General features: G+C 44.4%; 2 protein-coding genes across 18 annotated transcripts; both read left to right on the top strand.

Moving 5' to 3' along the window:
• Positions 1-4,162: 4,162 nt before the first annotated feature.
• On the top strand, positions 4,163-42,821 carry LOC119797502 (EMILIN-1-like). 17 transcript variants are annotated; one of them, XM_038306592.1, is made up of 15 exons: positions 4,163-4,585; positions 22,789-22,914; positions 22,993-23,174; positions 23,447-23,658; positions 26,804-26,977; positions 27,063-28,347; positions 28,417-28,635; positions 28,705-29,027; positions 30,735-31,086; positions 32,575-32,808; positions 32,893-33,141; positions 36,669-36,854; positions 37,823-37,930; positions 38,151-38,285; positions 38,368-42,821. In XM_038306592.1, exons 1-15 carry the CDS (start codon positions 4,452-4,454, stop codon positions 38,688-38,690), a joined length of 4,242 nt encoding a protein of 1,413 aa, XP_038162520.1. In that variant the 5' UTR covers positions 4,163-4,451; the 3' UTR covers positions 38,691-42,821. The 17 variants fall into 17 exon arrangements, with proteins under 17 accessions (XP_038162520.1, XP_038162518.1, XP_038162523.1 ...); XM_038306590.1 differs by having other exon boundaries at positions 28,417-28,566; positions 28,597-29,027; XM_038306595.1 differs by having other exon boundaries at positions 27,063-28,167; positions 28,258-28,347; positions 28,417-29,027.
• A 4,045-nt stretch (positions 42,822-46,866) lies between these two features.
• LOC119797493 lies at positions 46,867-60,302 on the top strand. Its single transcript, XM_038306577.1, has 2 exons — positions 46,867-47,006; positions 59,010-60,302. The coding sequence occupies exon 2, from the start codon at positions 59,025-59,027 to the stop codon at positions 60,267-60,269; it is 1,245 nt and encodes a 414-aa protein (XP_038162505.1). The 5' UTR covers positions 46,867-47,006; positions 59,010-59,024; the 3' UTR covers positions 60,270-60,302.
• The last annotated feature ends 646 nt before the right edge of the window (positions 60,303-60,948 follow it).

The raw sequence follows: 60,948 nt of genomic DNA on the forward strand, positions 1-60,948 counted from the left end.
AAACACCTGAACAAAACATCCGACCGTCACCGCTACAGGTAAAGAAATCTGTGAATTTCGCATTTATAAACACTTGAACAAAACGTCTGACCGTCACCTCTACAGGTTTAGAAATTTGTGAATTTCGCATTTATAAACACCTGAACAAAACATCCGACCGTCACCTCTACAGGTTTAGAAATCTGTGAATTTCGCATTTATAAACACCTGAACAAAACGTCTGACCGTCACCTCTACAGGTTTAGAAATCTCTGAATGTCACCGTAAGGATTTATAAACACCTAAATTTAGCAGAACCGGTTTATAAATCCCTGATTGATGGACGCTGACGTATTTTATAGGAACTATGCCGTTATTGTTATAAAATATCAGCCTTCTGAAACCTGATCGATCTTCGCAGATTTTAATCTCAACTCTCCTCCTTCCTACTTCCCTGTCCTTCCTCATTCCCTCCCATTTTTCCTCCCCCTCTCCTTTCTCTTCAGTTGCTGCTCCTCCCCTTTTTGTAAACATCTGTTAGTCAAACAGAAATGTTTCCACCTCTGCTGCTGAAATGTGGTAAATCTGTGGTGACTGTGTTTCTAGTAAAGGAGAGAAGCCTAAGATTGCAGCCACACATTCCCAAACATCCCCCAACATTCCCCAACATTCCCCAGCATTCCTAAAAGCCATGATGAATGATCAGGCCGTGTCCATGGAAGCCAAGGAGAAGATATTTACCATGCATGAGCTCGTTGTAAAACTGAAGGATCTCCATCCCCTTCCTCTGCATTTGGAGGATGAACAGGCTGCAGGAAGGAGGCTCTGAGAAAATGTAGTGGACTCATGATGATGCTGACCTTTGCTCTGTAAAGACGAACCGAAACACTCTCAGTAATTTCTTCTCTAATCAGCATCCTCCTCATGTTTGTTCTCATCAAACTTTTTCAGACTTCTTCTTCTTCTGTGGTTGGAGCAGCTGGAGCATCGTTCCTCAGAACATTCCAGGTTGTGTCTCCAGGGAAAAGTCTGGACACATTTTACTGTTATATTCCAAAATCGCATTCTTGACTCTGCGACCTTTGCCCTGAAACATATGGTTCTCTCTGGTTTAACGACAGACCAGGTGAGCTTCAGGTGGCTGTTCCCTGCAGGTGAAGCAGGGACTCTGTGAGCTGCTTCTATTGACTAGAAAACCAATTTATTCTGTTTTATCAGAAGGACTTTTCTGTTTGTGGTTGATGCTGAGTAAGCTGAGTTCTGACTGGCAGGTGAGGACCTGCAGGCCCTACAGGTGAGGGGGCGGAGCATGTGTCAGGTCAGAAGGTCAGATAACATGAAGCTCCTCACACTATGTCTAAAAGCGAGACTAGATCTGATTTCTCGAGCATCTCTCTAAACTTTTGATGGTTCTGATCAGTGGATCCAACAGGAGAGACACACCTGGCCTGCAGGTCCTCACCTGACCCCCCCATCCTCCCCACCTTCTCCAGAAGCACCATAGAGAGCCTTCTGACCAGCTGTCTCACCCCCCCACCATGGACTGTTCTCCCTGCTGCCCTCTGGGAAGAGGCTTCCCAGTATTCGATGCAGGACCAGCAGGTTCTGCAGCAGCTTCTTCCCCGCCGCCATCACACTGATGAACTGTTGGATAAACTGAGAAATAAAAAAAACTGAGAAAGAAAGGCTGAATGTTAAAAAACAAACTCTAAATCATGTCAGTCTCTGCCTGAAACCGACCATATCAATGCATTTTTTCTTCTCCCAGTGTTTATATTTGATCACTGCTGCACTTCAGAGATGGAAATGTCATGAGAGCTGCACAAAACACAACTTTGCTTTGTAAACAGTCTGTAAATAAGAAATGACAATAAAGTTTGGCTAAAGGTCTGGTTATCCTCCCCCAGCAGTGTGTCGCAGTGAGCGTGTCGCAGATATTTTTGATTTCTGCCCAATATTGAAGCGTGGTCTGCGCTATGTTATTCCACGCCACAACGCCAGAGGGCCAATCAGGAACTAGCTGTGGGTCTAGATACGGCCGAGGCGGAGAGGAAGTGGGGGCAAGTTTGTGAGACAACGGAGGGACATGAGGGCCAAAAAGAGCGAGGATCCAGGTGGAAAAAGGGTCCCAGCGTTCTCACGCACCTCGCTCTTCTAGCTGCTCCATCTTCACCAGTCGTTTTCCACAATGTCGGTCAGACACACCAAACAAGCCGACCTTCTGTCTGCGCTCGCCTACAATTTGGGAGAGGTGCAGCAGAGTGTCTGCGGAGGGGGCGGGGACGTCTTTTTGTTCACTGCGAAACCTACGCAGACGACCTGGTGTTGAAGTATAAATGGAGGATGATGGGCTCAGCGGAACCTGAAGAATCAGGCAGCTTCAGCAAACTGCAGTTTGATGGAAACAGAACCTCTGATGGATCGACTGAAGATGGGGAATTGTTTTTCTCTGTCCCAGTTCTGCTCCGCCTGCAGTTGGAACACTTTGAAGAAGACTTTGTGTTTTAATTAAAATATGAACAAGAATTTGTGGAGAACCAACTACCAGTTTTAGTCCGTGAGGCAGACACCCTGTCTACTTTTAAGGCTAGGCTTAAAACTTTCCTTTTTGATAAAGCTTCTAGTTAGAGTGGCTCAGGTTATCCTGAGCTATCTCTATAGTTCTGCTGCTATAGGCTTAGACTGCTGGAGGACATAGGGACCCCTTTTTCATCATTCTGCTTCATTCTATCTCTATTCTCCCACTCTGCAGAATCTGTTAGTTCAATCTCTAACCTTCTGCTCTCTCTGCTTTTTCTCATAGTAGCTTCATCTGGTCTGTTCCTGTTTGGCTGTGACTCCATCCTGGAGAGAAATATCAGCTGTGCTGCTGCCATCAACACCTTTGTTTCTAGATGTTGGAGCTTGGCCTGTTTTCCAGTGTAGTCCTGTTTCTCTGACTGTGACTAACTGGATGTGCTCTCTTCATCCTCTGACATGGGAGCTGGCTCGGAGCTCGTCTGCCTGGCTGTGTGTTTCCTGGACGGGGCCGCCTGTGGAGCTGGTTGACAGTTGCCTTTTGTATCTATGCTTCTTTTTCTATGTCTGCTTCTGTCTCCTTGAACCCCAGTGGGCCTCAGCAGATGGCCGCTCACACTGAGCCTGGTTCTGCTGGAGGTTTCTTCCTGTTCAAAGGGAGTTTTTCCTCTCCACTGTCGCTACAAGCATGCTTAGTGTGAGGGATTGCTGAAGAGTCAATGAGTCGATGCAATCAGCTGTAAAGATCCTGGAGATGATGTGTGAATTGGCCCTATAGAAATAAACTGAATAGAATTGAGGACAGCAGACAGTTTTTATGATTATCTGTAACCTTATGAATGATTTAAATCACCCAGTTAGTTAGTTACCTAGTTAGTTAGTTAGTTAGTTAGTTAGTTAGTTAAACGTTTTTCTACATAAACAGTGTCAGATAATCCACTGTTCCTGAAGCAATCTGGGACTTCGAACCGCACCTCCTCCTCTCTCCTCATCCTCCTTTCTCCTCCTCATCCCTCCTCTTCTCATGGTCCTCCTCCACTTTCTCCTCCTCCCTAATTCTCTTCCCCCTCCCCCTCCTTTCTCCTCCTGGGCCTCCCCCCTCCACCTTCTCCTCCTTCTACTTTCTCTTCCTCCTTCTGGTCCTCTCCTCCTTTCTCCTCCCTCCTCCTCCTCCTCCTTTCTCTTACTCCCCCTGGGCCTCCTCCCTCCACTTTCTCCTCCTCCTCCTCCCCTCACTTTCTCCTCCTCCTCCTTTCTCTATGTCCTCCTCCTCCTCCTTTCTCTTACTCCTCCTGGGCCTCCTCCTCCACCTTCTCCTCCTTCTACTTTCTCTTCCTCCTTCTGGTCCTCTCCTCCTTTCTCCTCCTCCTCCCCTCACTTTCTCCTCCTCCTCCTTTCTCCTCCTCCTCCTGGTCCTCCTCCTCCTCCCTCTACCTTCTCCTCCTTTCTCTTACTCCTCCTGGGCCTCCTCCCTCCTATTTCTCCTCCTCCTCCTCCTCCCCTCACTTTCTCCTCCTCCTCCTCCCTCTACCTTCTCCTCCTCCTCCTTTCTCTTACTCCTCCTGGGCCTCCTCCCTCCTATTTCTCCTCCTCCTCCTTTCTCTATGTCCTCCTCCTCCGTGTCCAGGTGTGGCCGCAGCAGCTCCAGTTTCTCCTCCTGCGTGGGCGGGGTCAGTGAAGAGGAGGAGCAGCTGGCCTCTTCAGACTGTCGTAACTTTTTCTTCTCTTTGTTTCTCCTGCTCTGATGGAGGAGCCTCCCTTCAGCGCAGCTTAGAGGAGGCTCGATCAGGACTCAGATTCTGGACTCGGTTCGGATCAGAATCCGGATCATGAAGAACTAACTTCCAGGAAATTTTCTCCGTCTCCATGGAGATAAGACATTTTCCCGCCCTCTAAAGAGTTGATCACGTGGTGATCGAGGATCAATCATCTTCATTGATACCGTATTGATCGGGATGGGCGCGCTCCCGTTGCTTTTGCTCGTGCTCTGGATTTGCGAGCACGCCAGAAGCACGTTCCCGATGCGGGCCTCCTACAGCTTGTACTCCGGCGGGCACGCGCACGGAGCTCGCGCAGCCAGCAGAAACAGGTAAGATGACACGTGCACGGAAAGAATGATGATGATGAAGAGGAGGAGGAGGTGATGCAGGGGTGATGGCGTCACTGGGAGTGTGTGTAGTTGTAGATATGAGTTTATCTGGAGGAAGATGGATTCTACTGATAACCAATCAGAACCAGGTTTAGCTCTGGAACTGATCACCCACTGCTGCTGCTGATGGACCCCAGGTATGGGTCCTGGGGTCTGGCTCCTGGGGTCTGGCTCCTGGGGTCTGGGTCCTGGGGTCTGACTCCTGGGGTCTGGGTCCTGGGGTCTGGCTCCTGGGATTTGGGTCCTGGGGTCTGGCTCCTGGGGTCTGGGTCCTGGGGTCTGACTCCTGGGGTCTGGGTCCTGGGGTCTGGCTCCTGGGATTTGGGTCCTGGGGTCTGGTTCCTGGGGTCTGGCTCCTGGGATTTGGGTCCTGGAGTCTGGTTCCTGGGGTCTGGCTCCTGGGATTTGGGTCCTGGGGTCTGGGTCCAGAACCTTCTGCTTTCTGAAGTCAGGTCCTGTGGTGAAGTTCTGCTGCTGGTCAGCAGGAATGATGTAGTCTGTTCTGGGTTGTGATGTCACTCATTCCTGAAACATGATTCCATGGTCCTGCTGGGACTGGGAAGGAACCACTTTCCCTGTTTCTCTCAGTATAAACACGCAAACATGGAAACGGATCGTCCCTCTGATCCAGGGATGTCAGAGTCAAAAACACTGAGGGCCAAAAAAAAGCTGAGGGCCGGACTGATTAAATGTTTATTACAACATGATAAAATGAACATAGCCTATTGAAACAAGACCGAACATATTGTTGTTTAAAACAAAATATTAATATCAATATTTTTTATAAACTTTTATTATATTAATAAACTTACTGAGACAAATACATAAAAGTGCATGCATTATAAATGATGTTGGGTTTTTGATTTCCTCCCTTTAACAATCAAAGCACACGGTGCTGTCTGAGGAGGCGGAGCTCGCTAACCTCAGCAGGTGTCAGCAGAGGCTGATTGAAGCCAAAATGAAAGCAGCCTGGATGGAGGGAGGGGCGGAGCTAATCCTGCAGGTGATAGAGATGGACATGCTGCTGAGGGAGGGGCTGGTGGGATCCTGTAAGAGGCGGTGAGGAAGTGGGGGCGAGTTTGTGCGACAACGGAGGGACATGAGGGCCAAAAAGAGCGGGGATCCAGGTGGGAAAAGGGTCCCAGCGTTCCCACGCACCTCGCTCTTCTAGCTGCTCCATCTTCACCAGTCGTTTTCCACAATGGCGGTCAGACAAACAAAACCAGCCGGTAAGGAACCAAACAGGAAATACGCATAGAGTAGAGGGATGTAGATCTGACCAATCAGAGGCCTCCGGTCTACGGTCACCTATAATTGGAGAGAGGTGCAGCAGAGTGTCTTCAGAAGGGGGCGGGGCATATCTGCATTCACTGCGACACAAACGCAGACGACCTGGTTTCTGAGTATAAACCAGCCTTAAGGAAGCGCCTGGATCAGCTGATCAGGAAGGCCAGCTGTGATTGGATGCCCTCTGGACTCAGTGCAGGTAACAGACGGATCCTAACTAAATGAACAGCCCCCACCCATGCTGGTTCAGCTGGTGCTGAACTGGAGAGCTCCTTCAGTGACAGACTGCTGCACCTTAAATGCACCAGGGAGCGTTATCACAGATCCTTCCTCCCAGCAGCTGGAAGACTCTAGAACCACCACTGTTCCCAGTAACCTAAACCAGTTCTTCCATTCAGGCTGATTTCTACCTTAGTCAGTTAAATAACCTGCTGCTGTCATTCTGCACATCTCTGATGTTGCTGCTATTTTCTAATTACTGTAAAAATGTCCATAGCTGCATATTGGTTATTTATTCTCCAGTTTTATATTGTTTAAACACTTTACAGGATTTTATTGTTTATATTTTAAATCTTCCCTATTATGTTATTCTTATAATGTTTTCTAAGGTCCATATTTGTGTGACTATTTTTTCAATAATCATTTTGCTGCTTTAAACACCAGAATTTCTCCACTGATGGAAAATAAAGGGATTTTCTATTCTATTCTATTCTATTCTAAATCCTTTCTTTAATTCTCATATCATTTTATCTCTTAATATCATGGAAAGTTCCAGCAGCACCTGATATTAAAATGCGGATAGTTGAGCTCCCCAGTATTCTAAATGATTATTATTACACATTTATTAAAGAACAACCTCTCTATATGTGAATATCTATTATATTTATTGGAACACATCCTTTCTATCTTCTCTGCTCTGTTGTTCTTCTTTCTGTCTTTTTTGTTTCTTTTGCAGCTCTCTGATAGTTGAAAGTTTTATCTTGTAAAACGCAGACTGTCACACTCCTGTATCCAGCATACTGGCTTCACATGTTCCTGTTTCTCTAACATTTATTGATAGATTTTGAATAAACATTTAAAGGGCCAGCGAACACGTATGGAGCTAAGTAGGTCTGTTTTCACAAATACACCTTAGTGATTCATACGTGCACAGCCCGATTCACCAAAGTATTTCTGCTCCATAAACAATTAGAAATGAAATTATAAATTGGTCTTTAAACTTCACTGCATTGAGACTCTCTTGTTGTGCCTCGATGCACAAATGCATTTTTTTTAAACAGGATGGTTTGCAGCCAATCACAGAGCTGCCTTTTATAAGCCAATCAGAAGAGAAACTACTGCATGATGGACGACTATTTGATCCGGTCTGGTCCGCTGTTCTATCAGCTCAGCGTATACATTTTAAATCTAAATTATTATATCTGTGAAATCTATTTCTACATCCAATGTCTACGTATAAATGTTAAAGTTATGTGTAAATCTGGAATCTATGTGTAAATCTTAGGTCTGGATCTATATTTTTTTTATCTAAAGCTTAAATATAAACAAATCCATCAATTTCCGTCACGCTTATCCCTGCTGGGGTGGTGAGGGGGGTGTTGGTGCCTATCTCCAGCTGTCAGTGGGTGAGGGGGGTGGGGGGGGGCCATTGTGTGGCGCCGGGGGAGCAGGGTGGGGTTCAGGGTCTGGCTCAGGGACCCAGAGTTGCAGTCTGTGGGAGTGGGGCTCAAACAGAACCTCAGGAAGTTCTATGCCCTAAAGACCGAGCCGCTGCTCCACTACCTTAAATCTAAACACAATACTGTTATTTAGAAAAGCTATAAATATGATTAAAGTGTCTAAAAGCCAAGCGATGGGACGGTGAATTCTCTTTAGTTAAACATTTGCATTCAGTGCTCCATTTGAAACTCCTGAGGTATTTTATTATGGAAAAGTCTGCTTTAAAAAAACAAAACCCATAAAACTACAATAAACCTGGAAGTTCAGTCAGTGACAGTCGCTGTAACCATAGAGATGATGAGATGGCATATGGATATAAACTGAAATATGTCAGAGCAGTCTTTCTTTGGATTAAAATGATGCTGTGGTCATGAGCTTCATCTATCCTCTGGGTCTCTGCTGTTTGGTTTCCTGCTCCTTATCTGGGCCGGGTCACAGCGCCAGCAGGACGAGGCGTAACGCCCAGACCTTCAACTCATCACTAGCCTTTACAAGCTGCTGCTGAAACAATGGGAGGTCTTCCCATTGTTATCTTTGAGGTGTAGGGAGGCCGATGTCGACCTAGAGGTCCAGTTGATATCTGAAGAACTTCCTCTAAGAGTCTTCCAGCAGGCGTAACCCCCCCGATGGTCAGAGGGACACTGGATCAGCTCTTTGCTCCTCTAAATAGCAGAACTATTCAGCTTCATTTTAAATTAGTAGGGAAAACATATTTATAATGTCAAATCATTCTGGCTTAAACATGAATATAAATGTTCTCTTTATCAGATGATATTGTCCAAAAAGTTTGAAAATTTCTATTAAAAAAAAATCTGTGTTTTTTTCCCCCGTTATCTTATGCAGGCCAGTTAGTCACAGTCAGAGAAACAGGACTACGCTGGAAAACAGGCCAAGCTCCAACATCTAGAAACAAAGGTGTTGATGGCAGCAGCACAGCTGATGTTTCTCTCCAGGATGGAGTCACAGCCAAACAGGAACAGACCAGATGAAGCTACTATGAGAAAAAGCAGAGAGAGCAGAACGTTAGAGATTGAACTAACAGATTCTGCAGAGTGGGAGAATAGAGATAGAATGAAGCAGAATGATGAAAAAGGGGTCCCTATGTCCTCCAGCAGTCTAAGCCTATAGCAGCAGAACTATAGAGATAGATCAGGATAACCTGAGCCACTCTAACTAGAAGCTTTATCAAAAAGGAAAGTTTTAAGCCTAGCCTTAAAAGTAGACAGGGTGTCTGCCTCACGGACTAAAACTGGTAGTTGGTTCCACAGGAGAGGAGCCTGAGAACTAAAAGATCTGCCTCCCATTCTACTTTTAGAAATTCTAGGAACCACTAGTAAACCTGCAGATTGAGAGCGAAGTGCTCTGTTAGGAACATAAGGAACAATCAGATCTCTGATATCAGATGGAGCTTGGCCATTTAAGGCTTTATATGTGAGAAGGAGGATTTTAAATTCTATTCTGGATTTAACAGGAAGCCAATGAAGAGAAGCCAGGATAGGAGAGATATGATCTCTCTTTTTCATTTTCATCAGAACTCTGGCTGCAGCATTTTGGATCAGCTGAAGGCTTTTAACTACAGTTTGTGGACTTCCTGATAGTAAAGAATTACAATAGTCCAGCCTTGAAGTAACAAATGCATGGACTAGTTTCTCAGCATCACCCCTGGACAGGAGATTGCTCATTTTTGCAATATTCCTCAGATGAAAGAAGGAAATTCTAGAAACCTCTTTGATATGGGATTTAAATGACAGGTCCTGATCAAAAATAACACCAAGATTTTTTACTTTATTATCTGAAATCAGTTTAATCCCATCCAAATGAAGTGACTGACTAATCAGCTTCTTTTTCAGAGACTCTGGTCCAAAGACTATAACTTCTGTTTTGTCTGCATTCAGAAGCAGAAAGTTAAGAGTCATCCAGGTTTTTATGTCTTCAGACATGCCTGTAATCTATGTAATGGGTTAGCTTCATCTGGATTTATAGACAGATATAGCTGGGTATCATCAGCATAACAGTGGAAATTAATCCCATTCTGTCTAATAACTCTACCGATTGGGAGCATGTATAAAGTAAAGAGAATTGGTCCTAGCACTGATCCCTGTGGTACTCCACAGGTAACCTTTGAGCATGAGGAAGATCTGTCATTAACATGAACAAACTGAAATCGATCAGATAGATAAGATTTAAACCAGTCTAGAGCTGTTCCTTTAATTCCAACAAAATATTCAAGTCTTTCTAAAAGAATATCCTGATCAACTGTATCAAATGCAGCACTGAGATCCAACAGGACGAGCACAGATACAAGTCCATTATCTGAGGCCATGAGAATATCATTAGTGACTTTCACCAGAGCTGTTTCAGTGCTATGATGAGCTCTAAAGCCAGACTGAAACTCTTCAAAAAGTTCATTATGGTGGAAGTGATCGCACACTTGTTTGGCAACTACTTTCTCAAGAATTTTGGATAAGAAAGGAAGATTGGATATAGGTCTATAATTGACCAAGTCATCTGGGTCAAGAGACGGTTTCTTAAGCAGAGGTTTAATTACAGCAATCTTAAAAGCTTTAGGTACATATCCCTGTAACAGAGATAGATTAATCACATCTAAAATGGAGGAGGAGATCAAAGGGAATACCTCCTTAAATAACCTGGTTGGAACTGGATCTAACATACAAGTTGAAGGCTTAGATGAAGACAATAATTTTGCTAATTCAGAAAGTTAAACTGGATCAAAGCAGTCTAAACCCGGTTCAGATTCCATGACTACCTCAGGTACAATCGCGGATAGAAGAGTGCTTATGATCTTATTTTTAATAAGATCAATCTTATTTATAAAGAATCCCATAAAATCATTGCTGCTAAGAGCAGGTGGAATGGACGGTTCAACAGAGCTATGGCTCTGGGTGAGTTTGGCAACTGGATTAAAGAGAAATCTAGGATTATTCTTATTCTCCTCTATTAATGAGGAGAAGTATGCTGCTCTTGCTTTACAAAGGGTCCTCTTTTACAGCAGTAAACCATTTTTCCAGACTAGGAAGGACTCCCGCAGGCCTGTGGAGCGATATTTTCTCTCCAGTTTCCTAGCATTTTGCTTCAAAGTATGCAGCTCTGCATTAAACCAAGGAGCAAGCTTTCTATTTTTAACGGTTTTCATTTTCAAAGGAGCTGCGTTGTCTAAGGCAGTACGCAGAGAACTAGCAACCCCATCAACAAAATCATCAACCTGTGAAGGGGAATAAGCTATGCTTTTGCACTCTGCAGCACTGCTCAGCGACACAGAGGAGAGAGAAAGTGAAGCAGATTCTTTAAAATGTATAACTGCACTATCTGATAAAGATCTACTAAAATTGAACCTTCTTTTGGGGGGAGGAGAACTCTGTTAAAGTAATCCTGAAGGTTATTAGAAAGTGGTCAGAGAGGACAGGGTTGTGAGGAAATCCTGTTATTTCTTCACATTCTATGCCGTATGTCAGCACAAGATCCAAAGTATGAAGATGAGAATGTGTGGGACTATTCACACTCTGAACAAAGCCAATAGTGTCTAAGATAGCATTAAAGGCTGCTCTTAAGCTATCGCCTTCAATGTCAGCATGGATGTTAAAATCTCCCACTATGATGACCCTGTCAGTATTTAATAATTTAGTAATTATTTACTGCCTTTGGAGTGATCAGTAAGTCAGATTGAAAGATTGCTGCTACTCCTCCTCCTTCTGGGGTTGTGAAAGTTTAAATAGCTTGAAGGAGTTCATCTTTTTCCCCAATTGGAGTTATTTTGATTTTAATTAGATTATCATGATTTACTCCTTTGGGAATCTTTGCTAATTTATTAGATTTTGGTCGTGGGCAAGACACTGTCTGGATGGAGTAAAGAGTGGGTAACAGTAGAGAAGCTGCAGAGATGTGTGTTAAACTACAACTCTGCTTCCTGGTCTGCACCGTGGGGGGTCAGGGTTTTGGAGGACTAATAAATGTGGCCAGATTCCTAGAAAGAAGAGCTGCACCATCCAGAGTGGGATGGATGCCGTCTCTCCGAATCAGACCAGGCTTTCCCCAAAAGGATTGCCAATTATTAATGTAGCCCACGTTGTTTTCAGGACACCACCTAGACAACCAGCGGTTGAATGACGACATGCGGCTAAACATGTCATCACTGGTCAGATCAGGGAGGGGACCAGAGAAAATTACGGAGTCCGACATTGTTTTGCTAAACTTAACACTAATTTTAGTGACCTCCGATCGGCGTAACCGGGTGTCATTACCACCAGCGTGAATAACAATCTTACTGTATTTAACCTTATCCTTAGCCAGTAGTTTCAGGTAGGATTTGATGTCGCCCGTTCTGGCCCCCGGCAAACATTTGACTATGGTCCCTGGTGTCTCTAATGCCACGTTTTTGACTATGGAGCTGCCAATCACCAGAGTGGGCTTCTCAGTGGGTGTGTCACTGAGTGTGGAAAACCTAAGTTGGTAACTGGTTAGCACGATGCTTCCGACAAACCGGCCACAACCAAACTTGCTTGCGAACCTTCCGGCACAGCAATCCCGCTCCCTTGATAATCGACCAATCACATTCACTTTATTCACTTGTGTTAAGCCGCTTCCCTACGACTTTAGAGGTCTAGAACCCCAAAGGACGGATCTGATCTAGTTTTTCCCATCTGAACTATGCTCTCAGGATTAGTGCTGTTCTAGAAGTCCTGCTCTATAGACTCATCTGCAGAAGGAAACAGTAGAACCCAAAGCAGAAAGATATGAAGACTGTTTAGTTTGACATCATTCATTCATGGTTTGGAACGCCTGCTGCCCCCAAAGTACCAGAGGACCAGAAATGTTCTTCAGTCCCACTGAACAGACCTGTCCGGTTCTGGCCCCCCAAACCAGATCTGATCTGATTTCCAGTGTCCGGTTCTTCTCTCACTGGTTCTGGGTCTTACCCATTTTGGGTCTGTTTACTGGCGACACCAGCACCAGAACCAAAGACCTGTGTGGGTGATTAAAAATGAAACCTCCAAAAACCTCTACTCTATATCAAAAACTGATGATGAATAAACATTCAACTAAGTATATAAAATAAAAATGGGAATCAGAGCTTCACATGACAATTTCAGATGAAGATTGTTTGGATATGTGGAAAACACATCAGACATCCAGCAATTCAAGGATATGGAGGGAGTTCGCAAGGAAAAATCAATACGATAGAACGGATAGAAGGACACAAACATGGGGTGTTGGCGTAATGGCGGATCAATAAGCGCCGATCATTCCCACGTATTTGGAAACTGTCCTAAAATTGTTCAACTTTGGAAAAATGTACATGAAACTGTGAAGAAGATCCTGGGATATTATATTCCTATGAGTACAATATCTTTGCAATTTTAACAATACCAGAGTATTGGTAAAAAGTAGATATCTAATTAAGATAATGTTATGAAAGACAGACCCCGTCATCAAGAACAATAGACTGGAATAATAGAAGAAATCTACACAGTGGCATCAAAAGTTCACACATTTGTTACTTCAGTAGAAGTATAGATCCTGCAGTTTAAAAACACTCTGGTAAAAGTTGAAGGATCAACTTGACCTCTTTACTCAAGTAAAAGTGAAAAAGTATGTGCTCCAAAAACTACTTAAAGTATAAAAGTATAAAGTAACCTTTAAAAAAACAGCCAGATGCCGCTATATGAACTGAAAGCTCAATTTTTGGACTATTTCTATAAATCCTCTGAGATAAGGCCAAGGATGAGGGAGGTCTTGTTGGTCTCCGTCTCCCGATACGCTCTCGCCTGTGTCCGACCTTTCAGACATTTCAACATCTTTTTCTGAATCCCACATTGTAGCATGGCATAGACAATTCACGTTAGCAGTTTGAAGAACACCTGCTGGCTTCTGATGATTTCCTTTAGCTAACCAATGAGTGTTTGCCTTCTATGACTCATCCAATCACACTAGTTTTCACTAGATGTGGGCGGAGCCAATGATCTGCATTGGATGGAGCACATGACGGGAAATAAAGATTTAGAAACATTAAACCGAAGCCAAGAGGAACGAGTAACGATTGGTTTAAAAATGGAAGGAATAGAAAGTACAGATACTGGTGTGAAAATGTAATGAGTCAGAAGTAGGAATAAAAATAAGTACTGGAGTAAAGTATAGATACCTAAAAAGTGTACTTAAGGACAGTAACAAAGTATTTGTATTACTTGAGACCTCTGAGTCTACATTATGGAAAAACTGGCACATCGTTTGAGAGACTTCAGCAAACACAAATTGACTTGCAGTTAAAAACAACAATAGGACAGACAATATAAAAAGAGTGTATATAGTAGAAAAAAGAAAAAGGTTGTAATGTCCTGGATTGTTACCCTTAGATATAAGCATATCTGCACTGTAGAGAGCTAAGGGGAGACTACATATGGGATAGTGGTTCAAGGTTGAATATTTTACCACAAATAAACTGCAGCTCTGATTAGAGAATTCATCTTACTGAACAACTTAGCCACATGGCAACAACTGACGGCAGATTTATGGACTACAAAGAATATCTGCCTGAGTTTCTGACATTTGTGAAACTGGTTTCCAAATGCAGTCCTTAGGGCTCCTGTCTGCCATGCTGATGTTGCATTTTAAGAAAGAAAAACATTAACAGTGGATTACAAAGCTAAGTAAGGAAGAAGTCACTAGGAGCCTCCTAGAAATGTAGTGGAGTAGAAAGGTACAATATTTGACTTTGAAATGTAGGGGAGTGAAAATTAGAAGTAAAAAAAAAAGAAAATCCTAAGTAAAGATACACAGTAATCAAGTACTTTGTTCTACATTATTTGGAAACAGAAGAGCTTCTGATATTCTCTTGATCCAATAACACTGAGTCATCCGAAGAGAGACTTGGAAGTGAGAAGCATCCAGAAGGTCAGCCATTATGTCAGCAGATTGTTATGCTTCTTCCCTTTTGGGAATTTAAGCTTTTAGTTTTTAGTTGATGTTTGCTTTAGTTTCCATGTTGTGTTTTTAATGTGTTTTTTTGTAAGCAGTCTTTAGTTACTCTCTGTTGCCCCCTGGTGTCTGTCTCCTTTCCTCTAGCTCCCTTCTAGTCAGTTCCATCCACACCTGCTCCAAATCAGCTGATTTCCCCAGTCTTTACTCCGTCTTGCATATATTCTCTCTCTCTGCAGTTCTTCAGTGCTCCTTCCTTGATATGTGGCTCCCAATGTGTGTTTTCTCCTGATGTCTCCTGTTTTTTTTGGGTTTTATTCCTGGATTTTGTTTCTGTTAGCTGTTATCTATTAAACCTACAAGAACTCATCCCTGCATTTAGGTCGTCAACCAACCTGAGGTTGACATAAATCAGTGCTGTAGTGAAATCCAGTCTTTTTCAGCTGAAGCGAAGCCGTAGTTACAACTCAGCTGGGTTGCTGTAATGCTTCATCCCTTGGAGTGAATGAGTCATCCTCAGTTAGTGCCTAACATGGAAGACAGACACATTAGTCCTGCTTCCTCCTCTCAGCTCTGGCTGCCTGTCCATTTCAGTTTAGGATAGAAACTTAAACCAAGGTGTAAAATAAGTACTTCGGTTTTATTTTGGACTCCAAAAACATATAAAGGAAAGTCAAATAATCAACTTTAACCTATAAACTTGAAGAGGATCAGTCCTCCTATCTCAACAGAGGCTGTGACTAAATCCTCAAATGCATGATTTCATCACACACTGAATATTGCTTCATAACGCAGTTGTTTGCTTCTCCTACTGACCTATTAAAGAGCTTTAAAAATAAGCAAATAAAGTATTTGACAGGATCCTACAGTCTTATTTGCCTATTTTAAACTGTTTTTTTTTTTTTTACAAAGTTAATAAGGGCTTAGGTACTGGGTAACTTAAAGGGGAACGGCATTTTTTTTTTTACATTGGGCCCTTGTTTTTCCGTTATTCCATCATGTTCTACTCTCCCATATGAGTTTAGTGTCATTTGGAGCCGTTCTGAAGATATTCCGTTGGGCAACGACTTGAAGGCACAAACTAAACTGTTCATCATTTATTCTTTATGGTACGCCAGCATTCAGAACATGGAGGCCAATCACTGTCCCCCAGACAGCCGCCATTAGATTTTTATATTTATATCTTTTAAAAAGAAAGTGAAGTGTGTATGACGTCATCCGCGTGCGCCGGCTGCCGTTCCTTCATCCTGTCCGCTGAACTGCTGCTAGTTTTCCTCACATGCCTGGAAGATGTCTAGTGCTGCTACCACAGATGATCTCGCTCTCCAGATGAACGATTCAGATGAGCTAGAATGAATAGAAGGGGTAGAGTGTAGCCGCCTGTGGCCCGGGCTGCTTGTCACTACTACAGTCCGACCTGCGGTTGGTGTTTAGGGTTAGTGCTTAAGGGTAGTGTTCAGGGTTAGTGTTTAGGGTTAGTGCTTAGGGTTAGTGTTCATGGTTAGTGTTTATGGTTAGTGCTTAGGGTTAGTGCTTAAGGTTAGTGCTTAAGGGTAGTGTTTAGGGTTAGTGCTTAAGGGTAGTGTTCAGGGTTAGTGCTTAAGGGTAGTGTTTAGGGTTAGTGCTTAAGGGTAGTGTTCAGGGTTAGTGCTTAAGGGTAGTGTTTAGGGTTAGTGCTTAAGGGTAGTGTTCAGGGTTAGTGCTTAAGGGTAGTGTTTAGGGTTAGTGCTTAAGGGTAGTGTTCAGGGTTAGTGTTTAGGGTTAGTGCTTAGGGTTAGTGTTCATGGTTAGTGTTTATGGTTAGTGCTTAGGGTTAGTGTTCAGGGTTAGTGCTTAAGGTTAGTGCTTAAGGGTAGTGTTTAGGGTTAGTGCTTAAGGGTAGTGTTTAGGGTTAATGCTTAAGGGTAGTGTTCAGGGTTAGTGTTTAGGGTGAGTGTTTAGGGTTAGTGTTCATGGTTAGTGTTCATGGTTAGTGCTTAGGGTTAGTGTTCAGGGTTAGTGCTTAAGGTTAGTATTCAGGGTTAGTGCTGATGGTTAGTGTTTATGGTTAGTGTTCAGGGTTAGTGTTTAGGGTTAGTGTTCATTGTTAGTGTTTATGGTTAGTGCTTAGGGTTAGTGTTCAGGGTTAGTGTTTAGGGTTAGTGCTTAAGGGTAGTGTTTAGGGTTAGTGTTCATGGTTAGTGCTTAGGGTTAGTGTTTATGGTTAATTTTTAGGGTTAGTGCTTAAGGGTAGTGTTCAGGGTTAGTTTTTAGGGTTAGTGCTTAGGGTTAGTGTTCAGGGTTAGTGCTTAAGGGTAGTGTTTAGGGTTAGTGTTCATGGTTAGTGCTTAGGGTTAGTGCTTAGGGTTAGTGCTTAAGGGTAGTGTTTAGGGTTAGTGTTCAGGGTTAGTGTTCAGGGTTAGTGCTTAGGGTTAGTGCTTAAGGGTAGTGTTTAGGGTTAGTGTTCATGGTTAGTGCTTAAGGGTAGTGTTTAGGGTTAGTGTTCATGGTTAGTGCTTAGGGTTAGTGTTTATGGTTAATTTTTAGGGTTAGTGCTTAAGGGTAGTGTTCAGGGTTAGTGTTTAGGGTTAGTGCTTAGGGTTAGTGTTCAGGGTTAGTGCTTAAGGGTAGTGTTTAGGGTTAGTGTTCATGGTTAGTGTTTAGGGTTAGTGCTTAGGGTTAGTGCTTAAGGGTAGTGTTTAGGGTTAGTGTTCATGGTTAGTGTTTAGGGTTAGTGTTTATGATTAGTTTTTAGGGTAGTGTTTAGGGCTAGTGTTAGGGTTAGTGTTCAGGGTTAGTGCTTAGGGTTAGTGCTGATGGTTAGTGTTTATGGTTAGTGTTTAGGGTTAGTGCTTAGGGTTAGTGTTCATGGTTAGTGTTCATGGTTAGTGTTTATGGTTAGTGCTTAGGGTTAGTGCTAAGGGTTAGTGCTTAAGGGTAGTGTTTAGGGCTAGTGTTCAGGGTTAGTGTTCAGGGTTAGTGCTTAGGGTTAGTGCTGATGGTTAGTGTTTATGGTTAGTGTTTAGGGTTAGTGTTCATGGTTAGTGTTTAGGGTTAGTGTTTAGGGTTAGTGTTCATGGTTAGTGTTTAGGGTTAGTGTTTAGGGTTAGTGCTTAGGGGCCGGTCTGGGATTCAATGGTTCTATTTTCCTCTTTTCTTGGTAAAAGATGGGTGGTTCACAACTTTCAGGTAAATTACCAGCACCAACTGGTGGGGGTGTTACAGTTTCATCAGAGATTGTAGATCTATACCCATAAATTTGTGCTTTTTGCTCAAAGAAAAACAAAAACAAGTTTGTTGTTGCAAATTTGTTATTTGTACTCGTAAATACACATATCTAGGACATAAGCCTATTAAATACACTATATTGCCAAAAGTATTTGCTCACCCATCCAAATTATTGGAATCAGGTGTTCCAATCACTTCCATGGCCACAGGTGTATAAATTCAAGCACCTAGGCATGCAGACTGTTTTTACAAACATTTGTGAAAGAATGGGTCGCTCTCAGGAGCTCAGTGAATTCCAGCGTGGAACTGTGATAGGATGCCACCTGTGCAACAAATCCAGTCGTGAAATTTCCTCGCTCCTAAATATTCCACAGTCAACTGTCAGCTGTATTATAAGAAAATGGAAGTGTTTGGGAACGACAGCAACTCAGCCACGAAGAGGTAGGCCACGTAAACTGACGGAGCGGGGTCAGCGGATGCTGACGCGCATAGTGCGAAGAGGTCGCCAACTTTCTGCAGAGTCAATCACTACAGACCTCCAAACTTCATGTGGCCTTCAGATTAGCTCAAGAACAGTGCGCAGAGAGCTTCATGGAATGGGTTTCCATGGTCGAGCAGCTGCATCCAAGCCATACATCACCAAGTGCAATGCAAAGCGTCGGATGCGGTGGTGTAAAGCACGCCGCCACTGGACTCTAGAGCAGTGGAGACGCGTTCTCTGGAGTGACGAATCGCGCTTCTCCATCTGGCAATCTGATGGACGGGTCTGGGTTTGGCGGTTGCCAGGAGAACGGTACTTGTCTGACTGCATTGTGCCAAGTGTAAAGTTTGGTGGAGGGGGGATTATGGTGTGAGGTTGTTTTTCAGGAGCTGGGCTTGGCCCCTTAGTTCCAGTGAAAGGAACTCTGAATGCTTCAGCATACCAAGACATTTTGGACAATTCCATGCTCCCAACTTTGTGGGAACAGTTTGGAGCTGGCCCCTTCCTCTTCCAACATGACTGTGCACCAGTGCACAAAGCAAGGTCCATAAAGACATGGATGACAGAGTCTGGTGTGGATGAACTTGACTGGCCTGCACAGAGTCCTGACCTCAACCCGATAGAACACCTTTGGGATGAATTAGAGCGGAGACTGAGAGCCAGGCCTTCTCGTCCAACATCAGTGTGCGACCTCACAAATGCGCTTCTGGAAGAATGGTCAAAAATTCCCATAAACACACTCCTAAACCTTGTGTACAGCCTTCCCAGAAGAGTTGAAGCTGTTCTAGCTGCAAAGGGTGGACCGACGTCATATTGAACCCTATGGATTAGGAACGGGATGTCACTTAAGCTCATATGTGAGTCAAGGCAGGTGAGCAAATACTTTTGGCAATATAGTGTATGTTATCATATTCATTGTACTTATTTTAATGTATGAAATTGTATGCATGTTTATGTCTTGTTTGTTTTAGGAGATTATGAATTGGATGAAGCATTTTGCTAAATATAATATTTGATATTGTACATTTGTTAAATGCACTTTGCCATTTAAACACAATCAATCAATGAAGATTATTCAGTAGTTTAAATGCCTCTAAACAGTTTTGCCCTTTCTCATCTCTCACTGCTCCTCCTTCTCGGTTCTTCAGATCAGCAACCAGCTGCTGATGAACTTGGGGGAGGTCGGGGGTTGGGAGCCGGTCTTTGCCTTCTCAGAACCCATTTCTGCTGCAAATTTAAAAAGCCGCTTCATCAGACATTTCTAAACCTGCTTCTCAGACCCACCGTTGTTATGGTAACTACTATGAGGCATTAATCTGTTTCCTTTCTTTCTTCACAATAGTATACTTTATGTTGCTTCAATTATTGTCTTATTTGTTCTTAATTTGACTGTTTTAATTTATGTTATTACGCATCCAACTTGTTTAGCTCTGGATGTTCTTAAAGTGCTTTATAAATAAGTTAATAAATCATGTTGGCCAACCTTGGTGAAGCACGGTGGAGGTGGCATTATGCTGTGGGGATCAGTAACAGGAGGAAGCAAATGACAGCATGGGGGCTGAGATATGTGGATTCTTCTAAACCATGTGGACTGAGGCACCAGCCCATTTCCAGCATCTCTGAGCTAAGGCAGCCTGTAGGACTGAGAGGAGCAACCAGAACCTGGACCACAATCCTACCCAAAATCCCAGGAAAGCCTGTTTATCTGCAGATAGGACCGAGGCAAGTGGGAGCCCAGCCAAAGGCAGGACCAGCCTTCTGAATACCGAGGAACATGTCAGGTTTACATTCTTACTGTTGAAAACAAAAGAGTTTTTTGGTCGTTTCATTCAATCCTACAGTTGTAGGTTTCTGTGAGATTTCGCCTTCTGAGTAGAAAAGTAACCATCTCCTGCAGCAGTCCCGTACCGTCTCCTCATCCAGAACCTCCCTCTGCCTCCTGCTCCCTATGGAACCACTGGCTGTTGTGACCGGCAGCACATGCGGAAAATTCCTCAACACAATCGATCTGAACCGCGTCACACAGAGACCCATTCATCACTGAAGTGGTGACATCAGCTGATAGCTTCATGTGATTTGAAGCCATCAGCTCACAGGAACAATGAGAAGGTTTCTTCTTGTCCAGACCTTCAGGTTGTTGGTTTCAGAACAAGGGCTGGAGCTTAAACAGGCGAAAACCAGTCATCCAGCTCCTCACAGCAACCACTGGAAGTTTGGCCCAATCTTGCTGGCAGGACCAATGTGTCTGGGTCAGGTTTGAAGGCCGCCTTGCTTATACACATCTGATGCTACCTGTGATGAACCCTCCAGAACTCGGACATTGTTGTCCTTTAACCACTTTGTGACTAATCATACACTTTGTGACTACATAGTTAGCGTGGCTACCACTGCCCCTACATAGTTAGCGTGGCTACCACTGCCCCTACATAGTTAGCGTGGCTACCACTGCCCCTACATAGTTAGCGTGGCTACCACTGCCTCTACATAGTTAGCGTGGCTACCACTGCCCCTACATAGTTAGCGTGGCTATCACTGCCCCTACATAGTTAGCATGGCTATCACTGCCCCTACATAGTTAGCGTGGCTATCACTGCCCCTACATAGTTAGCGTGGCTATCACTGCCCCTACATAGTTAGCGTGGCTATCACTGCCCCTACATAGTTAGCATGGCTATCACTGCCCCTACATAGGTAGCGTGGCTGTCACTGCCCCTACATAGTTAGCGTGGCTATCACTGCCCCTACATAGTTAGCATGGCTACCACTGCCCCTACATAGTTAGCATGGCTATCACTGCCCCTACATAGTTAGCGTGGCTACCACTGCCCCTACATAGTTAGCATGGCTGTCACTGCCCCTACAGAGTTAGCGTGGCTATCACTGCCCCTACATAGTTAGTGTGGCTACCACTGCCCCTACATAGTTAGCGTGGCTACCACTGCCCCTACATAGTTAGCATGGCTATCACTGCCCCTACATAAGTAGCGTGGCTGTCACTGCCCCTACATAGTTAGCATGGCTACCACTGCCCCTACATAGTTAGCATGGCTACCACTGCCCCTACATAGTTAGCGTGGCTATCACTGCCCCTACATAGTTAGCATGGCTATCACTGCCCCTACATAGTTAGCATGGCTATCACTGCCTCTACATAGTTAGCACGGCTTCCACTGCCCCTACATAGTTAGCGTGGCTACCACTGCCCCTACATAGTTAGCATGGCTATCACTGCCCCTACATAGGTAGCGTGGCTGTCACTGCCCCTACATAGTTAGCATGGCTACCACTGCCCCTACATAGTTAGCATGGCTACCACTGCCCCTACATAGTTAGCGTGGCTATCACTGCCCCTACATAGTTAGCATGGCTATCACTGCCCCTACATAGTTAGCATGGCTATCACTGCCTCTACATAGTTAGCATGGCTATCACTGCCCCTACATAGTTAGCATGGCTATCACTGCCCCTACATAGTTAGCATGGCTAGCACTGCCCCTACATAGTTAGCATGGCTATCACTGCCCCTACATAGTTAGCATGGCTATCACTGCCCCTACATAGTTAGGGACTCATTTCCCACTGGGATCAGCTTCATAGTCATGGTAGGACACTCCTTGAGTTAATTCATTTTGCTCAGGCTACTCTTAAGCCCACATCCCACCAAATGTTGAAAGAGCGATATTATTGCCATTACTGTTAATATATAGTAGACATTTTACACAGTAATAAAAAGGTATGGGGGGATGGTCATTTAAGGAGGATGCTATCCCCCTCAAATGGTAAATGTCCTGTACTTATATAGTGCCTTTTTTCAAGTTAGGTAACTTGACCAAAGCACTTTACACCACATTCATTCACTCATTCACACACACACTGATGTTGGCAAGCTACATTGTAGCCACAGCTGCCCTGGGGCTCACTGACAGAAGCGGGGCTGCCGTACACTGGCGCCACTGGGCCCTCTGACCACCATCAGTAGACAATGCAGGTGTAGTGTCTTGCCCAAGGACACAACGACAATGAAAATCAGAGCCAGGGCTTGAACCGTCAATCCTTCGATTTCAGGGCAAACTCCTACATCCAACGCCACTGTCGCCCCAACTTGAGTACTTGTCCAACTTTTTCTCCAGATAGCTTGTTGGTTTATTTCCGGTTTTCCATGAAGGCAGAGAGTGAAGTACAGGATTAGAGGTGTTGAAAACAGAAGTGGTCGTTAGACAGATGTCTGGTACCTTTTGGACAAAGCGGTTAAAAAATGGTGCCATAGAAAAGACTAGATAGATGGATGGATGATGGATGGATGGATGGATGGATGGATGGATGGATGGATGGATGGATGGATGGATGATGGATGGATGGATGGATGGATGGATGGATGGATGGATGATGGATGGATGGATGGATGGATGGATGGATGGATGGATGTGCCTCTGCTGTCATAGGAACTTTGGACTTTAGGTACCAGAGACCCACTTAAAGCGACCTCCTCTCTAACTGTGGACGTTTGTTTCTCATGAAGGAACTGGTGTGCGTTTGTCCTCACAAAGACAGTGAGCTGTGTGGTGGAGGATGGAGTAGAAACCTACGTCAAGCCGGATTACCATCCATGCAACTGGGGCAGTGGACAGTGCAGCCGGGTCGTGGTGTGAGTTAATATTGACCCATTTCTACCTGAAACTCGCAGAACTGTTAGACTGAGCCTCCATGTTTGGTGCCTCTGCAGCTACCGGACCTACATGAGGCCGCGCTATAAAGTGGCCTACAAAACCGTCACAGAGATGGATTGGAAGTGTTGCCACGGTTACAGTGGACAGGACTGCACCATTGGCCCAGCCGGTGGAGCAGGAGCCCATGTGTCCAATGGAGCGGGGACAGGAAGCAGTTTAGGACCCGGACAGAATGGAGGTAAAATTTAAAGCCGTTTGCTGAAAATCTGCAGATGTTTTAACCCTCCTAAGGTCTAGTTTTTCATATTCCTCATGTTTCATTGACTTCCACTAGGTGGCAACAGTTTCACTGTAGTTGGTATGCGCATACAAAAGAAGAAAAACAACTTTTCTTCTATTATGAGGCCGTTTAATCATTGAGGGATTTAAACTGATCCCTTAGAAACGTTTCTAATTTATATTATTTATGCTAATGGATCCATCGTACTTGAACCTTTCCTTCCCGTCCAGGTCGGCAGGACCGCCAGGAAATAAGGGAGTTGGAGGAAAAGATCCGGAGGTTGACGGTGAAGCTGCAGGACTTCCAGTCCACCATGGATGAACGCTTCCAGCAGGAGCCTTCAAAGCCAGGGAAACACCCGGCAGACGCTGCTCCGCCGGAGATGAAAGAGACGATCCACAGCATTCAGACCAAGCTGGACCAACTGGACAACCGCACCAAGGTGACTCCGACTCCTGCGGGGTCCCACTGCACGGCAGAGGAGAATTTGTTTAAATTAAATACTTTGACAGAATCCCCACCTGGAAGGACATCGTTCCAACAGGTTGATGCTGGTGCTTCTTGCCCTTTGGGTCTTTGTCAGCTACTGTTGCTTCTGGCTGGACCTTAGTGGCCTCGCCATGTCTTTGTCCAAATACGTCGTCTCCTTTTCTTTTTAGGGCTTTCAGCCCAAATTACCCAAATTATCAAGGCAGTGCGTTTCACTCTAGGGAGATTCCTATTCCTCTTCTACTGGTTTGGCTTCTGGATAGACCAGTCCGAGTAGCGAGTCCCACCTGGTTTCTAGACGTATAGTGTGAGCAGGTAGATCGCATCAGAGCGTCAGGCCGCACAGTGTGAGGACATGCATTGCGAGCTGTGAACTCACACTGTGCGATGTAGCTGCATGCAACGATTGGAAAAATCACAGAGTATGCCCGGGTTACCAGGGTAGAACCTATTGTTCAGTCCTGAGTAGAACCTAGTGCAGGATAGATAGGATGGATAGAACCTTGAGTAGAACATATGCTAGAACATTTGGTAGATTCTTGGTTAGAATGAAGAATAGAACCTCAGATAGAACAGAGTCCAGCTCTTTGAGAAAAGCCTACGTTAAAACATAATTTAGAACCTTGCATTGGACTTTTAATAGAATCTGGAGCAGAACATATTCTGTAACCTGGGTGTTGTGGAATAATATATGTATATTCCTGTAGATAATGAATAAATGATTAACTAGAACTGGAGTTGTAGTTAATTATTTAACTTATTCAAAATCTGAGGTAAAATCATTTTGGTGTTCTTAGTTGAAAACCTGTAGCTCTAATCTGCTCACTTACCAGGGTTTTGTGCCTTTCACCTCTGAGTGGCTCCTGGGTCGGCTGTTAAAATCCAGTTATTCCCACCAATGTAGTGACTTTGGCTAGGCTATCTGCAGAGCTTTTAATAATAAAATAACTATTTATCTCTGTTTATTCAAACTGTCACCAAAAGGAGGGTGGATCTAACCTGAGTGATAAACCATTCGTATATGAAACACAAACAACTGCAAGTTCAAACAATGATGTCTTTATTCAAATAATTCAGGATTGTAGAAATCTAACATCTATGCAAAACACTAAACGCTATTAGAAAATAAACACAAGGTAGACTAAAGGACTAGTTTTGAAAGAAAGAGAAAAACAAGGTTCCTAGAGGCTGTTGAGGTAATTTTTAAAGGTTATTCAGGGAGAACCAAGGTCAATACATTCATTAATGTCCGTTCCAGATAGCAGCAGATACAAATGCAATGATAAATACGTTAAAACAATGTAACTTCATTCAGCTTGTGATGACTTCTTTACAAAGGCATTAAAAATGCAGCATTGTGGCTCCTCAGTAAAACTCATTCAGCAAAGCTAGTTCGATAAAGGGGTGGAAGGATTCTTAGGCTACGTTCAAACTGCAGGCCTTGATGCTCAATTCCGATTTTTTTTCGAAATCCGATTTTTTTTGCGTTGCCGTTCATATTTCCAAATATATGCGACTTGTATGTGATCTCCTGTGTGAACTGCAGTCATACAACCTAAGGGTCCCGCATGCGCAGTAGAGGACGCAATGACGTCACAGGTCAGGGTGCTCTGAGTTTACGGAAATAAACATGGCTGGTAGCGCCGGCGCACATCTATCGGTCTTTTCCAACCATAAAAACTCAATCTTTTCAGTTTGGTTAAACATAAATACTGCTCTCCGCATTATCATCCGCCATGGTTGTTGTTTTTCTTGCTGCTTCTGTGTAGCAAGACCCAGAATAGTGACCTTTGTCGAGTATTGATAGCGTTCAGGTTGGATAAATCCGACCTGGCCGTTCAGACACAGGTCGCATTTGAAAAGATTAGATTCGTATCGGATTCAGGACCACAGAGCCAAGCGGCCTGGGTCATATTGGAAGAAATCGGATCTGTGTTGATCAGACTGCCATGAAAAGATCCGATTTAGGTCGCATATGGGCAAAAAAATCGGATTTGGGTGACTTCAGGCTGCGGCGTGAACGTAGCCTTTGATGCACCGTCAACAAGGCAGATTAAGATGGAGGTCCACTACCATGTGGTCTGGAGTGGGGTTGCAACAGGCTGGAAACTACCGGATGGTGATCACATGACTAAAGGGGAAGGTTGGACTTCAATGGGCGTAACTTAAATTACAAAATGGCTGCTCCTAACATGTGGTTGCATACGGTTCAAAAGCAAACAGACCCTCAGCTAGTCTACTACACTAACCTTAGAACAAAGCGGAAAACAAGAAAATCAAGATGGTAAAAAAGAAAACACTCAACTCATTCACACCACATCAGAAATCAGAGCTCTTTGTACCTTTCAGTTTAAACATCAGCACAGAGAATCCAAAGTTCAAATAAATGCTTTAAAACTAACAGCTCGCCCAAGCTTAGCACCTAATTTAAAGCATCAGACGGAATAACAGAAGGTTTTACTGTGAGACGTCAGCAGTCCGGGTGAAGCAGAAGGAAGTTCAGCTTCGGTTTGTAGCTCCACCCAAGTCTGTCCAAAGCAGGTCGATTGGCTATCGAACGAGGGCGTCCCCTCGCAGACACACCGTTTCAACGATCTGCGGTTCCCGTCCTCAAAGGGGGAATTCCACAAACAGCATGCAGAAGGAGACGCCGTTCTTTCTCACACAACTCAGCGGGAAGGCACCATTATACCCTGCAGTCCATGAGTTTCATGGCAGAAAGCTAGTTTCAGATAGCTTCCAGGGATATCAGGCACAATTATACCCTGCAGTCTGTGGCTTTGGCGGCAGGAAAAGAGGACAGCTAATTTAGCTAGCTACCAGAGAACATCCTACGTGGAATTTGACTCTGACCTGGATGACTGAGAACCTTCAACAGAAACCTTGACTGAAGCATTATCTAGAGTTTTGGGTATAACCTAGTTGGGTGAATCCTGTGCAGACTTCTCTGTAGATCCGATACTAGTAATGGTTGTGGATAATCTCTGGTAGAACCTTTAATAGAGCCTCGTTGCAGGGAGCTGATCCTCTCTGTCCTGCAGATGTTCTTCCTGCAGCACATTTCCTCACTGCTTCTTCTGATCTTGTCTCTCCATCAGGCTCACGATAAAACTCTGGTTAGCATCAACAACCACCTGGTCAACGGGAAGGAGAAAGAGCTGGAAGGAGATCATTCAGGTGGAGCTCTGAATGGAGAGAAGCTGAACTCCCTGAAGGAGAACATCCTGAAGGAGCTGGAGAGCAGGGTGCTGCTGTCCTGCTCAACATGCCAGGTAAATCCTGGTCCTCTGAAGAGTGTTTTATATGAAGAAGGTTAAATTAAGGTTTTATATGAAGAGTTTTTCCTGCTGTTGTCAGGTCGGCGTGGAGGATCTGCGGCGACAGCAGGAGGAAGACCGGGAGAGGATCCGAGCTCTGGAGAAGCAGCTGAATGCTGCAGATGTTCGGTACCGACAGGACCTAGCAAGGCTTCAACAGGAGGTGCAACGCTCGCAGAGATGCTGTAGCTCCATCGATGACCTCCAACGTCGTGTCAGTGATGCAGAGAACAAAATCAGTGTATCGTCTGAGAATTTATACAATCTCCTCAACAGTCTGGACTCCAGTAGAACAGACGGAACAAGCAATGGGGGGGAATCGAAAGGAGGGGAACCGGCTGTGGGTGAAGGTACCAGAGATGGTGGGGTGAAGAATCTACTGAAGGACCTGGAGCTTCACATCAACACTGGCGTACAGCAAACTGAGAAGAACTGCTCTTACTTAGAAAAAGACATGAAGGACTACGTCCACAAACAGGTGGACGACCTGAGGACGGTTTTATTGGATCGCTTCGACGACCGGACTTTCAGAATCCAAGATGTGGAGTTGGAGGTTGAGCAGGTGCAGAAAGAGATGTCTGACCACAATGAGCGGCTCTCTGAGTTGGAGAACAGAACCTCTGCGACGAGTCGCAGGATAGAGGAGTGTGGCTGTGGAGGTTCTAACGGTGGGGGAGGCCAAGGAGGAGGTGGGGGAGGTGTCACTGGATCTGGTGGTTCTGGTGGAACTGGGGGAGGTGTCACTGGATCTGGTGGAACTGGAGGAGGTACCACTGGATCTGGTGGAACTGGGGGAGGTACCACTGAATCTGGTGGAACTGGGGGAGGTGTGACTGGATCTGGTGGAACTGGGGGAGGTGTCACTGGATCTGGTGGAACTGGGGGAGGTACCACTGGATCTGGTGGAACTGGGGGAGGTGTCACTGGATATGGTGGAACTGGGGGAGGTGTCACTGGATATGGTGGATCTGGTGGAACTGGGGGAGGTGTGACTGGATCTGGTGGAACTGGGGGAGGTGTCACTGGATCTGGTGGAACTGGGGGAGGTGTGACTGGATCTGGTGGAACTGGGGGAGGTGTGACTGGATCTGGTGGAACTGGGGGAGGTGTCACTGGATCTGGTGGTTCTGGTGGAACTGGGGGAGGTGTCACTGGATCTGGTGGAACTGGAGGAGGTACCACTGGATCTGGTGGAACTGGGGGAGGTACCACTGAATCTGGTGGAACTGGGGGAGGTGTGACTGGATCTGGTGGAACTGGGGGAGGTGTCACTGGATCTGGTGGAACTGGGGGAGGTACCACTGGATCTGGTGGAACTGGGGGAGGTGTCACTGGATATGGTGGAACTGGGGGAGGTGTCACTGGATATGGTGGATCTGGTGGAACTGGGGGAGGTGTGACTGGATCTGGTGGAACTGGGGGAGGTGTCACTGGATCTGGTGGAACTGGGGGAGGTGTGACTGGATCTGGTGGAACTGGGGGAGGTGTGACTGGATCTGGTGGAACTGGGGGAGGTGTCACTGGATCTGGTGGAACTGGGGGAGGTGTGACTGGATCTGGTGGAACTGGGGGAGGTGTCACTGGATCTGGTGGATCTGGTGGAACTGGGGGAGGTGTCACTGGATCTGGTGGATCTGGTGGAACTGGGGGAGGTGTGACTGGATCTGGTGGAACTGGGGGAGGTGTGACTGGACCAGGTGGAACTGGGGGAGGTGTCACTGGATCTGGTGGATCTGGTGGAACTGGGGGAGGTGTCACTGGATCTGGTGGAACTGGGGGAGGTGTCACTGGATCTGGTGGAGCAGGAGAATCTGAAGGAGGTGTCAACGGAACACATGGAGAAGCAGGAGGAGATGGAGGTAAAAGAGGAGAATTACCCAAAGAGAGAGACACTATGACCAAGAAATCTCTGGAGTGGAGAGTTATCGCCAACGAGGGTCAGATTCGACACTTCAACACTCGGCTGAAGGACCTGTCGGTGTCTGGAGACTCTCTGCACGATAGGGTGAGTTCAGACCACCTCTGCCTGTGTCTTAGAAATAGGACTGAAACCCGATACCTACACATTTTTTTCTGAAATTACATTAAATTTAAACGTAGGTCAGAAGTTTCCTGTTTAGGACAACTTCTCTGGTTTTAGACCAAAAAGGATTCAGCTCCTTACATTCACAGCTGATGCAGCTAATAGCAGGTTATTCCAGGACATTAGCATTAAATGGAAGCTTGGAGGCACCTCTAGATTAAATCCTGATTAGGTTAGGCTCAGGTCTGTTTGGTTGCCTAACAACAGACGTCTTTAGAGCAAAGTTCTGAGTCACATGACTCATTCTGGCCATCATCTAGTTTAAACATCAGAAAAACAGTAACTGTGAAACGTGAGGATAATCTGTCATGAAATCCTGCTATTGAAAGCTAATTCCACTTTGTAGTCTCCTTTTATTTGTGCATCCATAGCGGAATAAAAGTCAGGCATCCTGAGAATTAGCTCTGGAAGTTTGCTAACTGTCAATACAAAATTAAAAATCAGATCAATCAGTTGGTCCCATGTAACCTGTGAAACATTCTCGTCAGTCTGACGATTTACTTGGAAATCCGTTGAGAGTTCACTGGATTGAGAGCGCCTAAAGTCATAGAATAGGGTTAGCATCCATTGATGTGTATTGTCTCTGACAGCAGCTTGGTCTGACCCAAGATGGACGTTGTGTTGGTACGCCTCTCACCCAACAATGTGGGTTCTATCTATGTCTATCGTAGCCACAGCTGACTCGGGGCACGCTGACCCTCAGGCTCCAGCAGACCCTCTGATCACCATCAGCAGGCAGTAAAGGCCGCCACTAGAAGAGACTGTTGAAGTTCCTAAGGCTTCTCTGTAAAAAAAAACAACAAAAAAACCCACAAAATTTCAAGAAAACACATGTTTTTCTTGAAATCTGAAACAGATGTTCAAAAACCTTCTAGAAAATAGAAGAATGAATATCATCAGGGCATCAAGGCTTAAAAATTTAAAAACCAGAACATGTAGGTACATGATGTACAGGATGATAAACTGAGATAGAATCCAGGACATGCACTGCAAAAATGACATTAAGATTAGTCAAAAAAATTCTATAGATAAGTGTATTTACCCTTAATTTGAGTAAATACACCTTAATATGAGATGACCTGCCAATGGAATGGATATGTTTGTACGGTGGCCCTCAAGTGCAAACTGCAACTACAAATCTAAAAGCGCAACTACATTAAGGAAAACAAAATTACATGAACCTACCGGAAAAGGTAGGTACCAGTGGGAAACATGAGACATCGCTGATTGGAAGACGGCGCCGTTTGACCCTTGAACCGGAAGTTGCGTCGTCTGAACAGTCCAGCTTCTTTTAAGTGTGTCTTCAGTGTACGCAAACTAACTGAATTTTCGTGATTAGTCTTGAGCATATCCAGTATCACCTCGTACGTATGTCCTGATTCAAAATATTCCTGGATAACGGCAGCTATGTTTGGGGCGCCGACAATATCCATGTTTTCAAAAGCCGCAGCAGGCAGAATGACTTCCGGTTCAAGGGTCAAACGGCGCCGTCGTCCAATCAGCGATGTCTCATGTTTTGTCTGTGTTTTATGCCATTTAGTGATATTTCATAGTAAATCCTGAGTTGTGGTCGGCTGATGTGAGGAACTGCTCTGGCGCTTGGATCATAACATACAAATGACTGTCCAGGTTCTGGACCTGAGCCATGACGTCAGAGCCATCAAGTCTCTGACCGGAGACAACGGGGAGAACTTCAACCGCATCGTGATGGAGGTGGAGCTGCTGGGGCAGGACTGTGAGCTCTGTGGGAAGGTGGAGGAGGAGCTGCGAAGGCTGAGGAACGAGTCCCAAGACCTGAGCAGGATCCAGGAGGATCTGCAGAACATGCAGAACCAGATCCGCTCCATCCAGACCAGACTGGACTCGGAAGGAGGTGGCTGCGACCGGACCTGCTCGCTGCTGCAGGACGAGGTTCGTGTGCTGCGAGCCGAAGTGAAAAGGTGCAGCGAGCGATGCGGGACGGGTTCTGATAGCTTCACAGGTCAGATCCAGCTTCACCCTTTTACCTCTTCTGTCATCATCTCCCAAGTTCTGTTTCAGGTTCTACAGGGAACCAAAACGCACGGAGCATTTATTGAACAGATTTAGGACCTTCTGAGCTCAGTAACGTTAGCCCGTCCGCGGCATCCAGGGCTAACGTTAGCCCGTCCGCGGCATCCAGGGCTAACGTTAGCTCGTCCGCGGCATCCAGGGCTAACGTTAGCCCGTCCGCGGCATCCAGGGCTAACGTTAGCCCGTCCGCGGCATCCAGGGCTAACAATAGCCCGTCCGCGGCATCCAGGGCTATGTTAGCCCGTCCGCGGCATCCAGGGCTAACGTTAGCCCGTCTGCGGCATCCAGGGCTAACGTTAGCCCTTCCGCGGCATCCAGGGCTAACGTTAGCCCGTCCAGGGTATCCAGGGCTAACGTTAGCCCTTCCGCGGCATCCAGGGCTAACGTTAGCCCGTCCGCGGCATCCAGGGCTAACGTTAGCCCGTCCGCGGCATCCAGGGCTAACGTAAGCCGGTCTGCGGCAGCCGTCTTTCTGCATAGCCATGTGTGAAGTAGAGACTGACATTTTTTCGGGAATCCCACGGGTCACGGGATTCCCGTGGGATTCCCGTGGGATTCCCGTGGGATGGGAGTCAGTATTAGTAACAATCACGGGATTGGGACGGTACAGGATTAAACATTAACGGGAGCAGACGGGAGCGGGAGCAACCCAATAGTAACTTCCGCTCTGAGTTTTTCACCCGCGCTCAAAAACAACAAGAATGGGAGTGGTGCAGGAGCGGGAGTCATTCTGAATGGGAGCGGGGTGGGAGTGGGAGTAATTTCACCAGGAGTGGGACGGGACAGGATTTAGATTTCTACTCTGGTCCGGGATCGGGACGGGACACCATTTTTTTCTGTGGGAGTGGGACGGGACAGGAGTGAAAATCCACTCCCGTGTCAGTCTCTAGTGTGAAGTACCGCTGGCACTGATAGTGATTTTTTCTGTTTTATATGGCAAAATAAAACATTCATTTGATTTGTGTTTATCTGACTGTGTTCATTATTATTCCTCCACTAAATGGAAAAAGTCAGAATTTATTATTATCTAGAGACTATTAATAACAGGAGGTGAAATGCAGCTCCAGACGAGCTGAGCGTGTGGTGATGTCATCAGTACGCTTCTGTTCCAGTTTACCCAGATTATTCTGCGTGCTCCCGTTTTCCCCGGGTCCAGACCTTCCTTGGTTCTTCTCAAGAACATACTTGGCGAGAACACGAGTCTGTACTCGCGTTCTAGTGAATTGAGAAATGGCCTTGGTCTTTTTCCAGATATTAGCTACATAAAAACGTTGTTTAGTCATTCCTTTTCAATTCTAAACTTCTGTAATTCATTCTAAATATTTGTAGTTAATTCTAAATGTTAACTTTGACGGCATGTTGATAAATGTCTGAATGAACCTATTGGAACCTGACAGGAAGTATTTGTCTCCTACAGGTGATGGTTCCACTGGTACCAGTGACCCTGGTTCTGGTGGATTTGGCCCCAGCTTGGATGCAGAGAAGCCTTTAGATGGTCACAGCGTGATCGGAGGATCCTTCAACAACAACCAGCTGAAGTCCCTGCAGGGCGAGCTCACCGAGGTCGTCTTCGCCTTCAGCTCCATCAACGACACCCTGAAGGGTCTGGAACACACGGTGCAGAAACATAGCAGCGTCATAACGGACCTGGGTGAGCTCAGAAACGCCGTCCCTCTGCTCTCATCCGGCAGCTTCCACGCCAGCTTCATGTCTCTCCGTCTCTGAACTCTGACAGGAAACACCAAGGATAAGATCATCTCTGAGCTGGACAAGATGCAGCAAGAGGTGACGGAACACATCCAGGAGAGCCTGGGAAACCTGGACAGGATGGACCGGGATTTCCGGCGCTTCGAGAACATGATGGTGGTAGAGATGGGGGAATGTAGGAGGTCCGGAGAAGGACTGGAGAAGAGACTGTCCAAGATGGAAGGAGTGTGTGGAAGGCTGGACGGCGTCTCTGAATCCATCAATAAGGTTAAAGAAGGTGTGTTTGACTGATCAGGCTTCGTTAGGCAAATATCTCCTCATGGTGACGTAATCGTTGCTTTAGTCCAGCATTCAACACTGTTGATGACTCCATTTTATTGAAACAGGAGAAAAACTGGGTGAGCCTTTCTGGGACAGAACAGGACTTTTTTAAGGAGAGGGACATTTCTGTCCGTAGGTAACTTTACAACAGAGACCACAAAAATCGCATGTGGCGTTCCCCAAGGGTCCATCGTAGGACCCTTTCTCCGAAACACGGTTGTACATTACAATGTCACCAGGTGACTATGAACCAGAGCATGTGAGCGGAGCGGAGTGTGGAGCGAGCGGTGGAGCGGAGCGTAAGAAACATGGTGGAGCGCAGAGCGGTGTTCAATTCCCAGGCCGGAGCGAGGATTTCGCTCCAGTTCGCTCCAACTTTATTAAAATTCATGTTTGACTTAAAACCTGGGCCAATGCCTATGCTGTAGTCTGTGCTTATGATCTGTGATCTGCTATAGTCTATGTTTCAACTTTACCACGGAAACGCTGAGGCGAGGATTGCATATAGTTTGATAAAAAGTGGGATAAAATATCATAAAAACATTCACTAACTATACTGAACGATACAGAGGGGGCTTACGTAAAGTGATCGATGTTGTAAGAGCCTGTTTTTGACAATGGATCGCATACATGCACTGTACGCTATTATCTGATTTGCAAAGGGATGCAAAGCAACTTTTTTGATGTGGTCTAATAAAATAAATGAATAATTAAACCAGGGTCAACATGAATGGAGCGAGGTGTTACATTCAGAGCAGGGAAACAGTGCGATAATTTAACAGCCAGTTAAATGAGACAATCCACATGTATCGGTCATATTATTAGATGAAACGTTGTGTGTCGCAGAGCAATGGCATCATTACAGGAAGGAAAAATGTCAGAAAATGAAAGTGAGCGCGGAGCGGATTTTGAATGGAGCGGATTTGCAGAAGAGCGTCCTGCTGCAACTTTCAGTGGCGGAGCAAATGAGCGAACGTCCTCATTTGCTCAGCGGTAATTGCACGGCGCTCCGTTCACATGCTCTGCTACGAACCCATTCAGATCTGGATAAATGCATAGAAGAAATTAGAAACTGGAGTCCATAGGAAGAGGTTTTAAAAGTAAATCCAACTAGAAACCATCAACCAGGGTGTAGAGATGAACTCAGACCTGAATCATCCGTCCCATTTCCACTGCCTTTTAAACCGTGCTGAGATCGGTCCAATCACGGTAACCAAGATAACTGTTGAGTGTTAATGGCACGCTCAACCGAACCGGACCGTGCCGGACACAACCGGACCGCGCTAACATGGTACTAGTTCATCAGTAGGGCTCGGCGCGGTTCAGTTCTGGCTCGTTCTCAGATAACAAAGAGCGCATGAGCAGACCGCGTCATCACCTCACAGTCAGCCTCCGTAATCAGGAAATTTCATAAAAATGCCTAGCTTCCCTAGCCTGACGTAGTCCGACTGAATTCTAGTCAGAATGAGTCTGATGCTGCTCCATAGAGCTGTGATTATGGGGCGTGTTTCGAACGAACCAGGAAAAAAAATGCCTCTGCACTCAATTGGATAGACCTACAACCAATAAGAGCAACGGAGTGCGTGGCGTATGTTAAGCCACGCATAGTTGTTGTTAACAAAAATCAAAGCGTGCAGTTGCACGCCTAGAATAAGAAGATGAGCCTTGATGGCGTTTCTCTGTTCCTCTTTTAAAATTAATTTGCTGTCGATATCTTCTAGAACAGACCTAATAGCAGAATCTACTCACCCAAACTCTCCAGCGGCAGCCATTGTTGTTGTCACCCAAGCGCGCTTTGGTGACGTGGTTGATTACGTTACTGTTGATCATCTGTCCATCATCGTATAAAGCCCGCCCTGACAATTTGATTGGCCCGCCAGATATTGTGCTAGCATACTCGCGCTACTATTGAGCAATGCCAGACCGAACTTCCCCACCTCAAACGTTGTGGGCGGGACTAAGTTCGGAATGGCACCCAGGCTATAGCTTCCCTACCGTGCCACACGATTTCCAGTGATGATTCTGCTCAGCAGCGTGATGAACCTCAACGTCTGTCGTTTCCTGCGTCTGGAAGCCCTGATTAGACGATCGTTTGTCGACTATATCAAGTAAATAACCATTCACCATGTAGCCTGATAATCCAGACTAAATGTGAGATTAAAGGTCTAATCTAGTCTGGCCCCGATGAATGAGACATCGGAAGATTGTTGGTGAGAACAACCCGTTGTTTTTCAAACCATGTCTGTGCCTATTGGCCAACGCTCTGACCAATGAGGAGCTGACTGCGATGTAGGAAGCGCCACAGGAAGCTGGTGGGGAAGTGGAAACAAACAGCCTGTCGGTAAAACGGTGAATCCGTCCTTCTATAAAATGAACGAGCGTAGAGCCTCTTCCTGCTCACGTTTCAACGAAAAACCCGAACCTCGTCTAACCCTTCCAAATTGATTCCCCAGCTGAGTCAAACCAGAACTGTTCAATAGTTGCTGCCATCTTCCTTGCTGTGTTTTCTCCAGCGTCGTGGAGCTTTGTCGTCACGACGCTCAAAACCCGCCCGCTTTTCATCCAATAATTCCAAACACATCTCTGCGTTGTGATTGGCCCGCCAGTTCTAGGGCCTGGGGCATTGATGGAGGCTAGACCACTGCTGGTGGGTGGGGCTAATTTACTAGGCTACAAAGGCTGCCTCCTTCGCCTGACTCTCCACAAACTTCCTGAATGTTACGGGCGCGGCCATGTTGGTTGGCTTGTTTCCCTCTAGAGAGCAGTAGTACCGTAGATCGACACTAGGAGGCGAGGAAGCGTACTTGCGTGTCGTAAGGAGCCGAGCTCGGCAGGTTTAACCGATCCAAGCTCGGCCCGGATCGGTTTGTAGAGGGTAGAGGAAATGGGGCAGTAGGCCTTAACGAAGTCACCCTTCTATCAGCTAAAGATCATCTCTAGGATAAAGGAACCAATCAGGAACTAAAAACATTTTATTGCAGCTTTGTCATCACCGCTCAGCCATAATTTAACCCCTTACTGATTTAGAGCTTTTTGGATCAAACCATGAACCACGATTAAACCCAGACTGACTGTAGGTTTACTAGAGAGGCCTAACTTCCTGACTCTAGATTTCAGGGTGGAGGAATTCATTACTCCCACATAGTGGAGAAACATACAATTAATAAACTTTACAGAAGTAGAAGCATAAAAATTAATAAAAACTAAATACATGAAAATGATCCCTTTACTTGCTAGAGTGCTTTATTGGCAATGATTGGAGGTAGAGAGGGAGCGTCTGACAGCGATGGGGAGTAAGGATCTGGGGTGACGCATCTCAGCGCCTCTGAGGGAGCTGCTCAGTTTTCCACAGAGGTGGACGGGAGCTCGGCTAACTAACAGCCTTCCACAGACCTCCTCTCATGGGAGGAGTTTATTGTTGTGGTTCTTTAACCCCCCCCCCCCCCCCCCCCCCCCCCCATGCTCTTCCTCTTTTTTCTGCAGGAATGAACCATCATGTGTCGGGTTTGTGGACGTACGTTTCTGGTCTGAACCAGTCTGTCAGCCAACATGGAGGAATCCTGAACTTTATTCAGAAGAGCCAGGACGACATCCACAGCAGGATGAAGAACCTGAACTCCAGCCTGAACCAGGTGCTGAAGCTCCAGCAGAGCTTCTCTGGCGCCACGGGTGAGATCCTTCATCTCTGCTCTTTAGTTCTGGTTCTGATGGTTCTGCTCTCCTCCTGCTTTTCAGAAGACAACTTTATTTCATCTCTTTGAACTGATGACAGGTCAGATCATGTCAGACAGTTGCTGCCCTCTGCTGGACTTTGTGTGTAACCTCACAGTGTGGCTAACCTGGACACCTTATTCTAATTAAAGGATGCAGCTATGGTTACCATGGTGACAGAAAGTAACAAGCCTTAAAACTGAAAATGAAACTGAAAGATGATGTCCCTCATCTATTAGCCCAAATATGTTAGAAAAGGCTGCAGACTCAAACCGGCGGTCCTGAAACCTAAACTTTGCTTTTCGGAACCTGAATTAATATTAATTTTATAACTTTGCATCTAAGTTTGAAGAAATTAAATTCTGTAAAAAGTGTCAGATTTTAACATTGTTTTAAAATGTCAGCATTAATACAATAGATTATAATCTAATATTAATTCACAGAAACATATGAGATATTTTTGGCATATTTAGGTTGAGGTTATATTTATTTTTATTGAAATGTATTCATAGTTCCTAAATTAACCATCCATCTATTTTCTGGCACGCTTTATGCCAAGTGGGGGCGCTGTCTACGGGCAAGAGGCAGGACACACCCTGGGGGGGTCGCCAGTCCATCACAGGGCAACACTAGAAATCTGAGATGTTTGAAATGTTCAGAGATCAGTTTCTTTTCTAAATGTTCTAACACTGCGTTTCAATTTTAAAGTTGCTTGCCATGCTTCCTAAGGCCAGAGTCTGGTTGTCATTTCAGGGTCTGCCATATTGCCTGGTTAAAACGCAGAAAATGTAATTTTGTATAATTTAAAAACAAACTTTAGTTCAATCGATCGGATCTAAGCAGACAGAAATGTTCTTCAGCTGGAGCTGCTGTTTCTTAATTTGTAAAATTTTTAACTAAATTTTTAAACAACTTTTTACCCACAGGACCCCCAGGACCTCCAGGAGAAATAGGCCTCCCTGGGGTGCAGGGCCCCCGGGGGCCCCCCGGACCTCCTGGACTAAAAGGAGAAACTGGCTTCCCAGGTTTGCCAGGTAGGAAACTTTTTAGCCACAAATGGCGGCGGGGTTCCCAGCTGTGTTAACAGCTGGAAGGACTCTTCAGATCATGAGTCCTGAACCAGGCTTGATGGATCTAACAGCTGTCCCTCTGCTTGCTTCCAGGGCCAAAAGGTGAACCAGGTATGTTCTCCTGGACCGTCGGACTCGTCCCATCAGCCAGGCAGCCATCCTCACGTCCCTCTCTTCTCCTCAGGTCCTCCTGGAGTTGATGCCCGCAGACGCAGGCTGTCCTTCTCCGCCGGCCTCACCGCCCCCAAGGAAACCGCAGGAACCGTCGTCTTCAACAAAGTCTTCGTCAACGAGGACGACATCTACGACCCGGCGACAGGTAAGCAGGTCTCAGCACGAGTCCTTGGGCGGGTCCCACCAGCAGCTGGAGTGAAGATCTAACAGGAATCTGTCCTCCTCAGGTATTTTCACCGCCCCTCTAGCTGGTCGCTACTACTTCAGTGCTGTCCTGACGGGCTACAAGAACGAAAAGATCGAAGCGGTTCTGGCCAAGTCCAACTACAGCGTGGCCCGGGTGGACTCAGGAGGCTATCAGCCCGAGGACCTGGAGGCCAAGCCGGTGGCCGACTCCAGGACCAGTTCCGGCTCTCTGGCCGTCTTCAGCATCGTCCTGCAGCTGCAGCGCGGCGACACTGTGTGCATCGACCTGGTGAGGGGGAAACTCCCTCAGGCTATGGAGCCCCTCACCATCTTCAACGGCATGCTGCTCTACGAAAAACCGTAAGCCTTCATCTGTCTCTGTGAGGGGGGGGGCGGCGGCCTGGATGCAGGACAAACCCGCTGGAGGAGGAGGGACTGGACTCAAAGCTGAGAACATGGAGCAGCTAGAGGGTTTATTTGTGTCTTACTCTGTCCAATCAGCACATCTCATACGGTCACATGATCGGACCCAATCGCCTCTGAAGCTGAGCTGTAGGAACCGAACCACTTCTGTGCTGAAGAGTTAGAAGAACCACACCCTGACTGCAGCTCCTCGCAACCACAAAAAAACTTTATTCAGTTAAATATTAAAGTTTAATATCATAAACATCCAGGATCTGAACCGGTAATATGATGTTTGTCCAGCGGGGGGAGCTAAAGAGCTCAGGACTGATACATTCTGACTCCTGTTGGAAATTTGATCAGAAGTTTTCTAAAATATGTGCCGTTTTCTATCGATCTGCCAGAGGAGAAGCAGATCGGTGCAACTCCTCCAAACCCTGACCCAAGTGTTACCATGGCAACCTTTAGAACCACAGGCCTTGTTGTTTTTATTCATATATTCACTCAGATGAATATCATCATAAACAGGAAGAAACTTCCGGCTCAATGATCCAAGTTTAGCCCGACCAGAACCGCCAGCTTTGGACTCCGTTTAGACTCGTAGTCTGAACAGGTCCTCAAACTTTAAAAAGTTTCCATGTGAAAATATAAACAAGAAAACTAATTTTTGTTCCCTTTTTGGTAAAAGCTTCCAGAAACACCGTAAATATAAGTTTCCAGAATACTGAAGGGTGACCGGTTCATTTAGCTACCATGCAGGGCAGCCAGTCGCGTTTAGAAGCGCTAATCCTGGAAATTAGCGAAATTAGCGGCATAAATCTAATAAAAAGATCCAGATTTTATAGGAAACTCTCTCCTCAAACGGTCTGATGGTGATTAGCCAAATTAATCAGAAAGTAAAGCTTAAAGCATCTTGCATGCTGATGTGAGTGAAGTGCTAGCGTAGCTTAGCATGAGTGATGTGTGAGTAAGAGCCATCAGCCCTGAAGGATTCTGCCAGAAATCAGTACAGCCTTTTTTTCTCTACCATTATTGTGATTTGATTGTGACTTTTCTTTGCACTAAACACAGTTAGGAAGTGAGACAAACGGCTCATAGTCCGAGTCGGTGGGATTTACAGCAAATATTCTGGTCCTGTTTCTGTACTCCAGTTTCTCTGATCTCAGCTGCTTCTGATTCCTGTCAGAACCACAGGATCAAACAATCCATTAAACAGAACCCGTCTGACAACATGAAGCAGGCCAAACACTATCAAACACCAGCAGGTCATGTGAGAGCCTTTATCCACGCCCAGAGAACACGCTCATCAACGGAGAGGCTAACCAACTAAAATCACTCCAAGAGCTTCCCAACAATTCATCCAGGAGGGCACATCCAGAAACAAACATAAAGCTCTGCAAGCCTTATGACATCATTAAAGCATCAGAGGTCAAGGTTCAACCTTAAGGAGAGAAACTGAGCCATAATGGTGTCAAACCTGAGAGAGAGGCGGGGCCACGCTGGACAGGCTACCTGCCCATCGCTGGGCGACGCAGAAACACACTGGACACACAACCAGACGCGCACTCATAGCCTCGCTAACCTTCGGAGCCCAACAGACGGTGGAAGAAAGCTAGAAAAGCTGGAGAGAACTCGGATATTTACTGGGAGAACTGGTGAAATCCAAGCAGAAACAACCGGGCTGGGCTTTAGAGTTGGAGCTCATCCTGCTGCATCTATGAAGCCGTGGCTTCTGAGAGCCAGATGAGGGTTCTAGAATGGCCTACTCACTGTTGCACAACCTCAATCAGCTCTTTATGCTCTATGGTGTGGAATTCAACTGACACTTTATTAGAAAACTAATTTATACACAGATATGTAGAATTTGATCATTGCAATCAGACAGTTCTAAGTCAGTTATATCTAACCAAAGATTGTCCCTGTTTCTGCAGAGCAGGCAGTTTAGTTTATGACTCAGCATGGTTGAAACTTTTTAATCTAAAGAAACCAGGCTGACTGTATAGTGCACAGTTAACATCTGATGAGAGAGAAACAGGAGCAAACCTCCAGTCATTTTCTTTGTATGAGTTTCCATAAAGAATAAAAAATCCTGTCTTTAAAATATTTGTGAACTCAAAGTTAATTCAAAGTAGCATCGTTTCCAGAATCATTAAATGTTAAACATATTTACATAACCTGCTCAAAGAATTTAAATCAAACCAGATTTACTTTAACCCAACAAGCTGTCACCTGCAAAGCAGGCAGCATGGACTGTTGGAGGTGGTATACCTGTGACATGTTACATGTAACACCAGTGTGACACATGCTACATGTAACACCAGTGTGACACATGCTACATGTAACACCAGTGTGACACATGCTACATGTAACACCAGTGTGACACATGCTACATGTAACACCAGTGTGACACATGCTACATGTAACACCAGTGTGACACATGCTACATGTAACACCAGTGTGACACATGTTACATGTAACACCAGTGTGACACATGCTACATGTAACACCAGTGTGACACATGTTACATGTAACACCAGTGTGACACATGCTACATGTAACACCAGTGTGACACATGCTACATGTAACACCAGTGTGACACATGTTACATGTAACACCAGTGTGACACATGCTACATGTAACACCAGTGTGACACATGTTACATGTAACACCAGTGTGACACATGCTACATGTAACACCAGTGTGACACATGCTACATGTAACACCAGTGTGACACATGTTACATGTAACACCAGTGTGACACATGCTACATGTAACACCAGTGTGACACATGCTACATGTAACACCAGTGTGACACATGCTACATGTAACACCAGTGTGACACATGCTACATGTAACACCAGTGTGACACATGCTACATGTAACACCAGTGTGACACATGCTACATGTAACACCAGTGTGACACATGCTACATGTAACACCAGTGTGACACATGCTACATGTAACACCAGTGTGACACATGCTACATGTAACACCAGTGTGACACATGCTACATGTAACACCAGTGTGACACATGCTACATGTAACACCAGTGTGACACATGCTACATGTAACACCAGTGTGACACATGCTACATGTGACACCAGTGTGACACATGCTACATGTGACACCAGTGTAACACATGCTACATGTAACGTGTTATGCGAGATATGCCACATGTAACACGTGTGAGCAATGTGCTACATGTACCACAAATGTAACATGTATAACAGGTGTAACAGGACACGTGTAACATCTATTGTAAGTTATCTGGCTTTTTCGAATGAAATGTTAGGAGTTGTTTTGAAGTTTGTGCCTTATGGTTTAAGCTGTGATCTGACGATGTAACAGAAATATATTTACTATAATCTCTATGAACACATGAAGCGTCCCGTAAATCTGAAAAGGACGGACAGTTTGCACGTCTCAGCAGGAAGTGATGTTTGCTTTTTGGAGAAGTGTTGTGAAAACGGTGCTTAAAGTATTTTACTTTTGGTCCGTTTCCATCAGTGAACTGCTGATGGACTCGTATGTAAAACCAAGTCTCTTCCTCGGGCCTGAAGCAGCATGAAGTTCACGCTTTCTTTACTCAGGATTGTACAGGACTTTTCTGTGTTCGTTTTTGCTTCACATTTCTGTAACAAAAATCTGTACAGCTAACAAATATTTCTGACACTGACAGTTGCTTTTTTAAAGCTCATTAAATGTACTATAAACTGTAAATGTTTTGTTTTATGTCGTCTTAATTCATCCCAAACGCTGACAGCCTCTGACAGGGAACCAAATCTTCATCAGTTTATTGATCAGTTCTTCTGTTTTTTATGAGACAAAGTGAGGCTTTTATATTCAGCTATATTTATCTGAACATCCTGGTGCAAAGTTATAATTTCTTTTAATTTATTTAAAGTCAAAATGATAGAAACAAATAAACAGGAACTGTCTTAAACAGGTGAAACCTATATGTAATTTCTATAGTTGTATCTGCAATACTTAATTCCTCCACCAAGTCACATGGGAGCTGAGTAACTGAAACATTGTCTGGATGTTTTGTTTGTAAAGTTATCAAAATGCAAGAAAATAAATCTGTTATATTGTGTTTGCTTTTATTTTTCTATACAAATTAAATGAAAGATTCTTAATCTATGAGCTTTCAGGGATTAAGGAATAAATATAAATCCTAAAGTAGCATAAATATGAAATGAAGAAAAGGACTCTGAGAGCGCATAGCTCCACCAAGCAGCACATTTTGTGACCTTCTGTAAATCTATAGCTAAACTCTAACATGTGCTGGATCATTACACAATTTAAATGAATCGTTCCTTGGTATGAAACACCTCTGGTAATAATTTCTTTAAAATCCATCCTTAACTTTTGTCCTGTTCAAAGACAAACAGACACATAAACTCTCCTAAAAACACAGCAGAACATTTCAAATCCACCCGTAAAACAAACAGCAGATCTGTTTTCAGCACTTTGACCTGTAATGAATTAGTGGGTCTGTGCTTCTAGTTTGGGGAAGGCCCGGCTCTATTTGAGTGAACAGTGTTTTTAACAGGGTAATAAATGTCACAAAGAAGCCAAAAAGTTCACCTCTTTTATGGAAATTCAACAAAAGCTCTTCAATATGGAGTAAAACTGAACTTTAATTGGATTTTCACTGTATTTTACTACTTTTTGACATAAAACAGCTGCTTTCAGTGATGTTGTTTTGTGGGAAAAACATTTTGGCACTTTTGTCTGTCCATATAGGGGCAGCCTGTACTGTGATGGGGCCCGGGTAAACATGGGAGAGTGTTCAGAAGCTCACCAAGGGGGATAGAGGACCAGAAAAGCAGAAACTTCCAGGGGAAGGCAGTACTTCAAGACCACCATAAGAGGGCAGCAGAGAGCCTCAAAATGTGGAAACACTGCAGTCTATTGCTGTAAGAACCACATTAACCAGAGGAGAAGATTTGTTTCCTCAAACTAACATTGTGACCAATTTCATCTGGAATGCAGTTAATGAAAGTTAGAGAAGTTATTCAGTTAAATTGAAAGGTTTATATTTCTGCTTTCACTTAGAGAGACTCACAAGGAGACGATTAGTGAGTTATTGACATGAGTGAATATAAATACACTATATCACCAAAACTATTCGCTCACCTGCCTTAATCTCTGTTGGGTCCACCATGTTTAAGAGTGTTTATAGGAATCTTTGACCATTCTTCCTGAAGCGCTTTGTGAGGTCACACACTGAAGGTCTACAGGCTGGTTTATACTCAGAAACCAGGTCGTCTGCGTGTGTCACAGTGAACGCAGATATGCCCCGCCCCCTCCGCAGACACTCTGATGCACCTCTCCTCAATTGTAGGTGAGCGCAGACAGGAGGCCTCTGATTGGTCAGATCTACATCCGCTCTACTCTATGCGTATTTCCTGTTTGGTTCCTTACCGGCTGGTTTTGTCTGTCTGACCGCCATTGTGGAAAACGACTGGTGAAGATGGAGCAGCTAGCAGAGCGAGCTGAGAACGCTGGGACCCTTTTTCCTCCTGGATCCCCGCTCTTTTTGGCCCTCATGTTCCTCCGTTGTCGCACAAACTTGCCCCCACTTCCTCACCGCCTCGGCCTTATCTAGACCCACAGCTAGTTCCTGATTGGCCCTCTGGCGTTGTGGCGTGGAATAACATAGTTCAGACCATGCTTCAATACTGGGCAGAAATCATAAACATCGGCAGTCATTCAAGCATTCAGCTCAGACATTACTACTAACTAAATACTGAGGAAAACATTCAGGGAAAGATTTGATCCAGTTCTATGCTGCTCTGTAATGTCTATATCTACATTAAGGAAGATTAGTGACATGACTGATTCCTCAGGTAGTAAAACAGAAAGGATGAAATCTGCTTTGCTTTGTTACGAACCAACTGAACAATTAAACAAGCTTTTATTAACCAAAAAATACGTTTTTCTTATATGTTTGAGCAGGGGCGGTTCTAGACCAAATGTACCAGGGGGGCCAGGAGGGGGCCAGTGTTTTTTCATGGGGGCCCAGAAAAGCAGGAAATAAAAAAAAAAAAACAGGGCAAGGGATTCAGGGCCTGGCCAGAGAGTTTTTTCTTTCTGTTTCAATGATAAAGTCATAAAATTACGAGAATAAAGTCATAAAATTACGAGAATAAAGTCATAAAATTACGAGAATAAAGTCATAAAATTATGAGAATAAAGTCATAAAATTACGAAATAAAGTCATAAAATTACGAGAATAAAGTCATAAAATTATGAGAATAAAGTCATAAAATTACGAGAATAAAGTCATAAAATTACGAGAATAAAGTCATAAAATTATGAGAATAAAGTCATAAAATTACGAAATAAAGTCATAAAATTACGAGAATAAAGTCATAAAATTATGAGAATAAAGTCATAAAATTACGAGAATAAAGTCATAAAATAACGAGAAACCAGTAGTATTTGATGACAGCTCTCAGAAGAAGCCGGAATGTGGAGCATCATGGGAAGTTCTACTTTAGCATCGGTTTGACGAATCAGGAAATCTTTTTAGCAGCAGCATCAAACTGGGCAGGATGTCAAAGTGGACTCTGGTTGCTGATTGGTGGAGCTGGTCTGACATCATCTGCTGGGCGGAGCTACAAGCTTTCTTTCTGAAATGGGTTGCGGTATGATGACTTCATTCTCAAAATAAAAAAAATAAAATAAAAAGTGAAATTTCTATTCAGTTAGGTTTATTTAAAATTCTGTGTCTTATTTGATCAATATACATCCATAACTTAGGAATTTTACATACTTTTGACTTAATTTAAGTTAAAATGACAGTTTTCTCTAAAATGTGAATTAAAACTCAAGAAAAACTGATAAATTCAGCTGTAAAATTTAGAGCAATTTGTTTTGAAAAAAAGCAGATAAAGACTGGGATCCAAAGGACCAATCGGTAAACATGTCTGCTCCAGCGCAGATCATCAATAGAATTTCTGTGAGTGTAATGTCTGCAGTACAGGAGCCATAACAGGGGCCAGGACATGATCTACAGGAGCACCGGCCCCCATTGGCCCCCATCTAGAACCGCCCATGGGTTTGAGTTCACCTTCAGCTTCGACAGACATCCAAAGCAAGCAGAGGAACATGGTGGAGGTAGAGAACAGCCTGGATCAGCTGGTTCAGCTCAGCAAAGCAGCTCAGCTGTCTGGATGAAAACAAATTAAATTTAATTTAATCCGACTTTAATTTCTCTTCTGTGTTTTATTCATCAAGTTTAAATGTGATTAAAAGGAAGTCGCTCAGAGGAGCTCCAGATTTATAAATACAGGATTATTATAGGATTTTATTTTAATTCTTTACTAACTTCCAGGCAACAAAGATGAAAAGCATAAATGTATAAAACGAAATGCTCAAGTTAAAAGATTAAGTAAAATGGTCTTTATTTTAGTTATTTTACCTTCCACTTTTGGACCTATACTCTAATTCAGGGATCTTCAAAGTTTTCCAGGCCAAGGACCCCAAACTGATGGAGAGATGGAGCGGGACCCCCTGATTATATCTATTGTATGAAATAGTGTTCTATCAAACTGGTCCTATAGTCACTCTATTACAGATGGAGTAATGTAACTAAAGTAATCCCTCCCTGGGATTATTAAAGTATTTCTGATTCCTGGTTGATGGGACAGGTGTTGTGAATGAAACGGTGCCCAGCTTGATGTGTGTCGCTGAATGTGAGCATTGATGACTGAAAGACATCTTCTGCCTCCATTTATCTGTTTACTACAGTCTGTTGGATTCATGTTCATGTGGATTTAAAGACATTTCAGTTAAAAAACTGCAGGGAGGGGTATGAAAAAATAGTTTAATCAACCAAAACTTTCACGACCCCCATGCAGTACCTCCGTGGACCTCCTAGGGGTCGCGGACCCCCTGTTGAAGACCTAATCTAATAGGAACGGTCAGGCTTCGAAAAGTTGTTTTTCTTTAACTTGATAAAGTTCGGAATAAACTTAAAGCTGTTCTCTGCTCGAACAGAGTCCCTGTGGATTACATGTTGGCATTAATCAAAGATTATAATCTCTGCTTTGGCTTTATTCAGGACGGACTGCTCCGATTTCTGGATAGAAAAGTTTGGAAGAGGAATAACTCAGGCTCCGCCCCCTGTTGACTCTGAGAGGCAGAAACCATATAAGTCAGGCTTTATTCCAGTCGCCATTTTTAAACCGTTAGAAATTGTCCTGGAGGACAACAGGCGTGATTAAAGCAGCTTTCCTCCTCAGCAGGATTTCTGCTCCATACCATAACGGTGAGAACTTTAGGCAGCGTCATGCATTAGTTTCACTGAAGCTGTTGGATTCTGGAGTAGAAAACTTTCCGCTTGTTGGATTCTGGTTTGTTTACGTCTAGCGGGACGTTCCTCTGCTTCCCTGAAGCAGCCAGAGCTTCAAAGTTTCTGCTGCTGCAGGATCAGAAACTGGTTGTTCTTCAGGGTGAAAATCACAGATCCTCCTCAGTCTGAGTCACTGAGCTGCAGATGTTAGAATCAGTGGCGGCTGGTGGGGCTGATATAGCCTATAGTGCAGGGGTATTCAACAGGTCCAGTTCAAAGAAATGTCCTCAAGCAGAGGTCCGCAATATCGTCTCTTTGCAGTATGACAATATCGGAATACATGGTGTTAAAAAAAAAAAAAAATTTCAAAGAAGTTTATTAATAATAATAATAATAATACATTTTATTTGTATTGCACTTTACATTTAAAAAAAATCTCAAAGTGCTACAAAATTCATAGTTAAAACAAAACCGTATAATAAAAACGGTATACATAGTTAAAATGAGACATTACAATAAAATAACATACGTAGTAAAAACAAAACAGTAAAATAACCATAAAACCACACAGATAAAATACTAACTAATGTTCGTAGGCTTTTTTAAATAAAAATGTCTTGAGGCCTTTCTTGAAGGCCTCCACACTCTGTGGGACCCTAAGGGACTCTGGGAGGCCATTCCAGAGTTGTGGGGCAACTGCCTGGAAGGCCCTATCTCCCATTGTGCAGAGCTTGACTCTTGGCTGGTGCAGTCGGTGGGTGGAGGTGGTGGAGCGGAGGGTTCTGGAGGCGGTGTGAGGTGTGAGGAGTTCCTTGAGGTAAGCAGGGGCAGTTCCATGTATGCACTGGTGAGTGAGGAGGCAAAGTTTGTAATCTATTCTGTGTTGGATGGGCAGCCAATGAAGGGACCTGAGGACTGGAGTGATGTGTTCGTGTTTGCGCCTCCTCGTCAGGACCCGGGCAGCACAGTTCTGGATGTGCTGCAGCTTTTGTAGACTTTTGCCAGGGACCCCGACGAGGAGGGCATTACAGTAGTCCAATCTGGAGGAGACAAAGGCATGGATTAGCTTTTCTGCGTCGGGTTGGGAAAGGGAGGGGCGGAGTTTGGCGATGTTTCTGAGGTGGAGGAAAGAGACCTTGCAGAGGTGACGTATGTGGGAGTCAAACGTGAGATGTGGATCCAATTTGACACCAAGGTTTGTGACGGATGAGGACAGAGGGATGTTTTGACCGAAGATAGGGATACTGTTTAGGGAGAAGGACTTGGTTTGGTGTGGGGTGCCAATGAGAATGGCTTCTGTTTTGCTGCTGTTGAGCTGTAGAAAGTTTTCAGCCATCCATGTCTTTATCTCCTCCAGGCAGCAGTGAAAAGCAGATGGCAGAACTGTGGGAGAAGTGGAGTCCATTTTTATGTACAACTGGGTGTCATCTGCATAACAATGAAAAGATACCTTATGTTTTTTGATTATCTGACCGAGTGGGAGCATGTAGATGGTGAAAAGGGTCGGCCCAAGGACCGACCCTTGAGGCACTCCGCAGGTGACTGTATGGGGTGATGAATTGGACTGTCCTATGGCAACAAATTCGGACCTTCCCGTGATATATGACTGGAACCAGTTGAGTGTGGTTCCAGAGAGTCCAACTGTGGACTGAAGACGATGGACGAAGTTTATTAGCACTGAAGCACAGGATAACATTGTGTGGCTGCAGTTTAAAATAACTAAATGATGTATTCAAAAGTAAAGAAAGTGCTTAAGAAAAAATAGCAGCTTCAGTTTCCTTTTGATTGAACAATCTCAATATTTCTGCTCAACAAAACAACTTTCAAAACACCTGAACTATTTCTCTTACAGATTTCTCTTACATCTGTCTTCCCCCAATGCTTTGGTTTCCCTGCCAGCATTTTAAATCTGGGCTTGAAGGAGGTCAGGGCCATTCTCATGCACATGTGCAGATTGCTTGGAACATATTTAGTTTTTATTATGTTCATTGCCTCACAGCTGTATGTGGAGCCGAACATGGTCAGGATAAACAGGGCCACTTTTTTTCAGATCTGAACTACACTCACAAGAATCCAGAGTGGAATAAAGGTTCCAACCAGCGGGAGCAGGAACCAATCAAATCAAATGTAATGATTTCTACCTTAGTCAGTTAAATAACCTGCTGCTGTCATTCTGCACATCTCTGATGTTGCTGCTATTTTCTAATATCCATTACTGTAAAAATGTCCATAGCTGCATATTGGTTATTTATTCTCCAGTTTTATATTGTTAAAACACTTTACAGTATTTTATTGTTTATATTTTAACTCTTCCCTATTATGTTATTCTTATACATTTTTCTAAGGTCCTCATTTCTGTGACCATTTTCAATAATCTTTCTGCTGCTGTAAATTTGCCCATTGTGGGACAATAAAGGGATTTTCTATTATATTCTATAAAAGGGGTAGAAATATATAAGTAAATCTAAACAATGTATTTATAAAAAATATATCTGCAAAATCTCTAATATTCAACAACAAAAAATACAAAGTTAAGCCTATTGTGCAAAACAACAATAAAAAGATAAAACTCCTATCAGATTTATAGCCCCCCCCCCCCCCCCCCCCCCCCCCGCAGATCTATTAGAATCTGTCCTTAAATTCCAGCCAAACCCATTTAATCAGTAACAGATTAAAACCTTTAGATAAATCAAACATTACCGCCACATATCTGACTCTATAACCATTAAAACAACTATTTTCATTCATCTCAGACGGAACTATTAAATGACTGGATTATATTAAACTGAACTTCCAATTTTCACCACTGTTCGGCGCCAAGTAACCTTTCCTCTGATCACAGCTTGCTTGGTCTCGCAATGAATCCTGGGATATCCAAGGATAGCGAGGATACATCGGACCCGTCCTTCAAATCGGGCAAAAAGAAGGACGCATTTTAAGGCCGCATAATGAGGACTCCTGGAATCCGACCAGACCTCGGCGCCGCGCTATGACGTAATCGGTCTTCGAATCCGGTCTTCTAAGGATGCGTACTAGGTTTTCAAACAGAGCACCTTTCTTCCTGTATCACCTCCCTGCGTTTCTCGCTTCAATCGCCTTTCACCTCCTCTTCCTTTTATCTCACTGCGTGGATGTCTGTGCCTGGCTGCAAACCTCTGCTTCGGTTTGCTCATACAACTCGCTCCGAGTTCAAGCTGGCGACTCAGACCAGAACCAGTCCTGCTCTGAGCTTCACTTTAAAAACTCTACGTTTTTAGAGTAAAGTTTATGAGGTATTTTTAGCTTTATGTACAAACTGCTATTAAACATCTTATAAGAAAATCTATGTTAAACTTACTCTTTCCCCAAAATTCACAAATTACAAAAAAAAAAAGGTTTAATTTAGCTTCAGAAACTCTAGTTTTTACTGAAGCTTAAAAATAGAGTAGAAATGATGATAAATACTCTAATAGAGTTTACTGCACCAAAAAGTCACTTTTTTTCTTTGTGTTATTTGCATGAAATAGGCTCAGAAATGTTAGATTAATCCTGGTTTATTTTTGCTTGAAAACTAAAAACGAAACACAACAAAATAACAATAAAAACTTGCGTTCACGCTCTGGTTCAGACAGAACCCCCATCCGCCCCCACCCCGCACGTACTCTCGTTCTCGTCAAGTCCGTTCTTGGCGAGAACGCAGGAAGATCGGACTTGACGAGAACGCCATAACGCGAGCACGTATGCGTATTGGAGCAGAAGCGTACTCGTGACGTCATCACATGCAACGTTGTTTAGCATTTCTTTAACAGTCAAAACTATTTATTCCCTACACAAAACATTTTGAAAACAATATTTTTAATTTCTAAAGCTTAAACATTTTAAAAAATTACCGAACCGCAAAAAACCGCCATCAGAACGAGCGGTAGTTCACACATAACTAGAGCGAGAGAAGTGCACTACAGACGGGGTAAATTTGGCCCTGGCTGCGGTTACCCTCGGAGGTCTGCTGGTCACTCTGGTCCGCTCAACGTCGGACTTTTTTTTTTAATTTCGCATTAACTCTGTAAACAGGCCACACAGGGAGGCTTCAATGTATAATGTTATCGCCTCAAACGATTTCAAAACGTACTTTTGAAGAACAACAGCAGCAGAAAAGGGAATGTTTAACCTACCACTGGGAGCGCTGTCTGGAATCAAGCTGCGGCCGCGGGGCATTCTGGGTAAGCGGTCAGTCTGAAGAACGCACAAGTCTGCTCTGATGCATGCTCGATAAAGAGGGCGGGGCTAGAACAAGATCCGGGGATTTGACGCGTTCTCGATCTGGCGTTCTAGAGAATTGGAACGGTACTCGGGCTGAGGCTGATGACGTATCACGAGTACACGAGAACGCTCAACAACGCATATTGAGAAACGCCCTATGACTCGCACGCGATTGGTTTTCTTCTTCTTCTTCTTTTTGTTTTTAATGGCGGTTGGCAAACAAATAAGTGGTGCATTACCGCCACCAACCAGTAGGGAGTGTGGATCAGGACAGACATGCTACACCTGTAGCCAATAAATAACGCAACATAATTCTATAACTTGAATCATAAATACTTTTCCTTAAAATATTTGTTAGACTTTTCCTTTTCCTTTGTCAGACTCCTTATCAATGAGTTCTTTGTCTTTGAAACCTCCTCCAGGTATACATCACGTGTTCTATTGTTTCATTTTCCCCACATTCATCACATCTTCCGTTTTCGTGTTTTCCCATTAATCGTAACGTTGAATAAGTTCTGTATGTCCCAACCGTAGTCTAGTTATTATCTTTTCCTCTATTCTGATACATTACGTGTTCTATGGTTTCATTCAATCTTCTCGGATCTTTCTTTTAATAATCGATTCTTATATCACTCTTACTTTGGCTTATTGCCATCTGCCTCAAGTTTTTGTTTAACTTGTTCCCACGAAATATTCCTCATCCCTAAGAATTTCTCAGCTCCTTTAACAATGATTTTTTCAGTTTTCTGTTTAACCCGGTCTGTGCAGTTAATAACAAAAGCCACAAACAAAACTAGTTTGTCAAAGTCAACAGGGTTATAAACCCTGGCATGCTGCTCTGGTTCTCGTCTTAATACTTGAACGTTACCCACAGTTTCCTTTTGCTTTTCCTGAACCTTCTTTAACGCCTCGGCATAACTTAGGTTGTTTGTTGTTTTCACTTTTTGAACCTCAACTGCTTTCTTCCTAACTTCACACCCTCCATATGTCGCCCTGTGCCCTCCACCACAATTACAGCATTTAACCTGAGTATTTTCACCACATTCTTGTATTTTGTGCTCCCCTCCACATTTTAAACATCTCTGTTTGCCCCTGCACACTGCAGCAATGTGACCATATCTCTGACACCTGTAACACCGAAGTGGAGGAGGAACATAAGGCCTGACTGGATAGCACATGAAACCCACTTTAACTCTCTCCGGGACTTCTGGAGTAGAACATTCCAGAAGCACAGATAAGCTGTCAACTCTCTGATTGTTCACTGTTTTCTGCAATCTCTTTATATCACTGACTTCAACATTATGGATGTTATGCTCTAATCTCTCCAAATCTTCACTGCAAAAACGATCTAGAAATAAGTAAAAAATTCTTAAATTAACTGTATTCACCCTTAATTTCAGTAGGTAAATGAGATAGTTTGCCAATCGAATGAGTAATTTTACTCTTAAAATAAGATAATTAGATAAAATGCACTTGAAATAAGACGATGCAATTGTGTTTTCTTATTTTAAGTGTAAATTGTCTTGTTTCATTGGCAAAATGTCTCTTTTATCTCCTCAATCCAAGAACAAATGCACTTATTTTAAGAAAAAATGACTTATCTAGATTTAGATTTTTTGCAGTGTTCACCAACCGGAATTCCGTAAATAACTCCTCGGGATCCTTTCTTTTCTCCCAACACTCTTTTACTCTCCACTCTTTTCTTTCCAATACTTTTGTAGTGAATTAGTGTGCACCAATGATTAAAATTATATACACAACATCTTTCACATTGAATAGAGGGCTTACTTTAAAGGTTTAATCGTTTGTGCATCAGCATGGGAAAATTCTCAGCTGTGTGTGAGAGACCCTGCACATACAGCTTTACAGATAAGGCTGGTGAATTAAGTGGAAAAAAGTGCAGCTTTGCAGGTGTAGGTTTCTAAGGAAGGGAAGAATTCTGAGCACAGCGTCGAAAAGGCAGATGGCTGAGGTCATTAATGCCTCAGAAGCTGCAGAAAGTCAGCGTAAGGCCTGTTTGAAATGCAGGGGTGAAAAAGTGCACAGCTTAGTTAAACTAATTGTGATAAATGGAGTTGTCGTCTTTAACACACACACGTCTTTAACACACACACACACCAGCAGTACGGGGTATAGAAAATGTGATGTTTTACTGAATCTTTAAGCACCCTAGTTTGATGTGAAAGTTATACTCATGACTCACTGGAAGAGAACTTTGTTTCAAAACATTAATAACCAAGACTGTGATGTATCAATGGCAATATATGTTATCATAACCTGTAATAAACTGTAATAACGGGTTTGTTGAATAAATATATAAAAAATATGTTTTGAAAAGGACTGTCCTCCGGTAGAATAAAATTAATTAGACTTAACTGAAGAAAATGCATCTACAATGGTGAAAAGAAAGGAGGAGCTGGGGGGAGGAGCCCCCAACAGCCCGAAATGTATAAAAGGGAAGCTGTTTTTATTGTATAGTCAGTTGTTCTCCGGAGGGCAGCTCAGTGCGGATGCTCTGTGTTTTGCAATAAAACACTCTGGACTTGGAAAAGCGCGACTCCTGCCTGTTTTTTAGATTTTGGTTGAAGATTTTTCTGCTTTTTGAGAACTTTGAATTTTTATAAAACTTAGTTCCAATTTTTAAGTCGTTAAGAAGAGAAATTACATGACACTTTCAACACTCATTGCTTTCCTTTTTTGTTCTTCTGATTCACAGACGATTAGCAAGTTTCCATCTCTCAGAGTTTTAGCCATTTCAACTTCCCCCACTTTCTTTTTTAGTTCCTTAGAAACTAATACTGGGCTCAGAATAATATTTTCATCTTCCTTTCTGAATTTTAATATTATCTTCACCTCTTCTTTCATGATTTTTTTTACGTACACCCTTGCTTCCATTATCTGTGCTGTTGTCTTCAAGGTTTCTTTTGTTTCCTGAATTCCCACAAGCTCTGCCCGCTTCACTATTTTTGAATTTTCCACTTCTCCGGTAACTACCAACTGGCGTCCAACTATCCATATCCGAATCACTTTCTAGCTCTTCCTCATCCTCTACACCTTGAGCCGCCATCCTGATCCAGTCAAAAACTGGTTTATGCCTCAGATCAGTGTCGTCGTCGTCTTCTTCTTCCGACGAGGTACTCATCGATTCTCGCCAATGTTCCCAAACAATGAGTTGAATATAGTAATAAGAAATCAAATGCTCATTCAATTAGCGCCATGCGCCCACTCGCGATTCCTTCTCGGACCGCCAACCGCACTCCTCCTCGATCCAATGACTCAACCCACACGCGGTTGGTTTGTAGCTTCCAATCCTTGCTCAGTGCAGTGCTGGTAAAAGCACTTGTGTCAGATAGGGAAAAAAATAAATGCTCCGGTTTAAAATTTATTCTCCCGTCAAAATTAACAAATATTTTAACAATTTATTCCGGGTCCGGATGGAATGGCATATGGGTCCGTATCCGGACCGAGGTCCGTTGGTTGCGGACCACGGGCCTAGTGTATGTCTCCAACTAATCCAGAATAAGAATAGGGGGTTTTCAGGTGACGTCACGCTCACGTGACTACTCAGCGCGTCCGCCATATTGGGTGGCAGCCTTAGGCAGTATTGACAGTGAAAAATGGTGAAATCGTGTGTAATTGTTGGTTGCACGGCCCGTGGAGGTGGAGATCAACGCTCTTTCTATCGCATACCAGCCATAATCGTGAATCAATGTGAAAAAACAAAACAGCTATCTGAACAACGCCGTCACCTATGGCTGACACGGATATCCAGGTCCGATTTGGACGGTGTTAAGCTGGAATACGCCAGAGTCTGCAGTGCTCACTTTGTCACAGGTAATTAACTGTCAAGCATTTAAAACATGTAAGAATATATTAATAATAGGGCTTGGGCGTCATGACGTATTACTTTCCGTGGCCGCGATGTTGACCGTCTCCGCCGCCGCTACTCAGACTACTGCCTATGACCACCGCGTACTGGACTCCCTCTCTCTGCCGTGTTTAAATTTGATTAATTTCACCTTAACTTGATTTCAACCAGCGGGAAAAGGCTCAAATATGTGAGAAACCCGGAGGGTTTAGGAAGGTTTGGCAGTTAACGTTACTAACCAAACCTTTGAAACACATAGCAGCTAGTTAAAAGTACATTACATGCCTGAGTGGTTGTTAGCACTAACGGTTAGCACTGTTTGCTGGCTTTATGAGCTGCAGCTCCTGAACCCATCCATTCGTAAACTGCACATGAGACTCCAAGGACTTGTAGCTTTGGAACTGTTTGCGCACTGCCGGCCGTTAGCCACCTAGCATAGCGAGCCCTGCGTCGGATTGTTTACATTTTTACCATCTTATTAAAACTCACCCGTCCACGTATGATGGCGATTTCCTTCATGTACATCACTTCGACATCTCGTACCCAACCAGATGTGAACTTGTGAGCCTCTAGACCCTTGTACGCTCTCATTTCCTCCAGAGTGTGCAGAGGTTTTTCACTGAACACCGGGTAATGAACTATGTTACCGTGCTCTACATTTGGCCAATCATCTGGATTAGTGCTAAACGAGGCACCGTGGAGGGCATAGGGGTCCATATGGTCGATCACGGAACATTTCCTCAGATATGTTCCATGATCTGGTGGATCTAGCGTGCTGGCGTACTTATCCATTCGCGACATGATATATATGATATACGATATTATGCCACCCAAGATGGCGGACCGGAAGCTGGCCAGTGACGTCACTGAAAACCCCCTATTCAAATAAACAATTGGAAATGAAATACAATTTAACAGTAATGATTTAATTTACTATATAATAACAGTAACAGTGATGATTTGGGTCACTGTGACGGGGTTCTTTGGCCTCCAAGAATCCAGGCTCAGTCGGGTTACCGGTGTTGGTGATTTATTGAGCTCAAAAACTCCAAACAGGGTGCAAAAGAAACTAAACATGTAGAAGATCCTCTGGGCCTCAGCCTCCCTCCAGTTACCAGCAATGGAACAAAGAAACAGAAAACAAAAATGGCCGCTCTTCTTCCCACAGCCCTCATTAAATAGCTTAAGCCCCTCCCCTCAGGCTCTCTTATTTCTGATTTCTTCTGATTAATCAGTTTTGTCCATATATTACCTCCACAAACAATTGATATACAAAAACAAATAATTTTTACAACTTAATTATTTTACACAGATTCATTGACTTATTCAATTACACCAAACTTTTAAACATAAAATAAAAAAAATATATAATCTGACAAACATTTAGCGAGTGAAGTGTTGGTGACGTCACTTCCGCATTCCAACAACTGTGGCGTTTTAACCGCTTACTGAGCGATGCCTCGGGTTTGAACCCAGCAAAGACGCCGCCAGACTGAAGATGACACATCCCCGTAGCATACACACAGACACCCCCCCCCACCCCACCCCCCGCCCCACCTACACACACACACACACACGGCTAACCCCACTGAAATATTAAGTGTGCCCCCTCAATACGCCAGCAGGTAACCAGGAACAGCTTGTGTGTTTTAAGTTAATGGAGCTACTGGGCTCAGCGCGAGCGGATTGGTCCTCACAAACACAGAATAACAGGAATGTGTGTGTGGCGCGCAAAGTTAGAGGATGTTTTAAGTGACGAGGTCGATTAGTCACAATAACCATGACATGAAATTTTCCCCCTACAACAGGGATGTTCTTCTGGCAAACAGGTAGATAAATAAGGATCTCACTGAATTTGGTGGAAGCTGCATCTCGCTCTTTACGTTCGCCATCTTCCCTCTAATTGTCTGCACCTGCGCATTGGGTGCAGAAGCCTGTTAAAGGGCAGTATTTTCAGAGCCCCAAGACCATAAAATTCTGAGACGCTGATTGGCCATTAAATTATTAAAGGAATAGTACACCCAAAACATGATTAGCCTTCATTTTCTACTCACCCCCATGCTGAACAACACTTCTTGCTGTCTGCTGACATTCAAATAATGGAGGTCTATGGCGCCCGAGGCAGAAAGGTCCATAAAAGTCCACAAAAAACGTGTCAATATTCCTCCATACTGCTCGTCCAATGTATTCCAAGTGTCCTGAGTGGGTAGCGTCCAGAATTTACTCGAAACGAAGTCATTTAGAATGTTTTTAGAGCATAAACAGTAGTGTATAGGATTTCCTGAAAGCGCGTTCACGAGTCTACGGAAGCCGGCAGACCAAACCAGATGAAAGTGCGCATTCAGCTCGGCAAAGAACTCATGCTCTTCCTCAACACTGAAGTCCTCAGACATTTTTCTTTCGTTGTTTCTTTCTTTGCACAGGTAAACAGCAAATTTCTTCTTCTACGCTTGCATTATCGGCAGAGCAGATGCTGAATGCGCACTTTCATCTGGTTTGGTCTGCCGCGGTTTCCGTAGACTCGTGAACGCGCTTTTAGGAAATCCTATACACTACTGTTTATGCTCTAAAAACATTCTAAATGACTTCGTTTCGAGTAAATTCTGGACGCTACCCACTCAGGACACTTGGAATACATTGGACGAGCAGTATGGAGGAATATTGACATGTTTTTTGTGGACTTTTATGGACCTTTCTGCCTCGGGCGCCATAGACCTCCATTATTTGAATGTCAGCAGGCAGCAAGAAGCCTCCCAGATCTCCAGATGCATTTGAGATATCAAAAAAGTACTCCAGAGTGTTGTTCAGCATGGGGGTGAGTAGAAAATGAAGGCTAAGCATGTTTTGGGTGTACTATTCCTTTAAATTGACCTAGCAATAGTACATGATTGGCAGATTCTCTGCACATGTGGGGCAGTCTGGGGCAGTCTGATCAGAGCCCCCAGTTAAAGGAACTTGGGGCTTAGTGGAAGGTTGCCCGGCACTAACCTTTATTTTTTATTTTTTGCCAAATAAGGTATATTTTATTTTGCAAAAACTAACAGATACGTTTATTGAAATATCTAGTAAAGATTTTATTCTTCATTGCGAATGGTTAGACAGTTTAAACTGTTTATGTTTAATTGTGTTGATCTTGTTTAATTAATGTTCTAATTGCGTTCTTTAAAGTCCACTAATCTGGACGGCTGGTTTAAATGTGGAAATTTCACTGTTTCAGTGGAAGTTTGTAAGATTTTATCACATATTTGAGTCGTGACTAAATTACATAATCGTTGGATGAGGTGTAAATGAAATACTGTATATTTGTTTTTCTACCAACCGTATATTTTCTTTCGGTACAAATTCTAATGCATTACAACATAATGAACTTTAACTATTAATGCTATATTGGTACATGCTTTTATTTCATTTAATTAGAGGCATATATAATCTTTCCATCACTGCTCCAAGTTTAAGTGGCTGTTTCGGTACTGATATTGGTGAGGGGGTGCGATACGATATGCATCACGATACTTGGTTGACGATTAGATATTATCGCCATAAACTCCCTGACTAAAGGGTCCTGGCACTGTGGCCCCTAATGGGTCATAAAACATAGAGGATCCCATTTCATTGATGTCCTCTATCATCCTAAAGTTATGATTAGAAAATGTTTCAATAAATACATTTTCTAATTTGTCTAAATGAGGTTAAATGAATTCACATGAGATGACATGACTTTAAATCCAACAGCAGGTTTGAATCAACACCCAGTAGGTTTTTCCCTGGCAGTAAAGAACCAGCGGTTAAACGGATCAGGTCGGAACAGACTGGGAACCTGATCCGAACATCTGAATCAGAACATGCTAACGTTCTCCTGACCTCTTTTCCAGGAGGCAGCGGCCATTATGGGCTCCAAATGCTCCAAACATCAGACTGCAAGACCCATGCATCACACAGAACCAGAGCTGTCTCTCCCAGGTGAGACCATGCTGCCAGGTGAGAAGGAAGAGGCGGTGGACTTGAGTCCTCAGCAGGACGGCTCTCTGAGGACGGGCGGTGCAGACGGACAGCGGATTCAGAACACGTTTCCGGGTCATGGAGACAATCCGTTCTCTGCGTGGGTCTGCAATTGGCTCGACTCCCAAGCCCATCCGACGGCTGAGAAAATGCTGAGGGAGCTGCAGGCTGTGGGGTGGCTGGGTGAGAGGGAGAACGCTGAGGCTACGCTGCCTGTAGGGGGCGCTAATGCGCCGCAGCAGCAGCCAGAAGCAAAACCTGCACCGGAGCAGAAGGACAGAGGAACTCAAACCAAAGAGCTCCGGAGCTTCAGCAAAGGAACGCAGACGAGCGGCCAGCTGCTGCCTCCATGGAGCCCGGCTGAGCTGATGGATCTAGTCCAGAAAGCTCCTGATCCTCTCACCAAACCGCTGGCCTTCTTCAGGTGGCTGCGTCTTACCTGCATGGCGTTTGAACCGCGTCCTGCTGACGTCAGCAAGCTGCTCAGGCTTCTCTATAACCAAAAATGGAAGGAAGTAGAAGAAGACCTCTGGGTTCCAGGAGCAAGCAGCAACGCTGACTGGTCCACTGACGCCATGACCGCCTGGCTGGATGGAGCCTGCAGGCCCGCCATCGTCTCTGTGGCCTGGAAGTACAACGACTTCTTCGATTTAATTGCTTTGTATAAACAAAAACACGGAGAGTCTGTGACGGACTTCCTGTCCCGTTTCCAGGAAATGTGGAGCTCCTGGTGCGATGGCACCAGCGACGAACTTGAGGCCCTTTTCGCCCTCAACTTAGTGCAGCTGTTACAGCCACATGTTTCTGAGCTGTTCAAGGAGAAGGTCATCGTCTGGAAAACGTACAGCGTTCCAAAAATCATCTCAGCATTACGGGACATGGAGAATATGGACATGTTTGATGCACAAAAACAAGCTGAGGAGGAGCAGGAGGAGGAGGAGGAGGAGGAGGAGGAGCAGGAGGAGGAGGAGAAGAAGGAGGAGAAGAAGGAGGTGGAGCTCCAGGTGATGCCGTCAGACTACCCGCCTCCTTATACTTCCAGGAGGAGAGGGAGGTGCTACTCCTGCGGCCGCTACGGACACTGGGCCCGGGAATGCTACGCTGCGTATCCACAGCAACCAGCTTTAGGCTAGAACTACGCCTACTGAGGTTGCAGCATCCACAGCACAATCAGCAATCCCTGCAACGCCACAGCAATCCCTGCAATGCCACAGCAATCCCTGCAACCCCATAGCAATCCCTGCAATCCCACAGCAATCCCACAGCAATCCCTGCAACCCCACAGCAATTCCTGCAACCCCACAGCAATCCCTGCAATCCCAGAGCAATCCCTGCAACGCCATAGCAATTCCTGCAACGCCACAGCAATCCCTGCAACCCCACAGCAATCTCTGCAACCCCACAGCAATCTCTGCAACACCACAGCAATCCCTGCAACGCCACAGCAATCCCTGCAGTGCCACAGCAATCCCTGCAATGCCACAGCAATCTCTGCAACCCCACAGCAATCTCTGCAACGCCACAGCAATCCCTGCAATCCCACAGCAATCCCTGCAATCCCACAGCAATCTCTGCAACGCCACAGCAATCCCTGCAGTGCCACAGCAATCCCTGCAATGCCACAGCAATCTCTGCAACCCCACAGCAATCTCTGCAACGCCACAGCAATCCCTGCAACGCCACAGCAATCTCTGCAATGCCACAGCAATCCCTGCAACATCACAGCAATCCCTGCAACGCCACAGCAATCCCTGCAACGCCACAGCAATCCCTGCAACGCCACAGCAATCCCTGCAACGCCACAGCAATCTC

The sequence above is a fragment of the Cyprinodon tularosa genome, unplaced genomic scaffold, assembly GCF_016077235.1.
Source record: "Cyprinodon tularosa strain WSP-4 unplaced genomic scaffold, ASM1607723v1 ctg586, whole genome shotgun sequence".
Lineage (NCBI taxonomy): Eukaryota > Metazoa > Chordata > Actinopteri > Cyprinodontiformes > Cyprinodontidae > Cyprinodon > Cyprinodon tularosa.

Excerpts from the sequence above, each read along its gene's own strand:
- LOC119797502 (XM_038306588.1), top strand. The coding sequence starts at position 4,452 with ATGGGCGCGCTCCCGTTGCTTTTGCTCGTGCTCTGGATTTGCGAGCAC. Across the intron at positions 31,087-32,574 it reads GGGTTCTGATAGCTTCACAG|GTGATGGTTCCACTGGTACC; the intron begins GTCAGATCCAGC and ends TGTCTCCTACAG. Across the intron at positions 33,142-36,668 it reads CATCAATAAGGTTAAAGAAG|GAATGAACCATCATGTGTCG; the intron begins GTGTGTTTGACT and ends TTTTTTCTGCAG.
- LOC119797493 (XM_038306577.1), top strand. The coding sequence starts at position 59,025 with ATGGGCTCCAAATGCTCCAAACATCAGACTGCAAGACCCATGCATCAC.